This window comes from Acomys minous (assembly GCF_964271855.1).
Source record: "Acomys minous genome assembly, chromosome: 7".
NCBI classification, from domain to species: Eukaryota; Metazoa; Chordata; class Mammalia; order Rodentia; family Muridae; genus Acomys; species Acomys minous.
The window spans coordinates 1,054,721-1,121,510 of NC_140488.1; the positions used below are offsets into that span (position 1 = coordinate 1,054,721).

General features: G+C 48.2%; 7 protein-coding genes across 16 annotated transcripts in view; 1 reads left to right on the forward strand and 6 right to left on the reverse strand.

Annotated features, from left to right (window-relative positions):
* Positions 1-4,141: 4,141 nt before the first annotated feature.
* Positions 4,142-12,290, reverse strand: FAM50A (family with sequence similarity 50 member A). Its single transcript, XM_084790835.1, has 13 exons — positions 12,055-12,290; positions 10,784-10,868; positions 10,584-10,683; positions 9,952-10,097; positions 6,401-6,477; positions 6,195-6,261; positions 5,893-5,954; positions 5,653-5,729; positions 5,229-5,283; positions 5,016-5,064; positions 4,851-4,921; positions 4,611-4,721; positions 4,142-4,259 (listed from the first exon to the last, which is right to left on the reverse strand). Exons 1-13 carry the CDS (start codon positions 12,163-12,165, stop codon positions 4,251-4,253), a joined length of 1,020 nt encoding a protein of 339 aa, XP_084646961.1. The 5' UTR covers positions 12,166-12,290; the 3' UTR covers positions 4,142-4,250.
* Positions 12,291-13,613: 1,323 nt separating this feature from the next.
* GDI1 (GDP dissociation inhibitor 1) lies at positions 13,614-20,339 on the reverse strand. The gene is made up of 11 exons (XM_084788906.1): positions 20,017-20,339; positions 18,870-18,977; positions 18,597-18,696; positions 18,306-18,440; positions 17,688-17,886; positions 17,297-17,428; positions 16,189-16,288; positions 15,398-15,569; positions 14,996-15,140; positions 14,831-14,885; positions 13,614-14,741 (listed from the first exon to the last, which is right to left on the reverse strand). Exons 1-11 carry the CDS (start codon positions 20,059-20,061, stop codon positions 14,589-14,591), a joined length of 1,344 nt encoding a protein of 447 aa, XP_084645032.1. The 5' UTR covers positions 20,062-20,339; the 3' UTR covers positions 13,614-14,588.
* Positions 20,340-20,702: 363 nt separating this feature from the next.
* Positions 20,703-28,928, reverse strand: ATP6AP1 (ATPase H+ transporting accessory protein 1). Its single transcript, XM_084789198.1, has 10 exons — positions 28,710-28,928; positions 28,289-28,415; positions 25,566-25,640; positions 25,115-25,308; positions 24,532-24,572; positions 23,839-23,924; positions 23,304-23,542; positions 22,148-22,195; positions 21,834-22,062; positions 20,703-21,432 (listed from the first exon to the last, which is right to left on the reverse strand). The coding sequence occupies exons 1-10, from the start codon at positions 28,847-28,849 to the stop codon at positions 21,223-21,225; spliced, it is 1,389 nt and encodes a 462-aa protein (XP_084645324.1). The 5' UTR covers positions 28,850-28,928; the 3' UTR covers positions 20,703-21,222.
* Positions 28,929-35,996: 7,068 nt separating this feature from the next.
* On the reverse strand, positions 35,997-44,174 carry TAFAZZIN (tafazzin, phospholipid-lysophospholipid transacylase). Of its 8 annotated transcripts, none has more exons than XM_084790840.1 (11): positions 44,031-44,174; positions 41,948-42,223; positions 41,726-41,854; positions 41,426-41,471; positions 41,227-41,312; positions 38,180-38,260; positions 38,060-38,101; positions 37,595-37,660; positions 37,396-37,448; positions 36,975-37,052; positions 35,997-36,858 (listed from the first exon to the last, which is right to left on the reverse strand). In XM_084790840.1, exons 2-11 carry the CDS (start codon positions 42,126-42,128, stop codon positions 36,757-36,759), a joined length of 864 nt encoding a protein of 287 aa, XP_084646966.1. In that variant the 5' UTR covers positions 42,129-42,223; positions 44,031-44,174; the 3' UTR covers positions 35,997-36,756. The 8 variants fall into 8 exon arrangements, with proteins under 8 accessions (XP_084646966.1, XP_084646965.1, XP_084646969.1 ...); XM_084790839.1 differs by having other exon boundaries at positions 41,948-42,359; positions 44,031-44,161; XM_084790843.1 differs by having other exon boundaries at positions 37,595-37,657; positions 42,020-42,362; positions 44,031-44,157.
* An 85-nt stretch (positions 44,175-44,259) lies between these two features.
* DNASE1L1 (deoxyribonuclease 1 like 1) lies at positions 44,260-52,845 on the forward strand. 2 transcript variants are annotated; one of them, XM_084790836.1, is made up of 8 exons: positions 44,260-44,412; positions 49,060-49,353; positions 50,215-50,303; positions 50,384-50,470; positions 51,508-51,608; positions 51,736-51,848; positions 51,929-52,177; positions 52,285-52,845. In XM_084790836.1, the coding sequence occupies exons 2-8, from the start codon at positions 49,201-49,203 to the stop codon at positions 52,405-52,407; spliced, it is 915 nt and encodes a 304-aa protein (XP_084646962.1). In that variant the 5' UTR covers positions 44,260-44,412; positions 49,060-49,200; the 3' UTR covers positions 52,408-52,845. The 2 variants fall into 2 exon arrangements, with proteins under 2 accessions (XP_084646962.1, XP_084646963.1); XM_084790837.1 differs by having other exon boundaries at positions 50,384-50,452.
* A 154-nt stretch (positions 52,846-52,999) lies between these two features.
* Positions 53,000-55,714, reverse strand: RPL10 (ribosomal protein L10). Its single transcript, XM_084790846.1, has 6 exons — positions 55,570-55,714; positions 54,856-54,914; positions 54,665-54,772; positions 54,433-54,571; positions 53,385-53,547; positions 53,000-53,223 (listed from the first exon to the last, which is right to left on the reverse strand). The coding sequence occupies exons 1-6, from the start codon at positions 55,590-55,592 to the stop codon at positions 53,071-53,073; spliced, it is 645 nt and encodes a 214-aa protein (XP_084646972.1). The 5' UTR covers positions 55,593-55,714; the 3' UTR covers positions 53,000-53,070.
* A 9,280-nt stretch (positions 55,715-64,994) lies between these two features.
* The window catches only part of EMD (emerin), a 2,599-nt gene continuing 803 nt past the window's right edge, over positions 64,995-66,790 (reverse strand). The window contains exons 3-6 of one of the 2 annotated variants that reach the window (XM_084790379.1): positions 66,667-66,744; positions 66,325-66,458; positions 65,793-65,839; positions 64,995-65,712 (exon numbers count right to left, since the gene is read on the reverse strand). In XM_084790379.1, coding sequence (XP_084646505.1) covers positions 65,382-65,712; positions 65,793-65,839; positions 66,325-66,458; positions 66,667-66,744 — 590 coding nt within the window. In that variant the 3' untranslated portion in view covers positions 64,995-65,381. The remainder of the gene's footprint in view (positions 65,713-65,792; positions 65,840-66,324; positions 66,459-66,666; positions 66,745-66,790) is intronic. The other variant, XM_084790380.1, reaches the window with a different exon arrangement.

The following is a 66,790-nucleotide window of genomic DNA, read 5'->3' on the forward strand; positions in this document are numbered from 1 at the left end:
ACTTATAACCAGCCATACCTGATTTATTTGCATCAGTGAAGAAGGTGGGTACCCCTGAGATTGGTGACCTCTTTACAATACTTGGAAGGATCCAATTAGTTCTTTTTATAAACTGTATATGTTTGCTTTTTGGGTATCTATTATTAATGTCTCCCATATAGTTACTACAAGCTTTTTGCCAATCTTCATTAATTACCCATAATGACATAATCTCAGAATCAGTAAGAGGCACTACAATCTCTGCTGGGTCCTTTCCTGACAGTTGGTGCAACCTTATTCTTCCCTTTGTAATCAATTCAGAAATTTTCTCTATGTATGTTTTCAATTTTTTGCTTTGTTTATTTTCCAGGAATATCCATTCTATGATTCTGTCTTCCCTTTGCATAAGAAGCCCAGTAGGAGGATGTTTTGAAGGCAAAATAACCAGAATGCAACCATGTTCAGGATCAATTCTATCCCACATATGCCTTTTGAAGTTTTTGCTCCACCAGAAATTAACTCCTTTTCTGCCTCAGTGGTTAGACACCTTGGACTGTTTAAATCTGAATCCCCTTGTAATGTTTGAAACAAGTAACTTAACTCATAGGATTTTCATAAGCCATGATAAGTTTTAATGCCTGTTTGGTGTTAGAATCTGGCAACATCCTATTCATAGCAGATCCTAATCTCTGCAAAAATTCTGTAAAGGATTCCAGAGGTCCTTGGAATACTTTAGTAAATGGAATAGTTGTTTTCCCAGGTTCCTCTACCAGCTCCCAAGCTTTCAAGGCTGCCTTACGACATTGTCCAATCACTCTATCTTCAGCTTGAACGTGTTCTCTTAAGTTAGTATATTGTCCTTCACCAAGCAATTGATCTCTATTAATATTTATTCCCTGTGTCGTATTTTCTTGTTCTATTCTTACAGCCTCTGTCCGCCACCATGATAACCACTGTAACTGTTGTGCTGCTTCCAATACCGCTGAAACTAAATTTTTCCAATCTTGGGGAACAAGTCTATTCTGCGTGGCCCAGCTGTTTAACATTTGTTTAATGAAAGTAGAGTACATACCATATTTGACGACAGATTCTTTAAAATGTTTTAAATCCATCATGTCTACAGGACGCCAGGCCATTTTGACATAACCCTCAGCACCATTTTGCACGGGCACATGTCTTACAGTGACTGGAAAAGCTGAAGGTGTCTGGGTGACTCTGGAGGTGTCCTCCACCGGGACATTTTCCTCCAAAGACCTTTTGGTCTGTCTGCCTTCCTTTTCCTCTGGTTTCTGACCTTCTCCACCCTTTTTTATTGATTAATTTATTCATATTACATCTCATTGGTTGTCCCATCCCTTGTATCCTCCCATTCCTCCCTCCCTTCTCCACCCTTTTTAACCCAAGGTGCCTTCTGCTTTTCCAGCCCTTCCAGTTTTTTCTGCATTTTGCCCATTTGTTCAGTCAAGTCAGTAATTCTTTCCTAAAGGATAGAGCTTATTGACTCTTCTGGTTTTTTCTGGCTTTCCGGTCTATTTTCTGTCCTTCATCACTCCCAATTACCAAAAATTCTATCCGCTTTCCCATCCCTTCATTTTCTTTCCTCAGTCTTTCCATCTGTCCAGTCAAATCAGCAATCTTTTCCAAAAGGATAGAATTTACTGACCCTTCCGGCTTTTCTATGTTATTAGCCTTTCTTCTAATCCTTCTAAGAATGAAATACAATAAAAGAACAACTCCCTCTTAGTATAAGGCAGGAAAGAGTTTTGCAATGGCAGTTGCAACTTTGCTGATACCCTCAAACAGCATTTCTGTACCTTCAAATTCTGATTCTTCCCTGATACCATTAGAAACTGTGGAACCCATTGAGCCTCACATTGGGTGCCACCTGTATGCTCAATTATCTTAACCAATATATTTTACTAACAATTTAGCAACCGAGCATACGTCACTTATAACCCGACTAACCAAAATAGGAAATGAGGATTAATGGACACAATAACAAAACCGTAAGGATATCAGTTCAGAGGAACGATTCTCCTGGCACAATCAGCAGGATTTCTTCTGCTGGAACCTGGAGTAACCAGAACCTCAGCAGGAGCCAGAGCCCCGAAGCCTTCCCTTGAGCAGGTCTCTCTAGGAGCCTCTCCAAGTGCAGCCAAAACTATCCCAAGTCTCTAAAAAGCCCCGCCTACAGTTCTGGGCTCATTTATATATCTCCTCTCAGTCCGTTCACGGGATCTATTCAGCTGGCAACAATCAAGCTCCCACACGAGGTGGCCGGTCTTCTAGTGGATTAACCTCACCTGTTCTCTCACGAGACCATTCCAATCCCGCATTTGGGATCCTAAAAAACAGGTTTATCTCTCCTTCACAGGGTAGGCACAGATGTGGCAAGTAAACAATGATTTCTAGGCACCCATAAGCAGCCATGAGTGCTGGGATTGGGGAGAGGAGTTGGGAGGGTTACTTGCCAGGATCCCATGGCAGACGCAGCTAGGAGACACAAGGACCGGGGAAGGAGGCTTAAGGAAGTACCCCTACCCACTCTAGAGCCCTGACCAAGCCTGAGATCTGTCCCCACGTTCAAGAACAACAGCCCAGATAGGTGGTGATAGCACTCACCTGTAATCCCAGCATTTAGGCAGAGGCAGGTGGATCTCTGTGAGTTTGAGCCCAGTCTGGTCTACAGAGTGAGTTCCAGCACAGCCTGGGCTATGTAGAAAGAACTTGCCTCAATAAATAAATAAAATAAAATGGGTAAAATGAAGAATCTTCTGGTGTGGTCTGTGGAAGAGGTTGACAAAGATCTTAGTCTGGGTTCAGGCTGGCCTGGAACTTGTGCAACCCAGGTTAATCTCAAACACATGATCTCTCTGCTTCTACTTCCCAAGGGCTAGGATTATAGGTGTCCAGCATCCACTTGGCAAAATTACCAAAATATTATATAAATTTTACTTCAACAATAATGGTTTACAGCTGTGGAGATAGCTCAGTTGGCAAAGTTGTTTGCCTTGCAAACATGAGATTATGTTTAAACTCCAGAATCCCTATTTTTGTTTGTTTTTTTTTAAGTCATTTAAATTTCTTTTTTGGGGGGGAGGGATTTCCAGACAGGGTTTCTCTGTGTAGCCTTGGCTGTCCTGGACTCGCTTTGTAGACCAGGCTGGCCTCGAACTCACAGTGATCCGCCTGCCTCTGTCTCCCTGGGATTAATCCTTCTGCTGTGATTAAAGGTGTGCATCACCATGCCCAGCTTAAATTTTTTTATTATTTCATTTTTAAAAGTTTGTTCACTTTACAATCCGATTATAGCCCCTTCCCTTGTCTCCCAATCCCACCTTCTTTCCCTCCACCACTCCTCAGAATGGGGAGCTCTTCTCCCCTAACATCTGACCTCAGCCTATCAATTCTCATCTGGACTACCTGTGTCCTCTTACTCTGTGGTCTGGCAAGGCTACCCCACCAGGGGGAAGTGACAGGATCCATTTTTTTTTTCAAGACAGAGTAGCCCTGGCGGCCCTGAACTCACTTTGTAGACCAGGCTAGCCTCAAACTCACAGTGATTCAACTGCCTCTTCCTCCTGGGTACTGGGATTAAAGGTGTGAGCTACTCGGCTAGAATCCATATTTTTAAGAACCCAACAATGAAGCCAGGCATGGTAGCACACACCTTTAATCCCAGCACTAAGAAGGCATAAGCAGGTGGATCTCTATGAGTTCAAATCAAGGCCAGCCTGGTCTACAAAGAGAGTTCCAGGACAGCCAGGGCTATTACACAGAGAACTCCTGTCTTGAAAAATGAAAATAAATAAGTAAATAAATAAATAAACAGAGTTAAATAAAAAACCAACAATAATAGTATATAGTTGCAATTTCCACCCTGGAGAGGTAGACAAGTTAGCTCCCTGGGGCTCACCAACCTGCCAGCCTAATGTACTTGGCAAGCTCCAGGCCAGTGAGAGATCCTGTCTAAAAAAAAAAAAAGAAAGAGAGAAAGAAAGAAAAAGAAAAAAGAAAGAAGGAAAAGAAAGCTGGACAAGAGAATGACATCCAGGGTTACCTTCTGGTCTTCATACGACCACACATATATACACACACACACAACACACACACTATAAAATAAAGCGCAAATTCTTATAATGCAGGCACTGCAGCTCCAACATGTGGACTTTTTTTTTATTGTAAAACAAAACAAGGAATAGAGGCACCTGGAGCCCTGGAAACATGGGGGCACGCTGGGGAGAGACAAGGTCATGCCCACTTCTGGATGCTCACCGGATCTGGTGCAAGAAAAGGGGACAAACACAACAGAGGATGAAAAACAGAAAATAAGCAGGAGCAAGCTGGCATGTACCTCACACGCCCCTCCCCCAGCTCTGTGTGTGTGTGTGTGTGTGTGTGTGTGTGTGTGTGTGTTAGCGTGATAGTGGTCTTCTTGCCTCAGACTTCCTAGTGGTGGGATTACAGGCATGTGCCACTGAGTCGGATTAGTTACATCTGTTTTGCTAACAGGATGTTCCAGGGCCACTGAGAGCAGGGATGAGTCCTACTCTCTGACTTTGAGCTGCCCAGTTCAGCAGTGGGACCACCAAGAAGTATGTTCCCAGGACCTAACCTTCCTGCCTCCTTACCGTGTATTTGTCCCATTTCTTCTCTGGGTCATAGGGCTCCCAGCGACTGGCAGGAAAGATGTGCTTGTTCTTCTCGTACCAGCTCCTCAGGACCACTTTCCCTGCATGTGACTGAGGAATGAAGGCTGTGATTCAGGACCAGCGTATCTGACATTGCCTTCCTGTGACGTTTCCCCAAAGATAACCCCCCTAACAGGCTCAGAGCACCTTTGCCTGCACAGTGCCCTGGCACTATCATACCTCATCCTTCTCCACAGTGGCATCACTGAGCAGTCGTACATCATCATGAACATCAAAGTTGAAGAGTGGCCCTGGAGAAGAGAAGCAGTAATCACAAGACCATGCTCCTGCCCTTCGGAATATACTGGAGCAAGCTATAGAGTGAACTAGGCTGGAATCACTCACCACTTTTTCCGCGTGCCTTGGTGACGATGAAGTCATAGAAGCTGTGATGCTAGGAGCAGAGGGTGGGCAAGGCCAGTCTGATAATCTATCTAGGGTTCTATCACCCGCTCCTCCCCACACCCCTGCACCCACCAGCCCTGGGAGAGCACATAGCAGCATGACGACGTTGCTATGAAATCACAGCATGCATGACCCAGAGGTCAAGGGACTCACGTGAGGGATGATTAAATCCTCCTTGATGTACATGAGCTGCTCTACCCCTGCTGACCTGAGGGAGAGATGGGGGGATGAGCAACTGCAAGTCAGAAGAGTTGGCACAAGGGGCCAGAAAGTGGCAGTCCCTGCGCTTTAAGGCTTAATGTTTAAGGGAACTGTGTACTTTAGTGAACCTGGGATGGGAATTCCAGTGCCTTCCACTTCTAGACCATATCACCAAGGCGGGGCTCTCTCACCTAAGCTCTCTAGAGCAGGAAGGTAAGAAAAAAGAGCACAGCTCTCCTCTTCTGAGGAGCACAATACCCAGCATAACATCTTCCCAGCTGTTGAGCAGTCAGCAGAGTTTTCAGGTGCACCGGCTAAGAAGGCAGGCTCTTCACAGATGCCCAACACAGGCACACACAGTACATAACGTGCTCACCTGAGCTCACTGAAGTCCTTGCGCAAGATCTCAAGTGCTTTCTGCAGAAACTGCTGCATGGTGTTGCCCTTTTTCATCTGCAGAAGCAGGTATACATTGAGTTGGGAAGGAAAACAACAGCCCCAATAAATGTTCCCGAGAAGACAAAGACCCACCCTGCTACCACCAGAGCTTTGGCAAGCCTTCACTGTCAGCTACTTTCCATTGAACTCAAACCAAAGGAACCCTTCCATTACCTACCTTAACTGTGCGCCGGTGCCCAGAGCCATCCCAGTAACTGAAGGTGATTTCAATCTCTTCACCTACAAAGAGCAGCCTTAGCCAGGCGGTGGTATCGCACACCTTTTTAATCCCAGCACCCAGAAGGCAGAGGCAGGAAGATCTCTATGAACTCGAGGCCAGCCTGGACCACACATTTGGGTCATGTAGCCAAGGCTAGCTCAAACCAGCCAAAGATGGCCTTGAACTTCAAATCCTCTTGCCTCAGTCTCCCAAGTGCTGAGTGAAAAGCCTAAGCCACTATATCTAGCTACAGCACTCACTCTTGATTTTCTCCTGTTTGGCTTCCCACTCCTGGCGCAGTTCTTCCCGAAGCCGGTTCTCCTCCTCCTGAGAGAAAATGGAGGAAGGATGAAGTTCAGGGCTCTTTTAAAGGCAGGATCAACCCTTCCTGAGCCAAAGTTTCCACCAAGGCCAAGGTCATGATCAACAAACACTAAAGTCGGTACCAGTGCCAGGAAGTTTTTACCTCCCGGTCCCGGTCAGGTAAGAAGCTTGTGTCCACATCGGGGTTCTTCCCCAATTTCTTTTTCTTTGTGGTGATCTCTAGGGCAAACAAGACAAAGGCCATCTTATTTTTCAGGAAATGATTTTGTGGGTTTGTTTTTAGACAGAGTCCCATTTATGTGGCCTGAAACTCTCTATGTACAACAGACTGGGCTCAAACTGACAGGTATTGCCTGCCTTTTCCTCCCAAGTGCTATGATCAAAGGTGTGTAACACCATACCTGGCCTGAAACTGATTTTTTTTTTTTCAAGGCAGGGTTTCTCTGTGTAGCCTAGGCTGTCTTGGACTCACTTTGTAGACCAGGCTGACCTCAAACTCATAGTGTTCCACCTGCCTCTGCCTCCCGAGTGCTGGGATTAAAGCTGTGTGCCACCGTGGCCAGCCTCTGAAACTGATTTTGATTCCATGGACCTCTAAGGTCTCTCAGATCCTTGAAGCATGCTTTAAGAATTACTGACTTGGAGCCAGGCGTGGTGGCACACGCCTTTAATCCCAGCACTTGGGAGGCAGAGGCAGGAGGATCACTGTGAGTTCGAGGTCAGCCTGGTCTACAAAGCGAGTCCAGGACAGCCCGGACTGTTACACAGAGAAACCCTGTTTCAAAAAACCAAACAAACAAACAAAAAAACAAAAAGAATTACTGACTTGGGCCTGGCATGGTGGCACACACCTTTAATCCCAGCACTCGGGAGGCAGAGGCAGGTGGATCACTGTGAGTTCGAGGCCAGCTTGGTCTACAGAGTGAGTCCAGGACAGCCAAGGCTACACAGAGAGACCTTGCCTCAAAAAACCAAAATAAATAAATAAATAAATACATAAAATAAAATAAAATAATTAAAAAAAAACAAGTCAAACAAACAAAAAAGAATAACTGACTTGGGCCGGGCGTGGTAGCCCACTCCTTTAATCCCAGCATAGACAGGCAGATCGCTGTGAGTTCCAGGCCAGCCTGGTCTACAAAGCATGTCCAAGACAGCCAAGGCTATACAGAAAGAAACCCTGTCATGAGGGGCGGGGGGAGGAGAAGAACTGGGCTAGAGAGATGGCTCAGAGGTTAAGAGCACTGGCTGCTCCTCCAGATGTCCTGAGTTCAATTCCCAGCAACCACATGGTGGCTCACAACCATCTATAATGAGATCTAATGCCCTCTTCTGGCCTGCAGGTGCATATGCAGGCAGAGCACTGTGTACATAATAAATGAATACATCTTTAAAAAGAAGAAAAAGAACAACTGACTTAGTGGTACAGCCACAGTCGCACATACCATTAATCCCAGCACTTTGAAGAAGAGAGGCAAGTGGATCTGAGTTTAAGCCTAACTTGATGCACGCAGTAAGTGACAGACATGCCACAACCAAAGTGAGACCCTGTCTTCAAAAAAAAAAATCGTTTGGGAGGAAGAGGCAGGTGGATCTCTGTGAGTTCAAGGCCAGTTTCGTCTACAAATTGAGTGCAACACAGCCAAGGCTACATAGAGAAACCATGTCTCAGCAGGGTGTGGTGGCGCACGCCTTTAATCCCAGCACTCGGGAGGCAGAGGCATGTGGATCTCTGTGAGTTCGAGGCCAGCTTGGTCTACAGAGTGAGTCCAGGACAGCCAAGGCTTTCACAGAGAAACCGTGTCTCCAAAAAAAAACAAAAAAGGAAACCCTGTCTCTAAAGGCAAAAACAAAAACAAAAAGAAACCATGTCTCAAAAAAAAAGAAAGAAAGAAAGAAAAAGAAAAAAAGAAAGAATGTGGTGGCACACGCCTTTAATCCCAGCACTCAGGAGGCAGAGGCAGGTGGATCTCTGTGAGTTCGAGGCCAGCCTGGTCTACAGAGTGAGTCCAGGACAGCCAAGGCTACACAGAGAAACCCTGTCTTTAAATAAAAACAAGAAAAAAACCACCAACAACAAAAGAATTCCTGCTAACCTAGATAAATAGCAAGTATAAACTAAAAGAAAGAAAACTAGATCTCAGGGCACTGGAATCTTCCTCTAACATCCCAAAATTAAATCTCCAGAGGAAAGGGGAAACCCACCAAGCCACGGCTTTCAAAAGCCCCAGTAAAGCAGCTATGGTGGCATACACCTGTAATCCTAGCACTCAGACGGCTGAGACAAACGCAGTGAAATCTGCAGGTTAACCTAGACTATATAATGAGACATTCTGAAAAAAGTATCCCAGTGATACACAGTGAGGTTAACAACCTTTCCACTAGCCTCTCCAATCCAGAACAGCTTCAAAAGTGGAGGCAAGGTGACTATCAAGGCCAGCCTGAGCTACATGAGCCTATGTCTCAACAGAACTCAAGTAAAAAACCCCACTAATTGCCACATATACCCCTGAGCACTCCTTACCATGTATCTAGCTACACAAGATAAGACTTGGGCTAAATGCACGACTAAAGTTTCAGTGGAAGGGCCCAGTGTGCTAGTATACACACTGGAAAAATCGAGGAGGATCAAGTTAAGGCCAGCCTTGGCTACATCAGACCCTTTCTCAATAAGAGAAAAGTTTTAAAAATTATAGTGGCAAGCCGGGTGGCGGCGGCGCACGCCTTTAATCCCAGCACTCGGAAGGCAGAGGCATGTGGGTCTCTGTGTTTGAGGCCAGCTTCGTCTACAAAGTGAGTCCAGGACAGCCAAGGCTACAGAGAAACCTTGTCTTGAAAAACAAAAAACAAAAAAACAAACAAATAAAAACAAAAACAAAAACAAATTACAGTGGCTGAAAGCCTACATGGCTAAAATGACAGCTATGACCTAACTTGCTCCAAGTCTTCAGAGCCACCCTTTGTCCTGTTATTTCAGTCCAACTTTCACCTCATTATCTGCTCCTCTTACCTACTCCTATCTCTGCAGCTAATGAAAGAGCCCTTACACCGCACCCAACTATCCCCATGTGACTCTTTCCCCACACTGATCTATCAACTTCCCTTGGGCTCTAGGGAGAGCAGCCATCCTGACTGTCCTGAGCCCATACTGACCCTGTGGCCTGGCCAAGGCCAGAGCAGATGCGTATATATAGGGATGTACTTTGGAGGCACAAGGTTTCAGCAGGCAGAGATCAAATTCACCAATCATAATTAAACGGTGCCCAGTGGTCACTGTGGTCACCAGTAGTGGGCAGCTTGCACACCTGGCAGTGCATTCACCACCATTCCTATTATTCGGAGAGTTTAGCGGGCAAGCCTAGTCCAGAGTCGACTCTGCCTCCTCAGTTTGTCCTGTGTGCTCCAAAGGCTAGCTTTTGGATCCTTAGACTAAGCATTGTACTGTAACTTCTCACACTAGCGGCTCCTGTACAGGGACTATTGGCCTAGCTCTGACTCAGTTTATCATTTCAGTTTAGCTTTAAAAAATGTTGCTGCCTCAGTTTTGACTATCTTTCCCTGAGTCAAACTGGGGACCACAAGCCCAGTAGGTGACTGAGGCTATTAAAAAAAAAAAAAAGAGTATGCTTCTTCCTTTGCCAGCCCAAACATTAGCGCGAACGCCAGGACAGCTCTGGCGGGCAGTGCCCTCACCTTCCCTCTCCAGCTCCTCCTCATACATGGCCACCTCTTCCTCCTCTTCACCTCCCTCCTCTTCTTCCTCCAAGGTGAAGGACAGGCTAGAGATCTTCCGCTTGGCCTCCTTCTTGCGCTCCTTTTCTCGCAGCTTCTCTAGCTTCCTACCAAGGCATGGATGGTCATCATGCCCCACGTTCCTGCCCTGAGGCCCCTTCCCTGACCCAGAGCCACTGTGTGCCTAGCATGGGGTCCACTCAGCACGGGCTGGATCTCCCCAGCACCCCACGGGGATTCTATTTGCCCTAGTTTACTTCAAGGTCAAGCGCAGGGCTCTGATTATGACACGCCAAGCATAAAAGACACAGGGGTCATAGGACAGAGAGGAATCGGGACAATGCAGGCTGTTCAGGCACCCAAGAAAAAGAAAGGGCTCAGAAAGGACTCACCACCTTTACAGAGGAACAGAAAGAAAGACAAACCTGGAAAGTGAGAACCAGTGTGGAGCTCAACAGATACCACAACTGCTCCCAAAGCAGGAAATGGGTTCTCCCTGTGGAACTCGGACAGCCTGACCCCCCCCCCCCCCGGAGTTCCCAAGCACTAAGCTGCACTGTAACGGGGCTGCTGAGGGAGGGTGAGGGACCCACAGCTGCAGCTCCTTTGACTGCTCCTTCTTTGCCAGCTGCTTCTCCCGCTCCTTCACCAATGCCTCCTGCTTGGCCTTCATGTCATTCAGAGTCACAAGACCTGTGAGGCAAGGAGACATGACAGGAAACACTGGTCACCAGGGGCCAGCCAAGGAGCAGCTCCTGGGTCTGGAAGAAGGTGGTACAAGTGCCCTGCTCACCCACAGTACTGGACTTGAGCTCTGCTTCCACAGCATCATAGTGTGCAGAGAACTTCTTGTCAATGTTGGATTTCATTATGTTTTCCTGCAGGGGAAGGACACATCAGTGCAGAAGTGACAGAGTGACAGGTCCTAGACCTGTGCCTGGACATGCTCTGGGGCGATCTTAGAAAAGACATGCCCTTCCTTTTCTGGGAAGAAGGGTCCAGGAGGCTGGGAGAGCCAAAGGCGCTGACCTTTCCTTGGCATTCCTGAACTGCTGGAGACCACGCCCCTTCAGTAGCCTGCAGCCATCCATCATCCTACCTCACCCTGGGCCTCTTTCCTACCCAGCCTTTAAGCTCCTGAGACCCAAGCCATGAGATTTCAGGAAAGGATAAATGAGGAAAAGCGGGATCAAAAGGTCCCTCACTCCACTCCACGCCTGCTGAATTTTTCTCCTTTTTGGCCCAGGATGCTGCTGTCAGCAGCTTTTCAGAGGGCCAGTGTTCTTCAGGCCAGCCCCACCTTAGTAAGTACCATGTAGGTCCCATGTAGGGGTCTCCATTGGGCAGCCAGCAGAGCTAGACTTCCAGCTGTCACCAAGGCACTGGGGTAAAGCTGGAGGACTAGGTGGCAGTACAGGAGTGACTGAGGGTTGATAATCCCTCCATCTGAACACTGGCTGTTGGGGTTGCCTTCTCACGTCCCTCGACAGGAAGCGCTCACCTGAAGAGCTAAAGCCCTACTCTTCTCATGAGTCTTGCACAAAGGATCAAGTTGGATCTCCTCAGCACCACGCCCTTGAACCCAGTGACCACTCACTGAAGAAGCCCTGAAGGAAGAACTAGCACTCCGGGGTGCTAAAGGCTCTGGAACAAGCCCCAGGAGCATATCCCTGACCCTCTCCACAGGAGGCGAGCTCTTCCCAGTATGCACTGGAAGGCTGGAAACATGAACTATGATATTCTGGACTTAGGCGTGCCAGGGAGTCATGCCCAACATCAGCGTTACTAAGAATCACTGACTGTGGCTACCTTCTCTAGAAGTTTTCACACGCTAGGGTACCAACCTCTGACATGGCTCAACACTGAGCCCATTTTACAGATTAGACTGTGTCGACTGACTTCCTTTACCAGCCAGAGATGCCCAAGCGAGTCCCGCCCCGGACGCGGGCCCGCCCTCCAGGCACTCCTAGCCCGCAGTCGGGGTCTCCCAGAGAGAAGTAACAAGAGACCGCCAGGGGGCCCGAGCGGAGCGCATGCTCTGAGGCGCCCCGGCCTGGCCCACACCTCTGCAATTCTCTGCTTCATCTGCTCCATTTGCTCACGCTGTTTCTCCCTCTTCTTCATCAGGTGCATGGCGCGGCCCGCCTCGCTTGCGGCCCCCTTGTACTGAGCCATGATGGCGGCGGCGGCGGCGGCGGCGGCGTTGAAACTGACTTCGGCTTGGGGGAGTCCTGACGGCGGCGGCAACAACAGCGGCGGCAGCGGCAATTTAGTCAGCTAACGTGTGACGTCAGCCACCAGGGAACGTACGGACGCCTGCCCTACGCCCGCGGCTCTGGCACGTGATCGCACCTCGCCCCGCCCCACAGGAGGTGGGGTCCATCCCACACGGAGTCCTGAGAAGTCGCAAGTCCTTTCTACTGGCTCTTGTAACACAGAGCTGAGTCCTCTAGCTTCCTGCATGCGGTCAAATTTAACTGCTATCTTAAACTAGGCCTCTAGTCCTCCTGACTTTCTCCTGTTGCTCCCAAGGCTGAGTTCGTCGCTCCTCTGATTTGGCTGATGGAGCTCTTTCAGCCACAACTCAGTCCTCCTTCCCTCTGAGATTAAGTCAACACTGTGGTCACATACTGACATTATTTGGCTGCTTAGATTTTTTTTTTTAATTTAACTATCAACCAAGTCTACCTAGGTCTGAGTGCTTTTGCTTCCCCAGGACTGAGGCTGGTTCCTGGTGCCCTGTCCTCTTAAAAAACTGTGCATGAGGTTAAAGAGGTGGCTCAACCAGTAATGGACAGTACTAAATATTCTTACAAAGGACCTAGGTTTGATTACCAGCAGGTCACAAGTGACTTTTACTCCAGTTCCTGGAGATCCAACACCTTCTACTGGCCTCTGGAGGCAGCAGATGTGCAAGTGGTATACATTCACCTAGGAAAACACCCATACACATAAAATTTTAAATGTGTACAGCCAGCCGGGTGTGGTGGCGCACACCTTTGATCCCGGCACTCGGGAGGCAGAGGCAGGCGGATCACTGTGAGTTTGAGGCCAGCCTGGTCTACAAAGTTGTGGATATCCAGGGCTACACTGAGAAACCCTGTCTCAAAAAAAAAAAAAGAAAAAAGAAAAAAAAAAGAAAAGTGGGGGCTGGAGAGATGGCTCAGCGATTAAGAGCACTGACAGCTCTTCCAGAGGTCAATTCCCAGCAACCACATGGTGGCTCACAACCACCTATAATACGATCTGATCATACTGTATACATAATAAATCTTTTTTAAAAGAAATTTTAAAGTGTGTGTGTGTCTGCACAAGCCATGGAACATGTACAGAGGTCATATTGTGGAGTCAGTTTTCTCCTTCCACCTTTACATGACCTCCAAAGACCAAATTCAACATAACCGGGAAAATGCCCTTACCAACTGAAGCCTTCACCTGTGCTATCTATCCTGCCTCTGAGAGCGCAAAATGGCCTTGAACCCAAGCCGCCACATCTAGTCAACACCAGCTCACCTACTTCACCTGCCTTGACCCTTGAGGATACAGTTCTAATTCTAGAACCGACGTTTCCCCATTCCTGCAAAACAACCCAACTTTTGAGCAAAGAATCTAAAGATCCAGAGTCAGGTTTCAACAGTTTTATTGGGAGGTTTTTTTCTTCTGTGAAATACACTAGAGGTTGGGGAAGGGGACACATTCACTTTGCAAGATAAGGGTTTCCCACCACTAAAGGAAAAAGCATGGGGCAGGGCACACTGGGATTTGGATCCACTTTCCCACCTTCTTCTGCTTTGCTCACATTACATTTCCTCAGATAACACAACACAAAGAAATTCAAAATAGGTCAACCTCCGAGAGGGGATGGGGGGACGACAGGGAAAGGGCATCACAGCTAAACCTTCCCCCTACCCCAGAGTTTGCTGGGGCTAGGAGAGGGCAGGGTAGCTTACTGTACAGCCCTAGGCTGCACAGAAAGGCTGAGGTCTCAGACAGGTAGGACAAAGTTAATAAATTAGAATAAATTATAAGGGGGAAAAGGAATGCAATTTTGTGCTGGGAGGCTCCCTTCTCTCCAACACATAAAGAGTTGTGGGAGGAGATGGGGTATTTCCAAAGGCCACTACATTGGGAATAAGAGCAGTTGGGAGTAGTCAGCTTTTTCTCCACTCCTTCCCAAACAGCAGATCTGGGGGATGGGGGTATGTACACACACATAAACATACACATACACACAGAGGGAGAGAGGGAGGGAAGGAGGGAGGGAGGGAGGGAGGGAGGGAGAGAGGGAGAGAGGGAGAGAGACAGACAGACAGACAGACAGACAGACAGACAAAATGAATGACAGAGACAGAGATCCTCTTTTCCTAGCACAAGGGCAGGCCAAGAAAGAGGACACTATCCAACTCCCATCTCCCAAACCATCACTAAGGTTAAGGATTTGGTCAGTGAATCAAATCAATGAGGTGGGTGACTGGAATGTGGTGGGGGAAGCAGGAGATGCTGGAAACAGGGATACCCAGCCATACCATCTCCCCTGCCCTAGAGAAGGACACACAGTTGGGAAGAGGGGAGCAGAGCTGGAGGAGGGGAGTCAGCAATCACTGATCAGCCTCTCCAAAGACATCATTCTGTTTGCGCTTCATGTTCTCAAAATCGAAGGCTGAACCAGCCATGCGTTTGTAGATATCTTTGATGTCATTGCAGGTGGTCTCAAAGTGTGTGGTGGCATCATAGGAGCAGGAACAGAACACCTGTAAATAGGCAGAACCCCAGGGCTCAGGGAAGTCCAGGCAGAGGATGTTGGGGCTTGGTCTGGTTGCTGCCCAAAAGAGCTTCTTACCTGACTCTCAGAACCATCATCAATGGGCTCATATAAATCACTGATTGCCACAAACCTGAGGGGCAAATGGAAGAAAGGGGAGAAGAAGAGAAATTTCTCATAATGGGCCTTGCCCATTCCTGGTCTTCAATCCAGTCCCCCATCAAGTTTGACTCCGCTCCTCACTTCTGGTCAATGGGTTCCAATAGCTCCAAAGCAGGCTCAACCTCCTTTTCTGGTTCTGCAGTCTCCACGGTGGTGCTGGCAATGGCGATGTATTTTCCCTGTGCGGCCACGTTGTGTGCATAGGATATCATGCACACATATATGTCTGACCACAAGAAGCACTTGGTTAACATGTGCCAGAGGAAACAGCCACACAAAAAGGTAGTTCCTAAGAGCTGGACAGGAATCTGACCCATCTGCCCCCAGCCCATCATGCAGGAAGTATCCAAAGTGTCATTATGAAGAAGTTCAGGCCATCCAATCCCCAGGTATATTCTGTGACAAAATGTCACAACGTTTTGGACTTCTTGTGAAAGAAGAGAGGCAAAGCAACAGAAGGGAGTCCTTCATGGTCTGGCCTACCTGATTTTCTGTTGACCTGGTTTTGAGGGATGATAATTTGGCAGGAATTGGCATCATTGGTGTTCTTGATGGGGTGGCTGAGGATACAGATGATGCGAATAACTTGGCCAGCCTTTCGTACACGGTCTGGGATGTAGCTGGGGTCACAGATTAGCTGCTTGCAGCGGGCCACCTGTGAAAGTACCAGAAAATTTTGCACCTGCCAGATCACCCCTTGCCCTAGATAGTGTTAAACTGAGCCAAAAGTAAAGCTGGGCAGCTCTGAGCTGTCGTCACTATCCTGCCTTGAAGGTCAGAGAGGTGACCCTACTGCTGAACTACAACAATCACAAATACATTTTTTGCTGTTGCTGGAGTTTTTGTTTGAGACTGTTTGGCCCAAATTAATCTCAAACTCAGTATCTGGAATTCTTCCATCAGCCACCTCAGTGTTCATACCACATCAGGCTGAAGGACTGTTCAGGGTGGGATGGGGTGGGGTGGGGGCTAGGCATGTACCTCAGTTGGTAGAGTACTTGCCTAGCATGCATAAAGCCCTAGGTTAGATTTCCAGCAATGCATAAAGCAGGAATCTTGACGCCCACCTGTAGCCCAGCATCAAGAAGGTGGAAGCACAAGAATTAAGAGTTGAGCCTCAGCTACATAATTTGAGGTCAGCCTGGGCTATGTGACACTCTTTCCAAAAGAACGCTTTCCAGACTCCAGGCACAGCACGTGACTTCTTAAGGATCCTTGATTTAGATCAAACCTTACCCAAAGCATGGTAACACAAATGCACAGGGCAGACTTACCTCTCCCTCAGATTTCACACCCACCACCTTGCCATTCTCCATGATGATGTCATCTACAGGTTTGTTCAGCATATATGTTCCCCCATAGATCGCACTTAATCTATAGTAAAGAAAACGATAGAGAACTCTCTTCAGGAGAACGGGAACCAGTTCTGCTATAGTCTCGCCACCCCACCTGTGAGGTAGAGAAAACTACCCAGGCAGACAGAGCTCAACTCCAACTCTTTCAGGTGTCCCTCCCATGAATTTAGGGCCCATCTTGACATATTCTTTCCTCTCTGGTATTTCCATCCAAAATAGTCTCTTCTCCAAAGGGTCAATGAGGGTGGCATGCAGGAATAGCTCCACGTGGAGACAGTCCAGGACTATATACTAAAACTCTCTGAAAAAGAACCAGCCCCCAAGGAGACCCAGACTCAATGTTCTGGGTGCTAGACTCAGTGCAGACACTAGCAGGACCTGGGGAGACTATATTCATGGTGACCTGGTCCCTTATTTCACATTTCCACCATGTGGGTGTTAGAACCGAACCTGGTTCCTCTGTAAAAACAAGTCCACTTATCAGCTGAGCCATCTCTCTAGCCTCTACTCTGTATTTTAATGCACTAGGGCTATGCCCCAATATCCAGGGATGGAGCATATACATGAAAATTAGATGGGAAATTAGGAGACACTACAAAAATGTTCAAGGCATAATTTCTTTTCTTTTTTTTTTTTTTTTTTTTTTTTTTTGGTTTTTCGAGACAGGGTCTCTCTGTGTAGCCTTGGCTGTCCTGGACTCACTTTGTAGTCCAGGCTGGCCTCGAACTCACAGCGATCCGCCTGCCTCTGCCTCCCGAGTGCTGGGATTAAAGGCGTGCGCCACCACGCCCGGCTTCAAGGCATAATTTCTATTCTTTGTTTTTGGTTTTTTTTGAGACAGGTTTCCTCTGTGTAACTGCCTTGGCTGTCCTGGACTTGCTTTGACCAAGCTGGCCTCAAACTCACAGAGATACACCTGCCTCTGCCTCCTGAATGCTGGGATTACAGGCCTGCACCACCATGCCAGGCTGTTATTTCCATTCTTGACCCTAGTCTTATTCGGTAATGCCAACTGACAGATCCTCACCTTGCAAAGCCCTGGGGTAGCTCACCCAGGCCATAGAGTGGGTACAAATATGGGCTCTTGCCATACCGGGCTAGGGACTCACTGTACAACTTGATGCGGTTAATAGTCTCAAGACAGGGCTGATCCAGGTACCTAGGGAACGAAAGCCAGGGAAGATGCTTTGGGAGCAGCACTTTTGTTCACTTGCAAAGACACCAACCAGCCTTCCCACCACCCTCTGTGACTGGGCAAAGACATGGGTCAAATGGAGAGGGATGGAAACGTGACAGGTGAGCCTATAGCTGAGTTTAAGGGACATGCAGGGCAGGCAATGGGTACAATAGGTAGGTGTGATGAGGGCAAGGTGTGAGCCAGACAAGGGGCTCCCGCCACCAGCCAGCTTTCCCCTCACTCATCAGTGCGGTAGAGCGCCAAGGCGTGGCCAGTGAAATCAATGACATCTTGGCCCAGGTCAAACTTCCGGTAGACATCACGCATGCTGGTGGTCTGGGGGTCCACACCCTCAAAGGTTTTGGGATCATTCTCATCAAAGTTTGCCACAAACACCAAGAATTTTCGGAAGCGTCGTTTTTCAAACATGCCCATCAGATCTGAAGGGTATTAAGAAGACCCTCTGCAATACTGAGACATAAAACTCCTCTTCCCATCAGAGCAGCCCAGGAAAACCAGCGCCCTGGCTCCCACCAGAACTCTTGTCATGTAGCACCGCCCCACCCTTCTTGGCTTCAGCTTTTCTATTCATAGGAAGATGCTCTCCCAGCTCCACTTAGGGATGTTACAGGGGGTCAAGTAGGCCCACTGCCATAAAGGAATCTTCTATGAGATTCCTTTCTGGCAACTTGCCAGGAAGGTTAGCACAGTCATTAGAGATACTATAAAGCAAGGGGACTCTAAGACTCCATGGAGTTAAGATCAGGCTCTCCTTTGCCTCAGACTTTTTCCTAACTTCCTGAGAATAATCTGTCTCCTTCTGCCCTGTTATTTTCTGGTTAAGGGAACTCATACTCACTAGAAGCCAAGGCCTCAGTCTCAGTGGATGGCACTTTGTAGATCTTGCCCCCCTTGTACACAAAGCTGCCCTCTACCACCTTGAAGTCCAGGTAACGAGTTACTTCTGTATACAGTAGCATCTTTACCAGCTGACCTGTGTCCAGAGGGGGTAAGGGACATCAGTGTGGTTTCCTTTAAAAGCTCTCAGCAGTCTGACTGACCTTATTATGGAGCTTGCCCCTGCCCTCTGCTCTTCCCAACTCCAACCCCACCCAATCACCACATACAGTATCTTCTTAATCTCCCTCACCATTGGCCATGAGGAATTTGGGGATCAAGTCAACATTCCAGTCTCGGCCCCGGCCCATTGATTCAGGGGGCCCTTCCAGCAACTGAAAGCGCTTATATAGCTGTAAGCAGGGCAGGAAGAAAGAAAATGTCAAGAACCATCCCCCTCCCCCCACCCCGCCATCTCCCAATCTCCTGCCCAGGACTTGGGAATTACTTTGCCCCCATACCCCTACATGAGAGACTAACAAGAGACAAGGGGTCTGGGTCTAAGCTCCGGTCCAAGCAGCCTTACCTCCTCCAGGGGTGTGATGGAAGAGCTCTCACCCCCATAGTAAGGGTTTCGATCCATGTGCAGCACCTTCTTTCCGTTCACAGACATGATGCCAGACAGGATGCATTCCTAGGGGAGGGTGACATTTGCAGCTATATTCCCATCTGCCCTCCAACCTGCATCCCTCATTTGTCCCTGCCTCATACCCACCAAGAATTTCATAATGCAAAGCCCTGGCTCTTTGCAGTACCTAAAACTAGGGAGGGGGAAGAAGCCTTGATGTGATGTTTCCTGGGCAAACAGTGAACTACTTAGAGCATTAAAGGAGGCTTAGGGAAGCAGGGCTTCCAGAAGACTCGAGGACAGTCTTCTGGTCCCAACAAGCTAAGAAAGTATCTACCTGCTGAGCCCACAAAAAGATGGGAGAAGAACCAATTCAAATGGCCTTGAAAGAGAAGGCCCCACCCTGCTCCTCCTTCAAAGGGCAGGAGCCCCTGACTCTTCTGGCTCTATCCACCGTCTAGAATCAGGGTTCAAAGCAAAAAGATTTAGAGGAAGGGGGGAAGACAAACCTCCTCACCAGTCACCGTCACTAGCTCAAGGACAAAGGCTGAGGATATGGGAAACCGAGTTGGAGTAGAGGGATTGTGGTTACTACCCCCCACTGCTGCTGCTTCTGGAACATTCCCTGGGCTCCCAGTCCCCTCCCAAAAGGCAGAAAGACAGAATGAGGGTCCACCCTTGGAAAGCCCCCATACCCATATTCCATGACCTAGTATGATCACCACAAGATGGTAAGGGATGCTAATCAAGGTATCAAGCAGATAATGAGTACAGGCAAAGGGTGGGGGTAGGATGCAACGGGTCCAGTAGGGGGGGGGTTGTTTTTCACCTCAGTGACAGGGAAGATGAGAGGAGTGGGGGGGGGGTGCTAAGATCTAAGGTGCAGGGATGCAGGCTGAAAGGGGACCCTCTACGGAGTTGGGAATACGGCAGGGCAGTTGACATCCTGGGGTGAAGTAGTTGGGTGGGCATAGGGTTGGCTTTTCCAGGACCGGAGCCAAGAACGCAATGATGGGAGGATGGGGCAGGTAGCCCGGACTCAGCATCACCGCGGGGGATGGGGGAGGTATGATGCACGGCTATGGGCGCCTGAGGTGGCACTTACGGTGAGACCTGTCCCCAGCACAATCACATCGTATTCCTCGTCCATGGTCAGGCCTTGGTACCAGCGCCCGCTCGGCTCCTCCTCCTCCTTCACCACACCAGCCTCTGCCGCTGCTGCTACCGCCGCACTGAACCAAAGATGGCGGCTATCACTAGCCTCCCGATTCCTCCGCCGCGTCAAAGAGTCCCTCACCCTCCTGGGGCCCGCCACACCCAACCAAAGCCACCGTTTCTCCTGATTGTTTTCTTGGAGGGATTCTGGTGTCTGGGTCCCAGCACTAGAACCACTGCGTGGGTAACCGGCTCTTCGCGAGTCTAGAGAAATACGGGGCGGGGCGGCCTGGCGGCAGGTGCTGCGTCTCGGAAAGATCCTTGCGCGGGAGCCGCGCGCGCCCCGCCCCGCCCCGCCCCGCCCCGCGCGCTCCCGCACCGCCCCCTGGGAGAAGTCGCAAGGCCTTGCGGCTTGTTGGTGTGTCATAGCAGCTGGCAATAGCGCTGAGAGAGCTGCCATTGTCTCTCCCAAAGCCTGGAGAAATAACAGGCCTAACTCGTTATAGTATCAGCTTGCTGAAGACCCTCCTTCCGCTCTCATCTTCTGCCTGACAGGACTCCATCCGGGCACTTCTTCCCCTCAGTCAAGAACAAATATACTGTCAAATGCAGAAATGAGTGACACGAAGCCCAACAAATGGTAACACGTCTTTATTTCATTAGGAAGAAAACAGTGCACCCCCCACCGCTTGACAGGCAAGCCTAGTGGGACCGGCCAGAAACCCAGTGTACTGCTCATTGTTAACACATCCCCCAAAACACAACAGCCAAGCTGGACAGACAGTTAAGTAGCCTTTCCACAACTCTCAAACTCAATGACTCTCAAGTTCACGGGTGTTGCTAGAAGCTCCATAAAGCTAGGAGAGTGGGCACTTACTACACAAAAGCACTATAAACAGCAAGGGATAATTGCAGAGGAGTAAGAATAAATAATGATGATTTGTCTAATAGCTATGAAGAATGCACTTTGTTGGTAGAGCTGGGGGATGGTTCTAGGGAAGTCCCTCAGCAGGTTAAAGAGGAAGCAAGACAGGCTGAGGGCAGTATAGGGTTCATGCTATAGTAGGAAGAGTACAAACCCTTCCATCCACTGTGCCACAAGACGGAAACTTGACAACCTGCACAGCAACACTCCCTAAATCCCTCTCTAGCACAGTCACACTATCTGGGTCAGAGTGATGGTGGGGCCCTTGTGGTCATCAAAGCGGTCCATGGTCTTTAGGCTGAGTATCATGTGGAGGCCATAGGTAAAGACGAAAAGCATGAAGAGGGTGGTGAGCAGCCCCATCCAGATGCCCGGAGAGAAGAAGCCCGCGCAGTCGCTCGCATAGGAGAACTGTTCGCCAGTCACATTGAAGGCCTGAATCTAGGAGACACGTGGACATTGATCAAATGGGATGATAAGGTTCTACAGAGAGCAAGGAATCAGTGCAGAGTCTATACCTTCAGAGACAGGACAAGGACGGAACTCTCAGCTACATGCTCCAGCCATACGGAGCTTCTTTTTTTTTTTTTTTTTAAAGATTTATTTATTATGTATATAGTACTCTGCCTGCATGTACACCTGCCAGCCAGAAGAGGGCGCCAGATCTCATTACAGATGGCTGTGAGCCACCATGTGGTTGCTGGAAATTGAACTCAGGACTTCTGGAAGAGCAGCCAGTGCTCTTAACCTCTGAGCCATCTCTCCAGCCCCCATACTGAGCTTCTCTGGGCCCTTCTTCCCTCCCCACCACTGCCACCAGCTTGGGGCCCATCCCTCAATACCTGGAAGTCATGAAGAGTCATCTGCCAGAGCGAGGGCACGTTGGTCACAAGGAGACTGCCTCTCTTGCTCAGACTGCTGACGTACTCACAGTGGAAAGAATAGATGCTGGGCCCCGTGACTTGGGAAACATTGAAGTGAGCAACAGAACCATTGCTGTGGATTTCAAGTCGTTCCATGGTAAACCAGTCTCGGGCAGACACTGGGTAGAAGCGACTAAGCAGAATGAACCTGGGAGGCAAGGGCAGTAGAGATGCCAGATGAACAGAAGGGTGGAGACACGCCAGCCCAGCCACACTCAGCCTCCACAACTTACTTGAATGTCACTGTTGCACCAAAGAGTGCGTCATAGGTCAGTGAAAGCCTGTGGGATAAGGCAGAGGGGAGCTGTTAGGCTCTAGAAGCACCTTAGCAAGGTCCTCCAACCTAAGCTGCCCTAGGCCCATCTCTTTACAGCCACCTCTCAATACAGCACCCCCATTTATGAGAAGTTAGGGGACAGCACTTAGGTCTCATATCTTCAGCTTAGAATTCCTTCCACTGGTTCTACTGAGTCCCCTGAGCCTCCTTCTTTCAGGCCCTTCTTGAGGTCATTCAGGTGCCTGCTGAAGGTTAGGGGAGGAGGCCTAGAACTGGTTTTAGTAGTCGCTCTGGAATTTGCCCACATGCAGTCCCAGGGGTTGGGCTCAAAGGGCCAAGGTCCCAAGGGATTGTGTAATGGAAGTTTAGGTTTCTTTGTAAACTCAGTTATGTTATGTAAACATGCTTTTGTTTTAATCCCAAGTGTGGGATTTTAGTTTGGGCTCTAGTTTGTCCACAGCTGATAATTGCCGCATGCTGGGCGTGGTCTTTCCCAGCTGGTAACAGCCTGCCTGCACAGAGAGGGGCGTGGTCTAGGACCCTGAGGAAGATAACTAGGAGAGCATGGAGAGGCAAGGTGTGGTGTGCAGTGGTGGCGTGAGGCCTGTAGCAGTTTGGAGAGACCAGAGACCAGTGTGGCAGGCGAAGAGAAATGTTTCAGTGCAGCGGCTTGGAGGAGACTGCTTGCTGCCTTTGCTGTTGACGGACATTGGTATTGTCCCCAAAGAACCCATTTGACCCTAAACAGCCGGGAGAAGTAAAGGGGTCTGCGCCCCATCTCCCCACTAACATTCTCTCTCATACCCAGGGTTAAGGGGCTGGTGGAAGGGAGGCAGAGATGGCAATACCCCAGATGAAATAGAGTTTACAAGCAAGGATCAACAGGATTGTGTGGCAGTGATAGCCCAGGACACAGCCAAGGCAAAACTCCTGAGAGGCTCCCTCTCCAGTAAGCTCCCAGCACTATCATCCTGTAATGCTGTTGCCATCTCCTTCTTCACCACCATCTACATGTACACCTGATCCCACATCCTTGCCCTGTACTGGGCTCACAGTAGCAGGAAGGCAATGTGTGACAGCACAGTCCTTCCTTTCTTGCCTACTACCCTTACATGGCAAAGGAGTCGTTCCAGAAGGAGCCGGTCAAGTTAAGATTCTCCACACCAAAGGTAAGGGAAGTCAAGTCTTTCCATTCGTCTTTGTATGCTACAGAGAAGTTTTGTGCCCAGAACAGGATCCTTGGGGCAGTGTCATTGTAACTCACAGGAGGATGGATCGTAGGTGACGCCACCTGAGTCTGAAGCAGCTGGCGACCTAGACCCCCAGCCATCATGGCTACATCACGGGCCACCTGCGGAAACATCCAATAAGCCTTCTCTCAACAGTCCTAAAAACAAGCCTAAGGCACTGTAATGGTCTCCTTCCCCCACTAGATACCCTGGATTCCATCTCCCTAAAGTTACGATCACTTGCAGCAAGGCGGAAAAAAAGACACCATGGATGGAGGAAATAATTCTCTGCCCATTAATTCTCCCAAGCTAGAGACTCCTGGGGGCTCTTGCATGTCCCATACCCCTCCACCTCCAGGCACACTCAGCACTGCCTCACAGCCCCAAGCCCCAGGGCCCCTGCTAGAAGGGTACATACTCTAGAAGGGCGGACTGCAGTAAGAGCTGCTGTGTAAGGGACGTCTTCAGACTTGAGTGTGCTCAGTACCTGTCCAATGACCTCATCTGAAGAGTGACAGAAAAGCCGAGAACCAAGTCACGAGGTAGCCTGTTTAAAGACACACTACCCACTGCTTGCTTTAGAGACCTTCTAGACAACGGGAATTCCGAGCTATTAGTTTCCACTGAAGACCCCCTAAAAACCAGCTATTTCTCCTCCTAGCCCCTCTACCAGTCTCTCTAGGGACAATCATGGCCTCAATCCTTGACTTCCTAATACCAAAGTAAACCTAAGTAAAAGAAATATACAGTGATATAGAGAAAGCCATATCTACCCAGCTCCCTTCCCATGCAGATGTACTAGCCTTTACCATAAAGGCAAGGCCTCCTAATTGCTTCACATAGTGTTACTGGTCTATTAAATCCAGAGATCCATCAGAACTGTACAGAAACTATATTTTAGGGCTCTTGCACAGGGGTCATAAGGCACTTGGACATCTCTGAGAGGTGGGGCTGGCTACAGAAGAACATGGCCAGGCAACCAGCCACTATGTCCCTGCTTAGCTGTCAGCCACTGAGAAACAGGGGGCCACCCCTACAGTAAGGAGAAACCACTTCTATTTTTCTAGCCCAAAGGCAAGACGAGGACATAACCCCTCCGGAACACACTCACCGTTGCCTGTCAGGACCTCCCTGGGTGCCATCAGACCAGAGCTGTGGATAAGAAAGCGAGAGGCTGGCAGCTTAATCTGCTCTCAAGTCCAAACACAATGCCTGGAGCAGTTCTCAGAAACTCACTACCTTTCTCCCGGCCCTTGCAGCGTCTCCTTTCCCACTAGGCCCACTCTCCAAGCGCTGCACCCTTCGGCACTGCTCTAACAGTCATGTAGATGCTCAGCTCAGCAACAGCTATCCTCTGCACTTCTATTGCCTCAGTACCCCAGCCTGGAATTCCACTCCCCTTCTCCCACTTTGCAGCTATGTCCACAGTTCTATAAAAAGGGCCTGAGGGGCGAATGGGTTTTCTACAAGTACAGGCAATGTCAGCTCATTCCTGGATACTCAGTGGTGGGTACTTGTAAGTCGCAGCCTGACAGGAAGCCCTCTCTGTCTCTTCTAGGCATAGAAGGAACTTTCTGAAAAGAGTCTCAAGGTGGTGGGTGAACAGGGGAACTGTTGTCACCTTTGACTGAATTCTGCCGCCAACAGGGCCCAATGCCTTAGCCCTCTCTGAGGTGCAAGGCTAGAGGCTGTACCTGGCTGTGTAGGGCAGGCGGATGAGCAGCAGGGCAGGGAGGCTGGCATTGAGCTTCAACTCCTTTAGGGTGGCTAGATCCACATGCAGGGGACTAGCCCCAAGCTTCTCCTGCAGGTAGGTGGTCAGGGTGCTGATTGCATACCAGTCCACAGCAGGAAGCACCAGCGAGGAGGGGGCCAAGTCCAGGGCATTCTGGTGGTAGGGAAGACGTAGAAGGCAAAGTGAGCCAGCAAACAGTGGGCGCTAATAAAGACCCCCTAGAACAAGACCCTCACCTGCGTAGCCACACCCCACAGGGATCTCACGATGGGTCCCACATCGCCAGGCCCTTGACGCACCCAGGGCCCAGGTCCTCTCTCTCCCCTCAAATCCTGCTCCCCTCTCTCTGGGAGAGAGCGTACAGGATGCATTACCTACCCTCTTGGCTGCAGCTGGGAGCAGACCCTTACCTCCAAGTTAGAAAAGGCACTGTCCTGCTTATTTCCAAACACACCACCGTATGCTGTGAAATCCTCAATGCTTAGCTAAAAGGGAAGCAGAAGAGATGTCCCAGGAGTCTGGGCAAGGAACAAAGACCAGGACATGGGGGAGGATGGGGGGGCCAGGGGGGGAGGTTGGCAGCTCTCATGTCTCACAAAGCATCATTACAAGTCAGCTTGGCACTGCAGAGAAGAGTGAACCGCCAGCACATGCAGTGGGGGTGAGTGGAGGACTCACTCTTTCCTCCCCAGCACTCTGAGGGCAGGGTGACAAGATACAGAAGGTGGTCACAGGGTTGGGAGACGGCTGGACGGCTGGTTTGTCCTAACCTACAAGAGTCAGCCGGCAAGATGAACTGGGGAGTGAAGGGGGAAGCTGGAGAAGAGGAAGAGAGACAGCAAAGCGCGTTGATTGCATGCCTCCCAAAAGGGAAGCAGAAGTCAGAGCAAAGGAGAAGCTCTGGGTCTAGTCTGGACAGGAGGATCCTTTTCAACAGAACAAGTCCTTGCCTAGCCATTTTTGGTGGGAGTTAGGAGAGAGGAAGATACTGCAACACAATGGAGGAAACTGGGACTTGAGAGCTCTCAGGACTCCAATAACTCCAACCTCACGCCCTTCCCTCTACAGCCTACAACTGTTTGACCCTCCTCCCCTCAAGCCCCAGCCACCTTCCTTTGCCTTCTCTCAGTTAGGTCCAGAGGCCTTTTGTTTTTGTTTTTGTTTTTGTTTTTGTTTTTGTTTTTCAGCACAGGGTTCCTCTGTGTACCCTTGGCAGTCCTAGACTCACTTTGTAGACCAGGCTGGGATTAAAGGTGTGTGCCACCGTGCCCTCCTTCTACAGGCAATCTTAACCTGCTTCCTTCCAAAGCTCACCGTGTTTAGTATACTTAAGCCCAGCGCCCTTTCCTGGCCTCCTCTCCTATACCCTTACACTTTGTGCTACATACGCAAGGCTTTGTCATTCTCAGAACTGCTACCAACCTTTCCCCTTGTGGTATCTCCATCTCTAGGTGACCTAGCAGATCATCCTCTACCCTTTCAATCACATTTTTTGTTTGGGTTTTGGTTTTTGGAGACAGGGTTTCTCTGTGTAGCCTTGGCTGTCCTGGACTAGCATTGTAGACCAGGCTGGACTTGGATTCACAGAGATTGCCTTCTCTGCCTCCTGAGTGCTGGGATTAAAGGTGTGTGCCACAAGGGCCCAATTTAGCTCTTAACCTGTTGCCTTCAGGAGATTGTCTACTTCCTAACACATACTAAGCACTCCATCATTGGCAAAAGAAGGAAATGCCCTGAGATTGAGAGACTGTGGCTAAATGATTTATGTAGATTATGTCTCTCAATCTTCTGATATAGGTGGATATCTTAATTTTGCACTTGTAGAAGCTATGGTTTATAAAGATTATATCATGTGTCCAAAGATAGAAAAATGGTAGGAGTAAGTTCTAATCTGACCTGTTATTTACCACCCTCTGAAAGGACTATCGGGCAGGCAGTGGTGGCGCACGCCTTTAATCCCAGCACTTGGGAGGCAGATGCAGGCAGATCTCTGTGAGTTCAAGGCTAGCCTGGTCTACAAAGTGAGTTCCAGGACAGACAGAGAAACCTGTCTCCAAAAAAACAAACAAAAAAGAAAGAAAGAAAAGAAAGAAAGGAAGAAAAGGAAAGGAAAGAAAAGGAAAGGAAAGGAGTATCAACTAGCAAAATTACTACCAGAAAGAGACACAGCAGCAGAGGGAGGCCACAAATCGAATGAGCCTCCTAAGGAGGAGGGGACAAGCAGGGACTCAGCACCCTCCTGAACAATAACTTAAGGCCACGCTAAAACCCTTTCATAGGCCATACTCCTGCTCTGTATGCACACACCTGAAATGAAAGGGGAATAGAATGCTGGCTTAGCACAAAACTAGCGGACAGATCTGACCCCCCATGCTGGAAGCAGCATGCTGTGCTGTCTTCCAATCTGGACCTTCAGCAATTCATTTTACCTCTTACATTAGTTTCCTTAGCAGTCAAACCAAGACAATGGTATCAGTTGAGTGCAGTGCATAGACCGTGCTAAATTTTTCAGTTACTCCTATTATGACTTTGACAGTTAAAAATTACAACTCTGAGCCATGCATGGTGACGCTCGCCTTTAATCCCAGCACTCGGGAGGCAGAGGCAGGAGGATCTCTGAGTTTGAGGCCAGCCTGGTCTACAAAGTGAGTCCAGGACAGCCAGAGCTGTTACACAGAGAAACCCTGTCTCAAAAAAAAAAAAAATTACAACTCTGTCAACCATTAGATATATGACCCTGGGTAAGTCACTGATCTTCCCCCAAAATGAGTCTTCTCAACTGTAAAACTAAGTAGTAATTCTCACCATGCTACAGGATATCAGAAAATAATGCTTAGCACCAGGGAAGTATCTGATCTTTGAGGGTTCGTTGTTGTTGTTGTTGTTGTTGTTTGGTTTTGATCCACCTGCCTCTGCCTCCGGAGTGCTGGTATCTGATCCTTCATTCCCTTGCTTCCTTAAATCAAGTCCGTGCCATTTCTGTGGGTCTCCTGTTCCCATGGAAACTTCTACAAGTCTTCCCCAAAATCTAGCCACAGCTACCTACAGGTGAGTCTAGGTCACTGCAGTTTCACCTGGGGAGCAGTCAGTAGGGGAGGGGTGGGGTCGACATAGCAGGCTAGGGCAGGCTCACCTTGTCCTGCAGGAACAGCAGTACATTTCGGGGACCGAGCTCCAAGGCAGGGTCTAAGTAGGTAGAAAGCTGCATGTCGCTGGTGATATGGCCCTCGTGTGTGTCGGCCACAGGAGCCCACAGGTCCCTGGAAGTGAGCAGAAGAGGAACTGTTAGATGTGATTTCGTTATTTGAGACCCTAAGCCCATGGGCGCCCGCTTTCACGCGCAGGGCCCTGAGATCTGAACGCACCCAGTCATGGAGCAAGCCCCTGAATAAGGGACACTCTCCATCTGGGCCTGGAAGCCCCTGACTAAGGACAGCCCTGGAGTTTAACGAGAGCGACTTATCCTCGGCGGCGCACCACACGGCCCTCCCGGACCCAACCTCAATTCAGCCGGGCCCGGGCCCGCCCGACCCGACCTGGCCCGGGTCGCTCACCGGTCACTGGACCACAATACCAGTGGCACCTGCTGCTCCGCAGCCACTGCTGCCGCCACCGCCACCAACGACAGAGGCAGCCACAGGACTGGGGCCCGCCGAGTCCCCATCCGTTTCGGAGATACCACTGTTGCCGCCATCGTAGCCCCAGCCTTCAGTGTCTGGGCCCAGGCCTCTGCAGATCAGATGACCGTCACCTCCGCCGGAGCCCCGCCCCCATCGACAGGGTGGTGGAAGAGAGAAAAACCTTCTTCCATATTCGCCTATGATTGGGCCAAGAGCGTGGCACTCATGACTACTCCTTCTCACTGGTTGGCTGTACTTGTCACCAGTCGCGCACGCTCCTTGTGAGAAAAGAGGCGGGACCGAACGCTACCTGCTCCCTGGCTCAGTTGGGCCAGGTGGTTTTATACAGCCCCATGCTCTATAATTTGTCTTTTTCTGTTTTCGTCTTTTTTTGCTTAAAATCGGAATACTGGAACCTCTTTTCTAAAGACATTTCCGCTCTCTGGTACAGATGAGAAACTGCACCCCCTTAGAAGGAGACGAGGGCCCACTGTACCATCAGGGACACACTAGCCAGCACTTAAATGGGCAGGATGGAGGGGGGCCTGGAAAAGAGAGCAACTGTAGCATCAGAAAGGAGGGGGAACCTTCCCTACTGGCAGCCAGGTCTGAAGGATAATGTAAGTAACAGTGTCATTTGCTAGCAAAAGGCAGGAAATACGGTCAGAACAGACCACTCTTTTTACTTAGCAAGCGCGATCCCACAGTAGGTTAAGGGAGACATCGTGTTGGAATCACTTCCTTGTGATTTGCCTTAGGGGAAAGACTAACAGCTAGAGTCAGAAAATGGAAGTCGCAGCACAACTGAACCCAGACTTTTCTGGGTGTTTTTTGTTTTGAACAGAGTTGTGGTATGAACAAAACTCACTATGTAAATCTCAACCTTTCAAGCACTATGATTACAGTGGTGAGCCACCAAACCTGTCTACACTTCTGTGCCGTTTTTATTTATTACTCTGCTAATTATCTTTATAAATAATAACTTCATTCCCACAGCACTACAAAGAAAGAAAAAAGGAGTACAACCAGATCTTGAATTCACCAAACTGATTAATCTAAGTCGCTGGGGCCCAGCTATGCTAAAAGGTCTAAGGCAGATCTAGGCAATGGTATGTACAAATGTTTATCTTTTTGCTTTGTTTTGTTGGTAGTGGGAATTGGACCTAGAGCTTCCCATGTGCCAATTATAAATTATACAACTGAACTACTCCTGGGGTTAAGAGGATCTGGGTTCAATTGCCAGCACCCACATGGTAGCTCCCAATTGTCTGGAACACAGACATACATGTAGGCAAAACACTGATGCATATGAAATAAAAATAAAACTTTTAAAACTGTTGTAAAACAGCTGGGCACAGTGACACACACCTGTAAACCCAGCACTTGGGAGGCAGAGGCAGGCAGATTGCTGTGAGTTCGAAGCCAGCCTGGTCTACAAAGCAAGTCCAGGACAGACAGGACTACACAGAGAAACACTGTCTCAAAACAAAAAACAAAAACCTATGGTAAGACAACTGAGCTACTCCCCTAATTTGTGTAGGATTTTTTTTTATAGTGGTCTATATATTGTTTAAGTAGAATTTATCCAAAACTCATGTCCCCCTAAAAAGTTGTACATGCATCTTAATTTGGAGACAGGGTCTTTATACATGTAATCAATTTATAATAAACTCATACTGACTGCTAAGTCGTAATACGGAAGGATGAGCCATAATCTGATGAGTGGTCATCATATTTTTGGTTGTGAGCCTAGCCTTTAATGGCTGAGCCATGTCTCCAGCTCGATGAGTGGTTATTATAAAGAGAGAAATTTACTTACTTTTTGTTTGTTTGTGACTGGCTCACATAGCCCAGGGTGGCTTCAAACTGCTGGTCCTCCTGTTTCCACCTCCTCTAAATGCTACATGCCACCATGCTTGGCAAAAGAGGACAACATAGATGCAGAGAGAGAAGAAAGCAGATGGAGAGACAGACTGCAGTGACGTGGCTGCACGGTGAAGATGCATACAAGGGTTTCTGACAGCACCAGGAGAGGAGAGGCAGGAAGCAATTCTCTTCTGGAGCCTTCAGAGCAAACTCAGCCCCACCAACACCCTGCTTTATGGCATGTAGCCTACATTATCAGAAAAGAACTCTGTTTTGTTTTAAACTGTCTAGTTTGTGGCATATCTCATAGTAAAAAAAAAAAGTATATTAGGAGAAGAGTGTTTAAGAGTGTTTGTTGGAGCCGGGCGTGGTGGCGCACACCTTTAATCCCAGCACCCGGGAGGCAGAGGCAGGTGGATCTCTGTGAGTTTGAGGCCAGCCTGGTTTTTCAAGACAGGGTTTCTCTGTTTAACCTTGGCCATCCTGGACTCATTGTGTAGACCAGGCTGGCCTTAAACTCACAGTGATCCACCTGCCTCTGCCTCCTGACCGCCCCCAGAACTTGGAGGCAAGAGAATAAGGAGTTCAAAGCCAGCCTCCGCTACTTAAGGAGTTGAAGGCCAGGCTGAGATCTGTGAGACCTTGTCTCAAAATTTAAAAAGGGGGGTGGGGAGAAAGTGTAGCCGGGTGGTAGTGGCGCATGCTTTTAATCCCAGCACTCGGAAGGAAGAAGAAGACAGATTGATGTGAGTTCAAGGCCAGCCTGGTCTACACAGTGAATCCAGGACAGCCAAGACTACACAGAAACCCTGTCTCGAAAAACAAAACAAACAAAAACCAACAACAAAACAAACATTATAACCCTTTCCAGGCATGGTGGCACAGCCATGTTAACTCCAATATTTGGGAGGTAGAGGCAGGAGGATCAGGAGTTCAAGGTCACCTTGGCTACATAGTGAGTTCAAGCACACATGTGCCAACATGTACCCAAGGACAGACACACAGTCCTGGGCTGGGGGAAGTCCTCTCTCTTTATTCAACAATTTTTCTTTTATTTCTTCCTTTTTGTTTTGTTGTTAGATAGGACTGGATTTTAAACCCAGGCACTCAAAGCTGCACACACACTAGGTAAGTGCTCTCTACTATTGAGCCACATCGCCAGACCTAAGATTTAATTATTTAGGGTTCTCTGTATATTTTTCTGCATGTATGTATGTGCACCACATGTATGCTTGTGAGTGTAGGCAAGAAGAGAGTATTGGATCTTCTGTAACTGGATGAAGAGAATAAACCCTGGGTCCTCCAAAGAGCAGCCAGGGTTCTAAACTGTTGCATCATCCCCCCCCCCACAACATCGCTTATCTTTTTCAGGTCTTTTTGTCATGCTAGGGATCAAACCCAGGACTTCTCACATGTTAGAGCTCACATGTTAGGCACATACTATGCCAGCCATAGTCCTTTGTTACCATTGTTTTGAGAGGTCTTGCCAAATAGGCCCAATTGGTCTGAAATTGGCCGTACAGTGGAGAATGACTGAAAATTTCTGATCCTGCCTGTTTCCAGAGTTCTGGTATTTGGAGGCTTCTGACACCATACCTGGTTACAGGTATATTAATTTTTGTTTGTTTGTTTATTTGTTTGTTTGTTTTAAGACAGGGTCTCTCTGTGTAGCCTTGGCTGTCCTGGACTCACTCTGTAGACCAGGCTGGCCTCAAACTCACAGCGATCTGCCTGCCTCTGCCTCCCGAGTGCTGGGATTAAAGGCATGCACCTAGCCTAGTTTTGAAATTTTGAGACAGGGTCTCATGTAGGCCAGACAGGCTCTGAACTTGCTATATAAGCAAGGATAACCTGAATTTCTACTCTTCCTGCCTCTACCTCCGAAATGCAGGAATTGCTCCTATTGTGTAATCATGCTGGGCTTAATATTTGTTTGAAACAGTTTCCTGCCCGGCGTCGTGGCGCACGCCTTTAATCCCAGCACTGGGGAGTCAGAGGCAGGCGGATCTCTGTGAGTTCGAGGCCAAGCCTGGTCTACAAAGTAAGTCCAAGACAGTCAAGGCTACACAGGGAAAAACCAAAAACCCAACTCCCCCCTAAAAAAAGAAACAGTTTCTTGTTTTATAGCCCAGACTGACATCGAACTTGAGTCTACCTTCCTAAGGGCTAAAATTACAGTTATGTATCACCATGACAAAGTTGGTTTTGTCTTGTCTCTGTTTCATCTCTCTCCTACTCTTTGCTTCCATATGCCCACCCCCAGCATGATGCTTCACCTCACCACAGGACTACAGTGACAGGATACAGTGACAGGATACAGTGACAGGATACAGTGACAGGATACAGTGACAGGATACAGTGACAGGATACAGTGACAGGATACAGTGACCAGGATTGAAACTTTGAAAGCATAAGCCAAGATTTTTCCTCCTTTAAGTAGATTTCTCCCAAGTATTTTGTCACAGGAACAGAAAGCTCTGAAACTCATACTTTGCTTCTAGGAATACAAACAGTATAGCTACTTTGGAAGAGTAGATGTTGGCTTATAACAAAATTAAACATATTCTTGTCATATGATCCATCAAGCACATTCCTTAGTAAAAAGTGTATATTCATGCAAAAATCTGCACACAGATGTTTAGACCATCTTTAAAGTTTGGAAGCAACTGAAATGTCCCTCAGGAGGTGAATGGCTAAATGAACTAGTACATTCATAGAATGGAATACCATCTAGTGCTAAAAAACAAGAAAAGACATGGGGAAAATTTGAGTGTTTATCACCAAATGAAAAATATGCAATCTGGTAAAACTTCAGACTATGGCTCCAAATCTGCTGCATTCAACAGAAAGCAGAACTGTAGAACCGTAAAAGGCCAGCAGTGGCCAGCTTGTTGGGAGGGGAGATAAGTAAGTGGAGGTTAAGAGCTATTTATGGTAGTAAAGCTACAATAATGGTAGGCACATGTCATTAAGCATTTGTCAAAACCCATAGGCTGTACTTATTTAACTATGGACTCTGGGAGCTATGTCAATATGAGTTCCTAACTCTGACAGATGGGCTTCTCTAGTACAGAAGCACAGGGTATATGGGGCATGTGCGAGCTCATATACTTACTTTTTGTGAATGTAACATGGAGAGATAAACATGGTTTTTGTTTAGATCCCAAGTGTGGGATGAGGAACAGACTTGTGAGAGAGCAGGTGATGTTTATCCCCTTAGAAGTCGAACTACCTTGTCGGGGAGCTTGGCTGTTACCAGCTGAAAAACATCCTTGAACAATTTCTGAGAGGAGATATAAATGTGGGCCAAAAACAGGAGGCAGGGTTTTGGAGACTTGGGATCGAGTGGCTGTTCATCACTGGTTTTCAAGACGCTCCTCAAGAGAACCACTCCAGTGAAGGCTTCCGGGCTCCGGGCTCCAGGCTCTGGCTGCTGCTCCAAGCCTTCGCAGATGCTCCAGGTTCCAGCAAAAGAAATCCTGCTGACTATGTCAAGAGAGTCATTCCTGGGAACTGATTCCCATAAGGTTTCGTTTTTGTGTTTTTTAATCTTCTTTTCCTCAGGTTTATGCTAGTCAGGTTATAAAGGAGGTACACTGGTTTGATAAATTCATAATAAAATTAAGAAAATTGAGCCTACAGTAAGACCACTGAAAACTAGTCTATATTTGAAGGATGTGTGCTCAGTGGTAGCCTGCTTGCCTAGCATATAGGAGGCAGTATAAGTTATATTTTTTAAAAGATTTATCTTATTTATGTTATGTTTATGTGGCCCATGGAGACCAGAGAGGTTGTTGGATGCCCTGGAGCTGGAGTTATATGTGGTTGAGTCTTTTGACGTTGATGCTAGGAATAGAACCTCAGGTCCTCTGCAAAAGCAACAAGCACAGTTTGTTTCTTTTCCGAGATGGGGCTTAGAACTCAAGAGATCTGCCAGCCTCTGCCTCCTGAGTGCTGGGAATAAAGTTGTATGCTACTACACCCAGTGCAACAAGCACTTTTTTTAAAGGTTAGATCAGAGAACATTCATCAGGTCTTTTTCTCCTTCCACGATGTGAGTTCTGGGGATCTAACTCAGGTTGACAGGCTTGGTAGTGTGTATCTTTACTTGCTCAGACATCTTGTTGGCCCTACTTTTTCTTTTTGACAAAATGGCTCATATAGCCCAAGCTGGCCTTGAACTCACTATGTAGCCAAAAATGACCTTGAATTTCACAACTATTGAGATTATAGGCTTACACCACCATACCACCAGTGAGGGGTGTGTGTTTTGAACAAATAGAATTGTTATCATAGTATATAAATTTAAAATACCTAAAGAAATGCGGCATGGTGGCTCACGCCTGTAATCCAGCACCCTAGGAGGCAGACGAAGGCAGATCTCTTTGAGTTTGAGGCCAACCTGGTCTACAAATAAGTCCAGGACAGCCAAGGCTACACAGAGAAACCCTGTCTCAAAAAGCCAAAACAAACAAAAACAAAACAAAACAGAAAAGGAAATGTAGCTGGTATTTCTCAAATGGATACAAAATAGATAAACAAAAAGGGATGTTACTCTTGGACCTAAATTGTATGGTTGGCTTGTACAAAGTGATGTTTTCCTCCCAGCTTTTACTCTCCATGCTCAGGAGGCAGGGGCAAGTAGATCTCTTGTGATCCAGCCTGGTCTAAAGAGCTAGTTCCAGGCCAGTCAGGGCTGAAAAGAAACCCTGTCTCAAAAAACAAAGAAAAAGTTCACATTTTAATCGTGTTCTTTCCTTCCTTCTTTTTTTGCCAAGTCAGGGTCTTACGGTGTAGCCCTGGCTGGCGTGGACCTCACTATGTAGACCAAGCTGGCCTCAAATACAGAGAAACCCACCGCAAATGCTGAGATTAAAGGAGTGTACCACTATGTACACCTAATTTTCCTCAGACAGGGTCTGACTATATAGCTTTAGCTGGCCTGGAACTTACTAGACCAGGCTGGTCTTGAACTCATAGCAATCTGCCTGCCTTTACCTCCCATGCTTGGTTTTAACTTTTTTCCTTTGCAGTCTCTCACTTAGTATCGCAGGCTAACCTTGAAGACAAGACAATGTTCCTCCTTCAGCCTCCTACGTGCTGAGATCACAAGTGTTTGACTTCACTGGAGGTTTTGAAGCTAGTTTATTATCTTGTTTTGTCCCCTTTATGAATCCTACATTGTCATTTGGCTTACAGGTGCTAAGGAAAGACCTGAGTGGCCAGTGCACAGAGAGACCCCACTGTCTATCTACTGGAATGATTTCACTGTATGCAGCCAGGCTCAAGGGCCCCGTTTCCTTGTCCAGCAAGGTACTTCCCACGTGCGTTCCTACACAGAACAGAGAGGCATGGTGGCACAACAAACATGTTTTATTACTCTAAAAACAGTAAAACCCAAATCCCAGGATAGAGGGGATGGATGTCAAGGCAAAAAAGGTTAGACAAGTGGGTAGGCCCCGACAACAGAGTTTCATGGTCAAGACTTGAGGGCTCTTTTTAGTTCAGCTTAGCTGTGCTTGAATCCTGGCCAATACCTCTTCTTGCCTACAGGCCACCCAAGGACAAAACTTGTGGTGGGAGAAGCTCAGGTAGAAGAATGAGCTGGCTGGCAGCCATCCCTGAGGAGGTTATGAGCAGCTCCTGGGCAAAGGTAGGCAAGTGGTAGCCCGTCCGGGGGCCATTTGGGTCTTCTTTCTGCACCTATGGCCGGGACATGTACTCTCCTACCTAGCTAGTTGCTCAGCTGCCTGCTTTGCTCCTTCCCAATGCTAGCCCCTGAGAGAGGTAGAAGGAGGCCCCTAAGTGTTCCTCCCTTCTCAGCCAACTGTGAGGGACAGGCGGCCAAGGCTCTTCATTTAGCCCACAAGACCCAGAGGAGTCGGATGCTTGAGGATAAGAAAGGGTATCTAGCAGGGATTATGAGCCAATCAATGCATCTCAGTTAAAAGCATCAGTCTATCTCCCAGCCTCAGTTTTGTTCAGGGAAGAATCTCAACGGCAATACAGAGCCAAGCAGATCTGCGCAGGGTTTTGCATCACCACTTCCCAAACCCGGCAGGGCCCTGTGCTCCCTTGGCTAAGGACTGCACGGCACGGCCTGGGCAGTCAAAGCCTATCTTCCAGGCTGGAAGTGGTTGTGGAGCTGTTCTGCCTGCATCTTCAACCGCTGGAATTCCTCTTGAATGAAGTCTGTGAGGGCTTTCCGCATCTCCACCTGAGAGCAAGGATGGTACTGGCCTGCTTTCCTCAAGGACCATGGCTGAGGTGCCCTGGGGGTCTGAGGGGCTGGGAAGGCCAAGGATAGCTAGGGGACCCTGGGAGGAAACTCACAGCCGACTTGTTCTCCGCCCGGAGCCGCTCAAGCACAGGGAGCGCACTGAAGGGCTTCCCAATCAGCACGGTGATTTTCTGTAAGGATAACATGAACCTATCATTCCAGCCCATATGATGTGTGGAGCCAGAGCCATGCATTGTCCTTGATGGGCTTGGTGGTACTCAAGGGCCAGCCCAGTCCTGGGACCCATCCTATCAATGATCTGTCCTGCCCAACCTTGTATCCCACCCCCCACCCCATGCCTGATTTTCAACTCTTATTCTAAAGGCCTTGCTTCCAGAAAAATCCACTTAGCCCCTCCACTACATGATCATGCTCAGCAATGCCTCAATCAATCCTTTATAGTATGGGCTAAGAGGCACAGGGCAGAGAGCAGGCAAGTAGATAGACAGACAAGAGTCAGCAGTGCCTACCCACCTGTCCAAAGCGAGGGAAGTAGGGTGGGCTGTTAGGGAGGACATCATTCATTCCTGTACCAGAGTGGATAGAAAGCCAGCCATTGGGGAAAGCAGATACCAGAGAAAGCCCCAGGCACTTCTCTCAGCCACCGAACAACCCAATCCCCCTTAACAACATCTAAGGAAGGTCCCCTCTCTGCCCCCAACCCCTGACTCACCAACGTGCCACAGTGGCAGGATAATGGGGTTGAGATGACACTCAGCAATCAGCCTTCCAATTCCTACTTAGGAGAGAAGCAGAAGTATTGGCACAAGCTGGTCCAAGCTTCCCTGCCAATCTCTAGCCATTGTCAATTCTACCATCTCCCAATTAAATACTGATCCTTGCCGGGCGTGGTGGCGCACGCCTCTAATCCCAGCCCTTGGGAGGCAGAGGCAGGCGGATCGCGGTGAGTTCGAGGCCAGCCTGGTCTACAAAGTGAGTCCAGGACAGCCAAGGCTACACAGAGAAACCCTGTCTCGAAAAAACAAAATAAATAAATAAATACTAGTCCTTGACTTACCACCTGTCCCCTTCTCACTGCTCCTGACATACCCATCAGAGAGAGGAATGAAGCCAGGGACCCAAAGGGCAATCATTGGATGGGGAAGTTGGTTGTGTCAGCTTGGCCAGCAACACTTACCCCACTTGAAGCGCAGGAATTCAGAACTCATGTTTACTTTCCCTAATGAGAGAACACAGATAGAAGGCTTGGGCCTAGAACCATACATGCTGGAGGGCCCTGACCAAGCACCCAACTGACCTTCTGGAAAGATGTGTACCCAGTCCCCATGGTTAAGCTTCTCCAAAATGAAGTCCATCCCTTTCTGGTAGACACCGTCTCCTGCAGAGAAAGGTCTGTTCTCTTTAGTCCATTCTCTGGGGAAGACATCAATCTCTCCAAACCTTAGTAAAGAGATTCAGGGCCCACTCCTGGCTCATCCTCAGTAGGAGAGGGGCAACAGTTCACCCCCCACAGCACCATCCATAGACAACCCCAACTATTTCTAGAGCCTGTTCCACCCTGCTATCCTGGCCCTTCACATTGTTGGGTTGTTTTGTTTTTTGTTTTTGTTTTTTTTCAGACAGGGTCTGTTTGTGTTAACCTTGGCTGTCCTGGACTCACTTTATAGACCAGGCTGGCCTTGAACTCACAGTGATCCGCCTGCCTCTGCCTCCCGAGTGCTGGGATTAAAGGCGTGCGCCACCACGCTTGGCTCCACATTGTTGGTTTGACCATATCCAAGTCTCTGGTACCCTGGCCCTTCACACTGTTGGTTTGACCATTGTCCTTCTCACAAGAGGGGCACGGTGGTTCGTGCCTGTATCCCAGTACTTGGGAAGCTGAGACAACAGGACTGCTGTGAGTTTGAGGTCAGGATGGGCAACACAGTAAGATCTTGTATCAATACAAAACATCCTCTCAACCTCTTAGTGCCTATCTTATGCAAACAGCACTTTCTTTTTTTGAGACAGATATTACTATGGAACCTAAGCTGGCCTCAAACTTCTGGCAATTCTGCCTCAGCTTTCCTGGTGCTGGATAACAAGCGTGCATCAGGACATCTAGCTAGATAGTATCTCTTACTGAAATGATAGCCATGGCAACTCCACTTCTCTCTGCTCCTAAGGCCTGCCCTGCTGGAACCTACTCCCCTAACACACACACACACACACACACACACACACACACACACACACACACACACACACACATTTACTGACTGAAGATCAGCTCCAGAGCCTCTCTACTCTTTGGATGCCACTGTTTCAACCTTCCCTGAGGTTTCTGAGCCAAGGGAGAACACTTTAGTAAGCAAAAAACACAGAAGAGACTGAGAAACTTGGGAGAACTAATTGGAATTTCAAGGCCAGCCTGGGTTACATGAGACCATGTCTCAAAACAAACAAAAAGACTGGAAAAAAACTGAGAACTACAGTTAAGCTGCTGAGGCTAGTAAAACCTTGAAGACATTCTAAGATGATCACACTGGATTGAGGAAAGGCAACCCAAATCTGATCCAGTAGTCCAGCCATCAGACGCACTGCAGATGTAGAGGCCTGACACCTCTTGTGGGCTAGCAACCTGGAGTCACCTGGACATAGTAAGAATCTTGCAGTCTCCAGGTCTGCTGGCCCATGCGTGTAATCCCAGCACTCGAGAGGCAGAGGCAGAGGCAGAGGCAGGCAGGTCTCTGTGAGTTTGAGGCCAGCCTGGTCTACAAAGTGAGTCCAGGACAGCCAAGGCTACACAGAGAAACTGTCTCAGGAAAAAAAAGAATCTCACAGTCTCGGATAGAGAGTTCCTTGTCTGGGGTGGGGGATGAGAGGGAGAATCATTAAGGCTGGAGAGATGGCTCTTCCAGAGGTCCTGAGTTCAATTCCCAGCAACTATGTGGTGGCTCACAACCATCAATGCCCTCTAATGCCCTCTTCTGGCCTGTAGGTGTACATGCAGATAGAACACTTTTAGACCTAAATAAAATCATTTTTAAAAAAGATTTATTTATTTACTATGTATATAGTATTCTGACTATGTATATGTCTTCACACCAGAAGAGGGCATCAGATCACATTATAAATGGTTGTGAGCCACCATGTGGTTGCTGGGAATTGAACTCATGACCTCTGGAAGAGCAGCCAGTGCTCTTAACCTCTGAGCCACTTCTCCAGCCCCATAAAATCAGTTTTTTTAAAAAGAAAGAGCTGCATGTGGTGGCGCACACCTGTAATCCCAGTACTCAGGAGGCAGAGGCAGGTGGATCACTTTGAGTTCAAGGCCAGCCTGGTCTACAAAGTGAGTCTAGGACAGCCAGGGCTACACAGAGAGACCCTGTCTCAAAAAAACAAAACAAGAAAGAAAGAACCAAAAGGCACACAGAACCAGTTGCCTTTCCACCATTCTCTGTAAGCCTGTTGTTTGGAAAATATGATTAGGGGTTCAGAAGTCTCAGCACAACCTCGACAGGGCTAGAAGTTGGGATGATTTCAGGGAGCAAAAAGAGCCACAGGTTCCCTACTTGGGATGGCAGTATACAGCAGGGGTGATCAGCACAGGTGTTTGCTCCTCTAGCAAAACCCACTAGTCTAATATACCCTCTGAACTTGAACTTGGCAAGTGAAAAGGACAGTATGCTTTTCAAACAGCAGATCACACTGCTCAGCTTTTGCAAATTCTATTTCTACCTGTGTAAAATCACTTCAATGCTTAAAGGTCAACTACAAATCTTAGGCTTAGAGAAAAATTATTTGTTTAATTTAATACAGAAACAAAGTACCACACACTCTGTTTCAGTCTCATGTAATTAGATCATTGCCATCTTTGAAAATAATGTTTTGGCCAGCATGACACACACCTTTAATCCCAGCACTCGGGAGGCACAGGCAGGCAGATCTCTGTGAGTTGGAAGCCAGCCTGGTCTACAAAGTGAGTCCAGGACAGCCAAGGCTACACAGAGAGACCTTGTCTTGAAAAAACAAAAAATAAAAAAGGTAAAAAGCTTCCTTGAGTTCTAACAGCAGAGTTCTGGAAAATAAAAAAAAAAAGTAAAAAGCTTCCTTGAGTTCTAACAGCAGAGTTCTGGAGAAAAAAAAAAGTAAAAAGCTTCCTTGAGTTCTAACAGTCTAACAGCAGAGTTCTGGACAATCCTTAGGCAGCTGCAGAGAGTCTAAGAGGTCATCCTTTTCGCTACCTTCTGCCACCTATACTACTATGCCATGGCCCCCTGTATCCTTCTAAGACAGAGACACTGGCCACCAACTCCCTTGCCTCCCAGAGAGGCCTGGATATGCCTCCCGAGGGCAGCTCACCTCGACACACAGGCACACACTTGCCCAAGCTGAAGAAGCGGGAGTGCAGCTCCTTGGTGAAGCAGATGTCTGCCGCTGCTGGGGTCCTAGAGCAGCAACAGAGCCAGTCACCCTCCCTTCAAGACTTCTTACTGCTTGTCCCCAGCTCTCCCCAGCCAGCACAACGCCCGCCATTGCTACCATACAGATTCGTCCTCACCAACGCATCAACTTCAGGTTCCAGATGTGCCGGAGTTTCAGGATCCCTAGGAAAAAGCAAAGTACTTGATGTGCCATGGCTACTTCCACACTCCTACATTTCTGATATCCTGTCCAAATCACATTCCTTGAAGGAATCCTAGGGGAGACACACACACACAAAACTCCCAGCAGCTGGGCAGTATACTCCACAAACAATGCCAAGTTTTTACCAAAAGCCTGGTGAGAAGTGACTCTATTCTGTCTTTGGCGGGTGCCTGCTCTGTTTTGTTTCCCTGCACCCGGTATACTAGCACAGTACCCCAGAGATGAGGGTCATCCATGCAGGACTGGTGGTTGGAGACCGTGATGAGGGGGGTGGCAGGGCCTCGCTTCTCAATGAGCTCGTACAGCACTTCCTTGTTGTGTACGGTGAGGTGGTTCATGTACTCTGGGTAGAGAAATCAGCCTCAGGCTCTAGCTCACCGCCACCTGCCCAAGGCTTCCTCCCGCGCCACAACAGCACCCCGCCACACCCCCGTACCCAAACCAAACTGTAACCCTGGCCGGGCCGGGGGCCTGTGAACAGACTCTGCCTTGGCCTTTGGCCACTCACTGGTCCAGAAGCAGCTGTAGGTGCCGACCAGCCCCATGACGACGCTGCTGGCTAGCGTCCAGGTGAGCCGCGGCCCCGTGGGGAAGGGCCACTTCACGTGTAGGGGCATCTCCTCTGGCTCCGGGCCCGCCCCCGAAGCCCGGAGCGCCTCCTGCCCCAGGCCAGCTGGTGTCCTCCTCTGCTCAGTCTCCCTGGCACTGCTCTCTGTACAGAGAAGAGCCGCCGCTAGGGCCAGGAGCCGACGTTGTTGCCTTGGAGAGCCACACTTACTAGAAGGCTCGCCTCAGCGGCCTTGGAGTCCGCGAATCCGCCGGAAAGCAAGCCGAGGACAGCGCCTTGCCTGCTGTCGCAAAACACGCTTAGGTCGCTTGACGGCCGCCGGAGACAGCCTCGCCCCACCCACTTCCCATCAAGGTTTTGGCTCTAGACTGCTAAACCCAGTGTCTTTGGTTCCTTAATTGTAGTATCTGTAGATGACGTTAACTACACAGCGTCATTGCCTGGAGCCACGCAAGTCCTAGGCTGGAGGAACCCCTCTCCTTATTGCCTTTCCCTCTCCTTCCGCCTCTGAGGCCAGAAAAGGGCATGAGTGCGCGTGTCTACCATTTTGTGCTTTGCTACTTTTGAAGCAAGGTCTCTTACTGAGCATGGGGCCTAAGTTGGTTGGCAGAAAGTCTCAGAAATGCTCTTTTATCTACCCCCTCCATTTAAAGCAGTATAGACACATAGCCCACACTGGCCTCAAACTCACTATGTGGCCTAGACTGGACTTGAAATCACAACAATCCTCCAGCCCCTGTTTCCGAAATTCTGGCATTATGTGTGCATCACAAAAAGCTTGCTTGCTTTCTTGCTTTCTTTCTTTTCTTTTTCTTCTCTTGTTTCTTTCTTTCTTTTTTTTTTTTTTTTTTTTTTTTTGTTTTTCGAGGCAGGGTTTCTCTGTGTAGCTTGGCTGTCCTGGACTCACTCTGTAGACCAGGCTGGCCTTGAACTCACAGCGATCCACCTGCCTCTGCCTCCCGAGTGCTGGGACTAAAGGCGTGCGCCACCACGCCGGCTCTTTTTTCTTTTTTTAGACAGGGGGCTTTACTGTGATCCCTGGCTAGCCTGGAACTTACTATGTAGACCAGGCCGGCCCCAAACTCAGTGATACATACCCACCTCTGACTTTCCAAGTGCTGAAATTAAAGGCAAATGCCATCACATCATGGCACATTTTTTAAAACTCAAATTTATTGATTATACTGTATTATTTGCCCCAGTGAGCTGGGGGTGGGGGTGGGGGTGGCTCTCTCCAGGATAGAGCACTTGCCTAGCATTCATGTAGTACCAAAACTAAAAAACAAATTTCTGCCATGGGACCTCTCTCTCTCTCTCTCTCTCTCTCTCTCTCTCTCTCTCTCTCTCTCTCTCTTTTTTGTTTTCGGTTTTTCGATACAGGGTTTCTCTGTGTAGCCCTGACTGTCCTAAACTGTCTTTGTAGACCACCAGGCTGGCCTCAAACTCACAAAGATCCGTCTGCCTCTGCCTCCTGAGTGCTGGGATTAAAGGCGTGTGCCACCACGCCTGGCCCCCCTCCTCCTCTTCTTTTCTTTATTTTTTGTTTCTTTTTTTTTCCAAGACACAGTTTCTCTGTGTAGCCTTGGCTGTCCTGGACTTACTTTGTAGACCAGGCTGGCCTCGAACTCAGAGATCCCCCTGCCTCTGCCTCCCGAGTGCTGGGATTAAAGACATGCGCCACCATACCCGGCTATGGGACATTTTTCTAAACTGCCACTCCATAGTCATCCAGTGGGGACCTGAACGGACTCAGTCGGCAGTCACGCTGCCTATCTTGTGCAGAAGGCCCCTTGCTTTGGGTTTTTGAGCGGTAACACAGCAGACCTAATTTAGGAGTGCACAACTGCATTGAGTTTCAAGGTCTGAGAACTTAGAGAGAAGACGGACTCTGCTCCGCTCCCTGATGCGGGGAAGGGTTAGGGCCAGAGAAGAAGCAAGTAAATCTCCTCACCTTAGTCCTTAGGTCCAGGTAATTGCCCCAATGATGGGCTGCTGCTCCTCAGCGAGGGTGGCACAAGTCACACTCAGGTCCACAAGTTGCATTCCATTTGCAGAGGAAGCGCCCAACAAGGGCGAGGTGGGCGGGCAAGGGGCCAGTTCCCAAGCACCGCCTTCTGGGCGGAGGGGCGGAGCCCAGCTCTGCTGTTTGGGACCCAAGAGTTGCCTGTGGGACCGGCCCCTTTGGGTGGGTCTGGAAGCAGGCTTCCTCTTCCCTTCCACCCCCACCTTACCACACACACATCCTTATTCTCCCCTGGCCGGCGCTGCGCTTCTGGGGACTTTTTCATTCGGTTCAAGGCCGAGGCTGGCGTGGGGCCGAGTTCTTTGCCAAGGTATGAGAACCCTGCCGGCTAGGGAAAGGGAGGGGGTTGCCTCAGAGGGGGAAAGACCTTCGAGTCAGAAGTAAGACTGGCTTGGAAGACTGCGATGGGCGTTGAGCTGAGGCCTGGAACAGTCATTCTTTCTGGTTCTTCTTTTCCAGAGCCCTAGTGGTCTCAGTCTCCAAAGGTAGCTTGGCCAGTGTGAGCTGCACCAGTGCTCACGTGTGTCCCAGAACAGGCACCAGTGCAAGGAGACCAAAATAAGTATGAGTGACAGAGCAGGTGGCCAGGGAGAAATAAATACCAAGGCCAGCCAGGAACATACTGTGACAGAAACACTGAGATGGGCAGAAAAAGACAGGCAGAAAGAAACTAACAGCGGGGGAAAGGGACAGAGTGACTGATAAGCAAGCAGACAGAAGCAGAGGCCCTCATGCTTCAGAATGTGACAAGGACAGGGAGGACAGTAAAGAGCTGAGCTCAAAAGATATGATAAAGGACAGCTAAGATAACACAGAGAAACCCTGTGTCAAAAAAAAAAAAAAAGGCAGAGTGAACCTAAGACAAAGGGGCTCACAGAGGGGGAGCTAGGAACACCCAGGAAAGTTGAGGCCAGCCTAGGACTACAGAGTGAGTTCCAGGCCAGCCTTGGTTATAAACTGGGACTTATGTATGAAATAAGCAAAGGGGGAAAAGCACATAACATGTCACATGTAGAAAGAGAGAGATGGGCTCAGCAGATAAAGACATTTGCTGCCAAACATGGCCTGACTTTCATCCCTGGAACCCACATGGTGGAAGGAAAAATCAGACTCCCCATAGATCCATGCACACGTGTACATACACAAACACACACAAATAAATGTGAAAAAAAGAAAAAGATTAAGAAGAAAGAAGCCGGGCCTGGTGGCACACACCTTTAATCCCAGCACTCGGGAGGCAGAGGCAGGCAGATTGCCATGAGTTCAAGGCCAGCCTGGCCTACAAAGTAAGTCCAGGACAGCCAAAGCTACACAGAGAAAAACCCTGTCTCGAAAAAAAGAATAACGGTTTGACTTCATTCCCACTGGAAAAGTTGGTGTACCTTAAAAATAGAACTATCATATGAATTAGTTGTTCTGCTTTAGGAAATTGAGGTGCTTGCATTTTTCAAAATGGCTGAGCTACAGTATGATTCAATTGGTACAGTACTTGCCTAATTATGAGGTTTACATAGTATAGCCGACATAGGAGGCCCTGGGTTCCATCCCCAGCTCTGCATAAGCCAAGATTCGTGGTATATACCTGTAATTCCGCTTTGGGTGAGGTAGAGAGGCAGGATCGGAAGTTCAAGGTCAGTTTGCCACAAAAAAACAAGCAAACAGCTGGGTGTGGTGGCACACGCCTGTAATCCCAGCACTCGGGAGGCAGAGGCAGGCGGATCACTGTGAGTTCGAGGCCAGCCTGGTCTACAAAGTGAGTCTAGGACAGCCAGGACTACACAGAGAGACCCTGTCTTAAAAAAAAAAAAAAAGAAGGAAGAAGGGCTAGAGAAATTCTCAGAGTGCCCCCGCCCTTGCAGAGAGCAGAGGCATGGTTCCCAGCGCCTGCATCGGGCGGCTCACAAGTGACTCTCAATTCAGCTCCTGGAGCTCCAACTCTTCCTCTTTCTCTGGCCTCCTTAGACAGCCCCATGTACATAGACCTCCACATACATACACATAATTACAAACAGAACCGAAGGAACATTTAGGACTTTTTTTTTAAAGGAAAACTATTTTGACATATTATACAACAAGAATAAACTGTGAGGACATGATACTCAATAGGACAGTCACAGAAGGACAAATGCACAGACAGGCCAGGAGAAGGGAACCTAATTGTTTTATTTATTTACATTGGTATGTATATGACCTGATTCTATATCGTAGTCAAAGAAACCCTGCAACCCTCTGTTGAAGAGCCGTTGTTTTGATGCTTTCTGAGCCTTCTAACATGATGATGCTATTTTCTTATATGACGGTCATTCCAATGCTACCCTGCTGCCCACTAGTTGCCATCTCCACATATTCATAGGTGACAAGACTCATAAGGGTCAAAGCCCTGCAGTGTTCCTTGTACATGTCCGCCTGCACTTAGCTTTAATGAAAATTCCTTTTCCATAAATTTCTTTAATTCCAGAGGGTGGGCTTTGTTCATGATGACTCTTTTTTTTTGTTGTTCGTTTGTTTTGTTTTGTTTTTTGTTTTCAAGACAGGGTTTCTCTGTGTAGCCCTGGCTGTCGGGAAATTCATTCTGTGGGCCACACCGGCCTCGAACCCACAGCGATCCGCCTGCCTCTGCTTCCTAAGTGCTAGGATTACAGGTGTGCGCCACCATGCCCGGCTGTGGTTGAGTTTTTAAGTAAGGTATCACTTTAAGTAGGGTTTCAAGATCACCTCAAACTTGTGATCTTCTTGCCCTCACCTCCCTGGCAATGGAATTACGGGTCACCACGCCTTGTTGGCTCTGTTTATTAACAATTAAACTTTATTATACAACCCAACTAGCATATACAAGAAGGAAAAAAAGGTTAAAGGGACAGAAGAGTAAACCTCCTGGAATCCGTCGGCAGGACGGGTTCTTAGGTGTCTCTGTCCCACGAGCTGGTCCGGTCCCTTCCTCTCTCTCCGCGCTCTCCTCGCCTTCTCTCAACCTCTTGTTTTTCTCCTCACCACCTTCCCAGTCACATGCAAAGGGCGGTCTCCTCCCTTGAGGGTCAATTAGGACATCAATAGCCACGGTGGGGTTCCCAGGTAGGCTTCCTGAATTCCAAGCCCAGGAAGGCTCCATACAGTCTCTCACAAGGTATTCATGGTGTGCCCCAAGGGTAAAGCCCGCCAAGATTGCTTCCACCTGTGACAAAGCTTAATCTTTCCCACAACGCCTAGCCTGGCTTTTGGTTTTTGAAAGACAGCATCTCAGGCCTGGGGAGTAGCTCAGTAGTAAAGTGCTTCTTTCTCTACCATACCTAGAAAGATAAAGACTGAGTTTAAGCCTCATCTGAAAAGGAGAGATGGAGGGAGGGAGGGAGCAAGACTGAATTTCCAGATTTGATTCAAGGTCGTCCTGAGCTACATACACAGATTCGAGGCCAGACTGGGATATACCAGTCCTGTCTCAAAATGGGAGCAAGGAAGTAAAACACAGAAAAGAATGAGTCATCCAGGAATAATGGTGTACTCATGTAATCCTACCACTCCAGAGGCTAAGGCAGGAGGATTGCTCCAAGTTTGGGACCATCCTGTGCTACAAAGCCAGATTGTGTTTCAAGAAAACAGGCAGAGGGCCTGGGGGCAGTCAGTAAAGCATTCACATAAAAACCAGGCCAAAACAAACAAACAAAAAACCCAGGCAGACATGGTGAAATGCTCTTACCATGTCAGCACTGAGGAGGCAGAGACAGGTAGATCCCTAGGGCTCAGCAGCTAGCCAAATAATCTATCCTAATTTGGTGAGTTCCAGTCCAGTGGGAGTTTGACTCAAAAAGCAGGGTGGACAGCTCCTGAGATTGACCTCTAACCTCCAAATGTGTATACACATACGTGAATATGCACTCACATGCACCCATGTACTCACTCACACTCATGCACAATGCATATACACATACATACATTTAAAAAATAGGATGAAGGCCAGGCTGTGGTGGCGCACGCCTTTAATCCCAGCACTCAGGAGGCAGAGGCAGGTGGAGCGCTGTGAGTTCAAGGCCAGCCTGGTCTACAGAGTGAGTCCAGGCCAGCCAAGGCTACACAGAGAGACCCTGTCTCGAAAAACCAAAAAATAAAAAATAAAAAATAAATAGGATGAAAGACAAAACACATAGATAGAATTTGTTGCTGAGGCTGACCCTGTGTGAACTCCTAGCCTCAGTCTTGGCAAAGAAGTTGTACTTACTGAGTACACAGTTTCAACTGGGGAAGATGAAAAAGCTCTGCAAATCTAGGCTGGTAGCAGTTGTGCTTCTGGCTACTGAGTTCTTTTTTTTTTTTAAGATTTATTTATTTATTATGTATACAGTGCTCTACCTGCTTATACACCTGCACAGAAGAGGGTGACAGATCTCCTTACAGATGGTTGTGAGCCACCATGTGGTTGCTGGGAATTGAACTCAAGACCTCTGGAAGAGCAGTCAGTGCTCTTAACCGCTGAGCCATCTCTCCAGCCCCGGCTACTGAGTTCTTAAGAGGCTGAGATGGGGGGCGGGGTTCGGGGGTTGGGGTGGGTGGGGGCGGAAAGCCGGACATGGTGGCGCTCGCCTTTAATCCCAGCACTCGGGAGGCAGAGGCAGGCGGATCGTTGTGAATTCGAGGCCAGCCTGGTCTACAAAGTGAGTCCAGGACACCCAAGGCTACACAAAGAAACCCTGTCTCAAAAAATCCAAAAAAAAAAAAAAAAGAGGCTGAGATGGTTTTATTTTTATTTATTTATTTATTTATTTATTTATTATTTTTTTTGGTCTTTTGAGACAGGGTTTCTCTGTGTATCCTTGGCTGTCCTGGACTCGCTTTGTAGACCAGGCTGGCCTCGAACTCACAGTGATCCGCCTGCCTCTGCCTCCCAAGTGCTGGGATTACAGGCGTGCGCCACCACGCCCGGCTCCTGAGATGGTTTTATGTCACACCGCATGTATCTTATTAGGTGTGTGCGGAAGATGAAACACTTCCCATGAAGAGATGCGGGAACTGCTGAGGGCCCGCAGCAAGGAGAGCAGCACGTAACTAAGATCAGCGGAGGCGCCGATGCACGCTGGACGGCCTGGGCTCCTCTGGAGAGCTCCTAATGGTACACATGGCCATGCGTGACCTTTTTGTGGCTCTCCTGCTCATCCTTCTCGCTGGTGGGGCTGAAGGTTTTCGTATTTGTGCCTTCAATGCCCAAAGACTGACACTGACCAAGGTGACCAAGATGTCAGTGATGGATATCTTAGTTCAGGTAAGTTCATTGGTGCATAAATCTCTGTCCCTAAGAACCTTAATCAAAAGCCCTCAGCCCTGCCTGACCAGGGACATGTAGTAAAAAGGAGGGCACATCGGGAAATGTGAGTGTACAGATATGAAAAGTGTCTTTCAACTATCATTTAATTACGAACCAACTCCTCTAAAAATGGGCAAGGTGTTGCAGATACATAGGCAATTAATTTTTATTATTAAAAGCCTATAATTAATACAGTGGTTTTAGCTAACCCACTAGCATAATCAATAAAAGACACAGACACTGGATAGAGTTGAGTTAGAATAAGCCTTTTTTTTCCTAACCTAGGGCTGGGCAGATATTTCCACCTAAGCTATCTCCCAAGCCGCATCTCAGGCCATCTGCTTGAATCCTTTCTCTCTGGACCAGTTCTCTCCATGCAGAATGTCAGGTTCCTCCTCCCGACCCATGTGCTCTTTACTCTCCCATGGTGACGCTGCTCCTTCTCTCTCTCTCCTCCCGTGATCCTTCTGTCCCCAAGCTCTGGAGCCTCACTTCTACCCTTCCCAGGTGTAGGCCTTTTATTCAGCCAATCAGGGATAATTTCTTAGGCAAGGTTACAAAACGTCATTTTGGGGTATGTGGGTGTCTGCTTGTGAAAGACAGCAAGCAGACTTCGGGGAACAAAACAATTAACAATCAAATACCACACCCCAGACCTTGCTGCTACAGCAAGGTATAGTGGAGTGATGCTCTCTGTTTTCCGGGGTTCCTCCTAGTCCTACTGCTGTCGGAGGCCACTCTGGTGCCAGTCTTTCCATAATGCCAGCCTCTCCATGGTGACAGCTCTGAATTGAGCTGGTAATCCCTCATTCCCTGCAGATCCTGGCCCGATGTGATATCGCGGTGCTTCAGGAAGTGGTGGATTCTTCCCAGAATATTGCCCCACTTCTGCTCCGAGAACTTAAAAGGTAAAGAAGGGCCCTTTCAGTGCAATCTGGATTCCACTCAGAGCCTCAAGGGCCCTAACTCTGGGTTTGTTTCCTGGCAGATTTGACAATTCCCGGAGTTACAACTTCCTAAACAGCTCACTGCTGGGGCGCAGCACATACAAGGAAAAGTATGTGTATATCTACCGGTGAGCACAGTGCTGAGTCCGATCCTCATAAAGGCAATTCTAGCTGGGCCTAGTGCTCTGAAGACCCAGCTGCTCTATTCAGGAGGCTAAATTAGGTAGAAGAGCACTTGCTGCCCTTGCAGAGAACTAGGGTTGTATTCCCAGCACTCACACAACAGCACACATCCATCTTTAACTCCAGTTCCAGGGGATCTGACACTCTCTTCTGGCCTCTGCAGACCTGTGGTGACAGACACACATGCAGGCAAGACACTTATATACATAAAATAAAAATAAATCTCTAAGCTATGACGTGGTGGTGCACACCTTTAATCCCAGCGCTTGGGATGCAGAGGCGGGTGGATCGCTGTGAGTTCAAGGCCAGCCTGGTCTACAAAGCCAGTCCAGGACAGCCGAGACTGCACAGAGAAGCCCTGTCTCAAAACACCATTTTTCCTGGGTTTTGTTTTCTGATAAAGGATCTCACTCCGTAGCCCAGGCTAGCCAGGAACTTGGAGAGTCCATCCTGTCTCCGCCTCCCTGGAGGCTGAGATTAACTGCTTTACACTGCGAGCCTTGTGACCTCTGATTCATTTTGTGCCTATGAGTATTCTTGTTTTATTTGACTTTGTGGGGGAGGGGTGGTTACTAGTGCTTCTCACATTGCTGAGTTATGTCTGGGAGTGGCAGACTGATAAAATGAAAGTATTGGCTGGGTGTAGTGGCACACGCCCTTAATCCCAGCACTCAGGAGGCCGAGGCAGAGGCAGGTGGATCGCTGTGAATTCAAGACCAGCCAGGTCTACAAAGTGACTCTAGGACAGCCAAAGCTATACAGAGAAACCCTGTCCTGAAAAACCAAAAATGAAAAAAGAAAAACCAAAAAAAAAAAGAAAGTATTGATAAAATTTTAAAAAGAAAACCTATATATATGAGAAACCCTACGTTCTAGGAAAAAAAAAGGCAGAACAAGGAACCAGAAGTGTCCTTCCCTGAGCACTAGCTCTGTTTTCACATAAGACTTGGGATCCCTGCTTCCCACCCCTTGGTCCTCCCAGGTCTGACAAGACACAGGTCCTGAATTTCTACCAGTACAATGACAGAGATGACCTTTTCGCCCGAGAACCATTTGTGGCCCAGTTCACTCTCCCTAGCAAAAGTAAGAGGGGAAGGTGAGCCTGGTATTTGGAAATGGGAGGGGTGTAGTTGGCACTCCTGGGGGAGGGGGAAATGGATGTGTGGGAGAAAGGCTGGCTGCGGCAGCCTCAGCTTCCTGGGCCTTGCAGTCCTTCCAAGTGTGGTGCTGGTCCCACTCCACACCACTCCCAAGGATGTAGAGAAGGAGCTGAACGCCCTATATGATGTGTTTCTGGATGTCTCCAATCGCTGGCAGAATGAGGTAGGGGGTGAGAGCTTGCGAGGGAGGGGATGGTGGGACTGTCCTGTGGTTAAGAAGCAATTGGTTGTTTCATCTTTTAGGATGTGATCCTGCTTGGAGATTTCAATGCTGACTGTGCATCACTGACTAAGAAACGTCTCAACAGCCTGCTACTCCGGACTGAGGCAGGCTTTCAATGGGTGATTCCCGACGGGGAGGACACTACAGTGCGTGCCAGCACCAACTGTACTTATGATCGAATTGTGATGCATGGGCAGGGCTGTCAGAGACTGCTGAGAGCTGCAGCTCCCTTCGATTTCCCTAGGAGCTTTCATCTGACTGAAGAAGAGGTAAAGCTGGGCTGGCACAATGTCTGAGGGCGGAATTGTGGGAAGTGAGTTGACAGTTAAGCCCCTCAGCCCCAGGGACTAACACTTGCATCTTGCTCTCTCCCCAGGCTCTCAGCATCAGTGACCATTATCCTGTGGAGGTGGAACTGATCCTGGCAGCTCAGGCTAACCTACCCTTCAGTTTGACCACTCTGCTGCTGCTGTCACTCCTGCCATCTCAGCTGGGTTAGAGGCCATTAACTCGACCAGGACACTGGCATCTCTCAGAGCTACAACCTTTGTAAATAGACCTCTTGCCTATTTTAAGAAAATGGCCAGAAGCATATAACTCAACAAGTATTCTTACCTAATATAGCCAATGCCATGAGCTTGTGTCCTGTTGGGGTAGACAGAATGACAACGGAAGTTCCAGTATGGATAGGCTCTGGGACCTAGACTATACCTGAGCAAGTCCTGTAACTGACACACTCCAGGAACATGAATTTACTAAAAACCTTATACCACTAGCTTACAAGAGCACTGCCTGTTACTCCAAGCTTGCTAGATCCAATCCTGTTTCCTAAATAGTTGTCATGCCTTATCTAGCCCACCTATCTCCATCCACTATTTGATGCACTTGCCAGGGACAGACAGGTTTTAACGTATTTCAATAAAATCATGAATTTGAACCCTTTGTATGTATCCTTAGTTTATATTAAATTACCCCAATTAACCAAACCATAAAACCTTAGTTCTTAAGAATCAGGCATAAGCCTTCCAGCACTCGGGGAGTCAGAGGCAGGTGGTCTTTGTGAGACCTGGAAACAAGAAATCAGACACAAATACTGGCTGTGAGATTTATTACTGAACATGATTTGGTAGGGTACAGAAGATCATCACAGTGGAAGCCCTCCTCAGGAATGCAGGGCTCTCCACTTGTCCAGGGGACCACGATTGGGAATATATTTGACCCCACAGCCATCAGGAATGAGCCGCTTCTCAGCAACCATGTCTTCAAACTCATCTGCATTAAACTTGGTGAAGCCCCACTTCTTTGAGATGTGGATCTAGAGACAAATGGGGGGAAAAGTTCAGTAAGGAGATCAGGACAAGAAAACAAAAGAACTCTTCAAGGCCAGCCTGGTCTACAAAGAGTCCAGGACAGCCAAGACTTACACGGAGAGACCCTGTCTCAAAAAAGAAAACAGAAGAACTCCATACCACTTACCTTCTGGCGGCCAGGGAACTTGAACTTGGCTCTACGCAGAGCCTCAATCACATGCTCCTTATTCTGCAGCTTAGTGCGGATGGACATGATGACCTGGCCAATGTGAACCCTGGCCACTGTGCCCTGGGGTTTCCCAAAGGCACCACGCATACCTGTCTGGAGCCTAGAGAGAGTAAGCATTGAGATAAGAGACTTGAATAACTGCCAGAACATTGTCTCCAAGGTCCCTTGGAGCAACCCATACAGGCAACAGGCTGCATACACTACCAAGGAGGCTGCTGTTTGCAACCATTGCACACCAGGTCCCCATGGGGAAAGGGACTTGGTCGGCTTAATTAGCTGCAAAGAGGAAGGAAAAAAAAACAACAAACCTCCTGAAATGGGAGGCAGATCTGAGTTCAAGGCCAACATGGCATACACAACAAACACAATTACCTGGAAGGCCACTGTTAACCCTTCAACATCTACCTAACCATGCACTGTCAGATGATCCAAAGCACATTACTTGGGGCCCCAAGGTTAATAAGCGGCACTTAAGGCTTTTTTTTTGGCATATTTGTGGCATTCAGTTCTGTTGACCCGTTATGGTTTTACAATCCACAGGCCAGTCCTTGTTCTAGCTTTTTCACGAAGAGAACGTAACCCAGCAGTCTGAATGCTGTCTCCACATCCTTTTAAAAAGTATTATTATTTACATTATTTATGAATGTTTTGTCTACATTATGCTTGTGTACCAGTGTGCCTGGTGCTATCAGAAGCCACCATTGGATCTCAGAATTGGAATTAGAGGTAGGTGCAGTGGCATACACCTTCAACCCTAGCACTTGGGAGGCAGAGGATAGCCTGATCTCCAGAGTCCAGGACAGCCAAAATAACATAAACCCTGTCTCAAACAACAAAAGAATTTGAATTAGAGATGGTTATGAGTGACTATGTAGGTGCTAGTAATTGGTTTCTCTACAAGCATAGCCAGTGCTCTTAACTAGAGCCATCTCTCCAGCTCACCTGACTTTACTAGTAAAACACCAAACCCAAACTGCCAGCCTACCTGTCAGCCCCAGCACAGGACAACATCTTGTTGATTCGGATGACATGGAAAGGGTGGAGTCTCACTCGAATATGAAAGCCATCCTTGCCACAACTCTTCACCATGTATTTGTTGGCGCAGATACGGGCAGCTTCCAGCGCTGAGTGGGGGAAAAAACAGCATCAAACAAAAGGGCGTAGAGGCAGTGGGATAAATTACAATTCCCAACCATGCAAAGCCTGAAGGAGCTGACCTTCAGAAGAAAGTTGTTCATATTCATCTGACACCATGTGGCCACAAAGTGGGAATTCATCAACTTTTGCCTTTTTTCGTCCCAAGTCAAAGATGCGGATTTTAGCATCTGAAAAATATGTGGTATCCTGGTGTAAATAAGGTAGAACGAAGACAAAATTGATCCTGTTTGAAAAGTTTGTCACTACTTACCAGGGACACCCCGGCAGAAACGAGACTTTGGATACGGCTTGTTCTTACAATACCGGTAACTGCAGAAGAGAAATTCGGGGTGAGGGTGGTAACTGAACATAGCAAGCATTAGTGACAGAGACCACCAACTCTCAAATCAGTCTCCGTTAAGGAAAACAGATCCTAAGGCAACTTATTAAACAGGATGAATATAAGACTCAAAAAACAAAAACCAAGCACAATTATCACCCCCTAGCCAGGAGGGTAAAACATGACATTTTTCATCAAGACTTCAGAACATGTGACCTAAGGCCCGCCTCTGCCACATTAAGGAAATATGGCGCCCTCTGCAGGACACGCGACAGGTGGCGCCTACTACTGCCTGGTCAGCCCTTGGTGTCCGGTTGGAACCACAAAGCACAAGGCCGCGAAATAGCAAAGATGGACACAGAAGTCATTAAGAACGCATGGGACTCTTTGTGACAAGGTTCACTTGTGAGACAAGAGGTTTAGAGGCACACACTTGATTCTAGCCTTACAGAAGGGCTTTAAGTAATCCTGAGTCAACCCACCCACAACCTCGACAAAACAAAGTATTAAAGTAAGCATGGGGTGAGTTTATAGTGCAGGGCCGCTGAGTGACGGATAGTCCGTCCCCCAGAAAACGTCTTTTAAGAGAAATGTAATTATTCTTCCCTTTTTACAATAGGAAAACTGCATGGGTTCAGCACTCACCACCGGGCAGGGCGGCGGCCCATAATGACAACTGGATCGTCGGTTGCTATAATGAAAGAGTCAAAATTAGCATACAGACACGGAGTAAGTATAAAAATCCCAAAGAAGACTGATGAAACCACTACAAGAAGGCATCGATATGAACACACTCACCGCGCCGGAGGAAAAGAGACGCTCCCACGCCTGCGTCGGCCTTATATAGGCGGCCGATCTTCCAACGTAGGGACCATAGAGTTCCAGCCAGGGGATGGTGTCGACGCTCTATCAGACGCCAGGATCATAGATGTAGCGGCGCTCTGCGCATGTGTGCCAGGCCGGACTGGCCCGAGACATGCGCAGAGTGCATCTGTGACTGGATACAGAAATCCGGTGCCGCGTGCTGGCGAATGGGGTTTCGACACATAGACAAGAGAAACTAGCTTCCGCTTGGCCATATTGGGCGGGGAGCCGTTGACGGACTTTGCTGTAACGAATGGCCGGCAATATTCTAAGACTTGAGGAGTTTTTCTCTGTGAAACTGGACGGTCACGCAGGTGTCGGCTAGCTTATGGGCCTCCAGAGAACTGGTTCAGGGCTTCCTCCATACTACGGGAAATGGCGCGAAAGCGCCATGCTAGGGACTCGAGTTCCTTTGTCATCAGGGAGGTTGGAGCAGAAGACCCACCCACAAACCGGCTACTCACATCGAAGAGCCTACAAAGAGCACCATGATAGGCCCTTGATAGCTCTCAGGAAGCCGACTAAAAGCTTCCGTAGGCGACCGCGGTCCTCCTGCTAGTTGGACCCGCCCAACTCTAACCCGGGGAAAGATGTTACTTTCTTAGGGAGATGACAACACCACTACCTCCAGCTGGCCAAAGAGGCCGGTCACCATGCCTTTGGCCACGCCCCACTAGGGCATCTGAGTCCCTTAGCGCCAGGTTCCAAAAGAAGAAACAAGGTATAGCACACCCCTTCTTTTCACTATGAACAGTTCAAAATGTACGTCTGGGTGTGTCTAGAAGATTGGCAACTAAGGGGGACGCGAGAAGGAGACTACTGCTCTGACCCATGAGCACGTGTCTGGGCATCAGTCACTGCAACGCTGAGTCCGTAGCTCTAGTGTCACCTCAGGGAAACATGATCGGGACGGTTCTGTCTAGAAGGATAGGGCCTGGGAGCCTACCTCCCTACAGTTCCCCCGATGCAGCTCCCTCGGTACACAGGACAAGCTTGTTTGTTCCAACATGCTTAGGAGTCCCGGGCCAGAGCTCCTAGCTTGCTTCTGCCAAACTGCTTTCCTGTGACAGGCATCCAGTCCCTGTGTGCTTCTGTACGGTGGTTTATCTCCACACACTGAAGACAGTTGTGTGTCCTGCCCAGCCTGGCCTGATTGGTATTTGTGCAGTTGTGAGGTGGCGGGTTATTTAGCTAGACAGGAACAAAGGAAAATCTAGGGTTCTTTTGTTTTACTTTATTTAAAAAAAAAATTTTTTTTTTGAGACAGGGTTTCTCTGTGTAGCCCTGGCTGTCCTAGACTCACTTTGTAGACCAGGCTGGCCATGAACTCACAGAGATCCGCCTGCCTCTGCCTCCCGAGTGCTGGGATTAAAGGCGTGCGCCACCACGCCCAGCTGTTTTATTTTTTATTTTTGGTGGGTTTGTTTTTTTTTTTTTTTTTTTTTTTTGGTTTTTTCGAGACAGGGTTTCTCTGTGTAGCCTTGGCCATCCTGGACTCACTTTGTAGACCAGGCTGACCTCGAACTCACAGCGATCCGCCTGCCTCTGCCTCCCCAGTGCTAGGATTAAAGGCGTGGGCCACCACACCCGGCTTTATTTTTGGTTTTTCAAGACAGTTTCTCTGTATTAACCATGGCTGTCCTGTGCATGCTTTGTAAAGCAGGCTGGCCTTGAACTCACAGCAAACTGCCTGTCTCTGCCTCCCCAGTGCTGGGATTAAAGGTGTGCACCACCATGCCCAGCCTTTCGAGAAAGGGTTTCTCTGTTTAACAGCCCTGATTATCCTGGAACTCTCTTTGTAGACCAGGCTGGCCTCAAACTCATATCTGCCTGCCTCTGCCTCCCGAGTACTGGTATTAAACGTGGCGCATGCCTTTAATCCCAGCACTCGGGAGGCAGAGGAAGGCGGATCTCTGCGAGTTCGAGGCCAGTCTGGTCTACAGAGTGAGTCCAGGACAGCCAAGGCCACACAGAGAAACCCTGTCTCAAAAAACCAAAAAAGAAGAAAGAAAGAGAAAGAAAGACATGCTCTACCACGTCCAGCTGTTTTTTTAAATTTTATTAATTTACTCAGATTACAACTCAATTGTTAATCTATCACTTGTATCCTCCCGTTCCTCCCTACCTCCCACTTTCACCCTATTCCCCTCCCCTAGTTCTATGACCGAGGGGGACCTCCTCCCCCACTATATGGTCATAGGCTATCAAGTCTCATGTTGGTAGCCTGCTTATTCTTTTTTTTTTTTTTTTCCGAAACAGGGTTTCTCTGTGTAGCCTTGCCTGTCCTGGACTCACTTTGTAGTCCAGGCTGGCCTTGAACTCACAGCGATCCGCCTGCCTCTGCCTCCCGAGTGCTGGGATTAAAGGCGTGCGCCACCACGCCCGACCATGCTTATTCTTTGAGTGCCATCAGGCCTCCACACCAAGGGGAGGTGGTCAAATATGGAGCACCAGGGTTCATGTCAGAGTCAGTACCCACTCTCCACATAACTGGATCAACCCATCACAATGTTCTTCTTATAGATTTCTAGGATCCTCTAGATCCTTCTATTTCCCCATTCTCCTATATTTCTCTTAAAGGAAAATCTAGGGTTCTTTTGTTTTACTTTTTTTTTCAGACAGGGTTTCTCTGTGTAGCCTTGGCTGTCCTAGACTCGCTCTGTAGACTAGGCTGGCCTCAAACTCACAGAGATCCGCCTGCCTCTGCCTCCCCAGTGCTGGGATTAAAGGCATGCGCCACCACACCTGGCTGACCTTTTATTATTTTAATTTTTATGTGCTTAAAGTGTTTGCCACATACATGCCTGGTGCCTGTGGAGGCCAGAAAAAGCCATCAGATTTTCTGGAACTGGACTTACAGATGGTTATGAGCAACCATGTAGGTGTTGTGACCTGAACCCAGGTCCTCTGGAAGAGCAGTCGATACTCTTAACCCCTAAGCCATCTCTTCAGTGCCCAGGGACTTTCTATTTGGTCCTTGGCCATGGATGAACCTGGGAACCCTTGAGGAATGAATGAAAATCGGGGAAGTCTGACATAGTAAGGTCAGTCTTCCTTTTCTTGTTTTTGGGTTGTTGGGTTTTTTGTTTTTGTTTTTTGTTGTTGTTGTTGTTGTTGCTGTTGTTTTGTTTTTGTTTGTTTTTTTCAAGGCAGAGTTTCTCTGTGTAGCCTTGACTGTCCTGGACTCACTTTATAGACCAGGCTGGCCTCGAACTCACAGAGATCTGCCTGTCTCTGTCTCCCGTGTGCTGAGATTAAAGGGGTGCGCCAGCACGCCCGGCCTATTTTTGGGTTTTCAAGACAGGGTTTCTCTGTTTAGTTCTGCCTGTCCTGGAACTCTTTCTGTAGACCAAGCTGGCTCTGAACTCATGGGGATGTGCCTGCCTCTGCCTCCAGCATGGTAGGATTAAAGGCGTGTGCCACCATGCCCAGCTAACCTTGTATTCATTTTCTTTCTTTTTCTTTCTTTCTTTTTTTTTTTTTTTTTGTTTTTTGAGACAGGGTTTCTCTGTGTAGCCTTGGCTGTCCTGGACTCACTTTGTAGACCAGGCTGGCCTCAAACTCACAGCGATCCTCCTGCCTCTGCCTCCCGAGTGCGGATTACATGTGTGCACCACCACATCCTGCTCTTCCTTGTATTAACAATCCTCCCAGTTCAGCTTCTCCTATGTTGGGATTACATGTGTGTCCTACCAGCCTGGCTTATTTCCTTTATATATCAAACACATAAAACAATGTCATTAAGTGGGGGTGGCTCATGCCAGTAACCCCAGTACTTGGGAGGTTGAGGTAGTCTTGAATTCCAGGCTAGTTTAGGCTACATAGTAAGACACTATTTTATTTGTAATTATTCTGTATTTTGTTTAATATATGAGTGCTCCGTCTACACGCCAGAAGAAAGCATCAAATCTCATTATAGATGGATGTGAGCCACCATGTGATAGCAGGGAATTGAACTCAGGACCTCTAGAAGAGCAGACAGTGCTCTTGCCACTGAGCCATCTCACCAGTCCACAAAAACCTATTTTAAATAACTTTTTTGAGCTGGGGATAGTGGTATACGCCTTTAATCCCAGCGCTCTTGGGGGGAGACAGAGGACAGAAGCAGGAGGATCGCTGTGAGTACGAAGCCAGCATGCTCTACAAAGCGAGTCCAGGACAGCCAAGGCTGCACAGAGAAACAATGTGTCAAAAACAAACAAGCAAACCAACTAACAAAATAACTTTTTTGTGTTTTCGTTTGTTGTTGGTTTTCAAGACAGGGTTTTTCTCTGTGTAGCCTTGGCTGTCCTGGACTCACTTTGTAGACCAGGCTGGCCTCAAACTCACAGTGATCCCAGGCCCGGCTTGTTTTTTTGTTTTTTTGTTTTTGTTTTTTAACATTTATTTATTTACAGAGTTTTGCTTGCATGTACACCTGCACACCAGAAGAGGGCACCAGATCTCATTATAGATGGTTGTGAGCTACCATGTGATTTACTGGAAATTGAACTTAGGACCTTGAACTCTGGCTAACCTCTGAGCCATCTCACCAGCCCCTTGTTTTGTTTTTTGAAGACAGTGGTTCTTGTGTAACTCTGGGTATCCTGGAACTCACTCTGTAGGCCAGGCTGGCCTCAAACTCAGAGATCCTCCTTTGTCTGCCTCCTAAGTGCTTGGATTAAGGTTATGTGCCACCACCACCAGGCCTATATTATTCGTGTGTGTCTGAGTGGATATTCACATCACATGTACGCAGATGACTAAAAAATCCAGAAGAGTGTTGGATTACCTGGTATTAGAGTTGCCGGTGTTTGTGAGCTCTGAGACATGGATGTAGGGGACTGAAATTCTCTTCTGGAAGATCAGCAAGCTTTTTTTATTTTTATTTTTTTGTTTGTTTTTTGAGACAGGGTCTCTCTGTGTAGCCTTGGCTGTCCTGGACTCGCTTTATAGACCAGGCTGGCCTCGAACTCACATTGATCCACCTGCCTCCGCCTCCCAAGTGCTGGGATTAAAGGCGTGCGCCACCACACCTGGCTTTGTTTTGTTTTTTATTTGTTTGTTTGCTCTTTTTTTTTTCCCAGACTGGGTGTTTTGTTTTGTAATAGCCCTGCCTGTCCTGGACTCACTTTGTAGACAAGGCTGGGATAAAAGGCATGGGCCACCTTGCCTGGCTCTTTTATAAAAAAGAGGGCACCAGATCTCATTATAGATGGTTGTGAGCCATTATGGGTGCTGGAAATTGAACTCAGCCATCTCTCCGGCCCTTCGCAAGTGCTCTTAAGCACTGAATCATTTCTCTAGACCCCATGTATTATATTTTTAGGCAGGATTTTACTGTGTAGCCCAGGCTGGCCTTGAATTGAGAAGATCCACATGCCCATGCCTCCCCACTGCTGGGATTAAAAATGAGTGCTGGGCTGGAGAGATGGCTCAGAGGTTAAGAGCATGGGCTGTTCTTCAGAGGTCCTGAGTTCAATTCCCTGCAACCACATGGTGATGGCTCACAACCATCTATAATGTGATCTGGTGCCGTCTTCTGGCCTGTAGGTGCACATGCAGGCAGAACACTGTGTATGTAACAAATAAATAAATAAATCTTTTTAAAAAATGAGTGCCACCAAGTTTGGCCCTATTATCACTTTTTTAGGCAAGGTTTCTCTGTGTAGCCATGGCTGTTCAGAACTCACTTTGTAGACCAGGCTGGCCATGAACTCAGAGATCTGCCTGCCTCTGCCTCCAAGTAGTGGGATTAAAGGCGTGCACCAATATGCCTGGCTCCCTATTATTAAAGTATTTAAAATATATTATTTACACTCGAGAGGCAGAGGCAGGTGGATCACTGTGAGTTTGAGGCCAGCCTGGTCTACAAAGTGAGTCCAGGAAAGCCAAGGCTACACAGAGAGACCCTGTCTTGAAAAACCAACTAACTAAACAAACAAACAAAAACAAAAAAAAAAAAAGTGGTAATAAGGGTCATAGCCAAGAGCCCGAGTGTTCAGGAGCCCAGGATACATGTACAAACACTGTGTGGTGTGGTTGCTATCCCAGATGAGAAGCTGGGATAATTCCTAGTTGTCTGCATCAAGGAGCAAGTCAGGCAAGAAGCAAAGCCAAGGCCCCACCCTTGGCTAGACTTCCTCCTACTGCCTATGAAAAACGTATGCCTGCTGATGCACCTTCCTTCGCTATTGGTAGCATATCGCCACGAATGCAAGACTGTATGGGACATTGTACTCTGGGTTTTGCTTTCGTTATGTTTTTTGAGACAGGGTTTCTCTGTGTAGCCTTGGCTGTCCTGGACTCACTCTGTAGACCAGGCTGGCCTGGAACTCACAGAGATCCTCTTGCCTCTGCCTCCCGAGTGCTGGGATTAAAGGCGTGCACCACCACTGCCTGGCTTGGTTTTTTTTCTTTTAGTTTAAATTTTTTATTGTTTTTTCTAGGCAGGTTTTAAAAACTTTTTAAATTAATTTATTCAGATTACATCTAAATTGTAGTTTAAATTTTATTGTGTGTGTTTACTGAGGTCGGGATTTCACTGCAAGCACTTTTACTCTCTGAGCCATCTTGCCCATCTTTTCATTTTTTTGACGTGGGGCTCATGTAGCCCAGGCTGGCCTTTAAATCCTTATCTTTTGTCATTGCCTTCCAAATCTCAGCACGGAGAGGGGAGTTGGCCATACAATCACATCCCTGGCGATGGCCTCAATAGTTGTTAAGCTTCTAGGAGAGGAAATGTTGGTTTTCCTTATTTGGGCAGGTTTTTTTGTTTGTTTGTTTTTGATTTTTGGGACAGGGTTTCTCTGTGTAGCCCTAGGTGTCCTAGACTCACTTTGTAGACCAGGCTGGCCTTGAACTCAGTGAGATCCACCTGCCTCTGCCTCCGGAATGCTGGGATTACTGGAAGTTTTTTTTTTTTAAGACAAAATTGGGGCTGGGCGTGGTGGCACATGCCTTTAATCCCAGCACTCGGGAGGCAGAGGCAGGTGGATCGCTGTGAGTTTGAGGCCAGCCTGGTCTACAAAGCGAGTCCAGGACAGCCAAGGCTACACAGAGAGACCCTATCTTGGAAAAAAAGAGACAAAGTTGGGTGAGTAGGGAAGGGGGTAGATATGGGAAGAGTTGGGGCAGGTGACTGACTATGAGCAAAGCACTTATGAAGCTCAACTCTGAAAGCACAAAGGTAAAAGACACATGGCTGCCTAAGTTAGACCTGTATAATGACAACACCACTCGACATGCTACTGTATAGAAGGGAAAAGTCCTAAGGTTCCAACCACAGGTAAAGAGCTACAATGTCTGTCAAGGGAGAGAAAAATCACTTTTCTCCAAATACAAGCTTCCTATTAGGTTATTCAATCACAAGTGGTCAGCCCTAAACACATGAACATACAAGCAATTCTAAATGGACTCAGGAGTGGTTACCAGGGGAAAATATGAGTTCAAGGCCAGCCTGGTCTACAAAGAGAGTCCAGGACAGCCAAGGCTACACAGAGAAACCCTGTCTTGAAAACCCCCAAAAAAAAAAAGCTGGGTGGTGGTGGCGAACGCCTTCAATCCCAGCCCTCGGGAGGCAGAGGCAGGCGGATCGCTGTGAGTTCGAGGCCAGCCTGGTCTACAAAGTTAGTCCAAGACAGCTAAGACTACACAGAGAGACTCTGTCTCGAAAAACCAAAAAAAAAAAAAAAAAAAAAAAGCCAACAGAACACATAAATTTTTAAGAATACCATGCAACTTTATTTTAGGTTTCTGGTTGTTTTGAGTTTTTTTTTTCTCAAGACAGGGTTTCTCTGTGTAGCCCTGGCTGTCCTGGAGTCACTCTGTAGACCAGGCTGGCTGTGAACTCAGTGATTGCCTGCCTCTGCTTCTCAAGTGCTAGGATTAAAGGCATGCCCCATCACACTTAGCATGAGATTTTTAAAAAAGATTTATTTATTATTATGTGTACAGTGCTCTTCCTGCATGTACACCTGCACACCAGAAGAGGGCATCAGATCCCATTACAGATGGTTGTGAGCCACCATGTGGTTGCTGGGAATTGAACTCATGACCCCTGGAAGAGCAGGCAGTGCTTTTAACCTCTGAGCCATCTCTCCAGCCCTGTTTTGAGATTTTTTGAAAAAGATCTAATGAAATATATGTAACTATTATATATATTATATATATAATATATGTAATATATATTGTTTTATATATATGTTATACACACACACACACAAACACACACACGACTATTTTGCCTTCATCTATGTTTGTACATAACAGGAAATATCTAGTGATCACAGAAGTCAGAAGAGGGCACCAGCTCTCTTGGAACTGGAGCCACAGATGGCTTGTGAATCACTATGTGGATGCTGGGAAATAAACCTGGGTTCTCTGGAAGACTAACATGCACCTTTTTTTCGAGACAGGGTTTCCCTGTGTAACCTGGGCTGTCCTGGACTGGCTTTGTAGACCAGGCTGGCCTCGAACTGACAGCGATCCACCTGCCTCTGCTTCCCAAGTGCTGGAATTAAAGGCGTGCGCCACCACGTCCAGCTGTAACATGTACTCTTAACTACTGAATCATTAACTCTGCAGCCCAGGACTTAATTTTTAAATTTTTATTTGAAGATGCTGTCTTGGAATTCCAACATGTAGATCACAGTAGCCTCAAATTCAAAGAGATGCTAATACTTCTGCCTCCTAAGTGCTGGGATTAAAGGTGCATATCACCATACCTAGATAAAACCTTTTAAATATTATGTAATATGTATCCAGGACAGGAAACTAAGCAAGAACAGGCAAAGAATCCGGATGCTTATAGGAATGCTATAACCTTTGACTCTACTCCCATGCCATCAAATGACCACCAATCACAGGAGCTGAGCAACAGTCGACTGGCAGGATGCCTATTTCTTTTCTATCCTTATAACCTAAGACGTTGGTATGCGGCCTCTCCTGGCTAAAGTATCTGCATGTGTGGTCATGCATTTCCCATGGGCTTATCTACACATTTGTTTCTATGGTAGTTATTTTGCTAAGTAGTTATAAGTGCTTCAGGGAGTGAGCCTAGAAATAAAACCTGCAACCAAAACATACTTGTCCGTGGGTAGCATTTGATTCCTTCATTAAGACCAAGCACAACCAAAGGGAAAAGGCGCAGTGACTTTTGGGATTCAAGACCAAGCACCTGTGCCATGACAGGCCAGCTCCCACCCCAGTAGGAAGAGCCAACAAGGTAAAAATAAACATGTTTTTTTTTATTGTGTCCACGAAAACAAAGCCAAGGTGGCCTTTGGTTAATATCCCCTGAAAATGTGACAACAACAGGCATGCATGAGAACTACCACCACGACCAAGCTTTCCTCTAATGAAGTGAGGTCCTCGCCCCCTCCATGAGCCCTCAGGCTAGAGGAAGGCACATGTGGGCCTACTGAGATGTGGAAGGCCAACATTTGCTGCTTCCTTGGCAGGATGAGGTGGGAGACAAGCATTGCCCTAGGCTAGGCCCTGCACCCCCTAACTAAAACACACAAAATAGCCCCCACCCCACCCCCAACCCTTGCAAACACTGCTAAGGCAATCAGCCAAAACTCATGTTAAGAACTGCTCTGAAATCAGGACCCTCAGGGATCCATCCAGAAAGGGTTGCCCTCTTCCGCTTGTATGGAATAGTAAACGAAGAGCAGAAAGGCAGCAAAGACCAGGAAGAGTAACAGCTGGCCCCAGAGTGGGACCTGTCGATCCTGGTCCAGAGCAGCAACGGGGGCTTGCTTTTCTGGTCGAATGGCACGCCGGGTAAGCCATGAAGGCGGCGAAGACGAAGAGGAGGACACTGAAGAGGAAGAGGATGTAGGATAATAGGACAAGCCCAGGGAGCTCCTGGTGACACTGGAAACGGGGCGGAAGTGTGCGATGCTCTGGTAGGCACTGTCTCGGCCATAGACGGGGCGCGGCCTGTGGCAAAGGAAGGAAACAAGTAGGCCGGAGAATCTCAGCCCTAATCTGCCCCGTCCCTATGTGTGTCTACCACTCACCTATCCTTGCACTCCTCTTCTGAGGAAGAGAAAATGTCATCGCGCACCTGCGGGGTAGTTGGGGTTAGCAAGTGGGGAAGGGTGGTTTCCCACAAGTGTAATCACATCCTAGAGGCCAGACCATTGATCAAAAAAGTTATGGGCTGGAGAGATGGCTCTAGGTTCCTGAGTTCAGTTTCCAACACTCACATCAGGCAGTTCACAGCTATCTGTACACCTCTAAAAGGAATCTGACAGCATGGCCTCTGCAGACAGCAGCACTCATGCAACAGTCCCAGAGACATTTGTGTGTACTGCTGCTGGTGGAACGTCCACTGGTGGACTGGTGGACTGGACTGGTGGAACTGCCCATCTCCAAATGTACATTTTTGGAGGCCCCAATGTAGAGCTCTGACCCAATAGCTGTATGCTGACTCCAACCCCATTTGAAGGCCTAAGCACCACTCTGTGCACTTAGTACCTCCTTGACCATCTCCAGGCCTAGCTAGGATCCCCGCAGACTACACCCGGGTATGCTTGCCAGCCAACTCACCTGGTGATGGAAGGTGTCACCGTCTCCAAGTGAGAGCCCCGGCTGGCGGAAGTTCTTGGACACGCCCACAGACTCGGGCTCCCCATATGTCCTGGTGCTCAAATACCTCTCCTCATAGTAGTCATCATCATAGTCTTGGGAAGGAAAACAGTGGTAGAGGAGAAAGTGGTGCCCCCTACCTGCTCACATGGACCCCCAAATTTTGTGTGTGTGCTGTGCCAGTTTCTCCCCTCTGGAGCCACTGAGAACTGGTAGTGATGGGGTGAGGTCTGAGGTTTCCCTGTACCCAGATCCCTGAAGCATGGGGTAAGGATGTCAGTGCCCACCCCGCAGCTGCCTTACCCTTGCTCTGGTAGAGTAAGGCGTCCTCTTTTTTGGGCAGATCATACATGTCTGAGTCCATGGAGGCTGAATCCATGTCTGCAAGTGAAGGGGGCAGTACAGGGCCATTTACTCTCCAGGCTTC

What these genes read in the sequence shown, in the direction of transcription:
- FAM50A (XM_084790835.1), bottom strand. Translation starts at nt 12,165, where the DNA reads ATGGCTCAGTACAAGGGGGCCGCAAGCGAGGCGGGCCGCGCCATGCAC. An exon ending in AGGATTTAATCATCCCTCAC is followed by an intron (nt 5,065 to 5,228) that starts GTGAGTCCCTTG and finishes CTCTGCTCCTAG; the next exon opens with CATCACAGCTTCTATGACTT. An exon ending in CCACTGTGGAGAAGGATGAG is followed by an intron (nt 4,722 to 4,850) that starts GTATGATAGTGC and finishes TTCATTCCTCAG; the next exon opens with TCACATGCAGGGAAAGTGGT.
- GDI1 (XM_084788906.1), bottom strand. Translation starts at nt 20,061, where the DNA reads ATGGACGAGGAATACGATGTGATTGTGCTGGGGACAGGTCTCACC. An exon ending in TGCTGGGGACAGGTCTCACC is followed by an intron (nt 18,978 to 20,016) that starts GTAAGTGCCACC and finishes ACCCTCCCCTAG; the next exon opens with GAATGCATCCTGTCTGGCAT. An exon ending in CTACCCCAGGGCTTTGCAAG is followed by an intron (nt 16,289 to 17,296) that starts GTGAGGATCTGT and finishes TCTTTACTATAG; the next exon opens with ATTAAGTGCGATCTATGGGG.
- ATP6AP1 (XM_084789198.1), bottom strand. Translation starts at nt 28,849, where the DNA reads ATGGCGGCAACAGTGGTATCTCCGAAACGGATGGGGACTCGGCGGGCC. An exon ending in CGCCTGCCCTACACAGCCAG is followed by an intron (nt 24,573 to 25,114) that starts GTACAGCCTCTA and finishes TCTTATCCACAG; the next exon opens with CTCTGGTCTGATGGCACCCA. An exon ending in GGAGGTCCTGACAGGCAACG is followed by an intron (nt 23,925 to 24,531) that starts GTGAGTGTGTTC and finishes GTCACTCTTCAG; the next exon opens with ATGAGGTCATTGGACAGGTA.
- TAFAZZIN (XM_084790840.1), bottom strand. Translation starts at nt 42,128, where the DNA reads ATGCCCCTACACGTGAAGTGGCCCTTCCCCACGGGGCCGCGGCTCACC. An exon ending in ACTTCCCTCGCTTTGGACAG is followed by an intron (nt 37,053 to 37,395) that starts GTGGGTAGGCAC and finishes TTATCCTTACAG; the next exon opens with AAAATCACCGTGCTGATTGG. An exon ending in GGGCGGAGAACAAGTCGGCT is followed by an intron (nt 36,859 to 36,974) that starts GTGAGTTTCCTC and finishes CCTTGCTCTCAG; the next exon opens with GTGGAGATGCGGAAAGCCCT.
- DNASE1L1 (XM_084790836.1), top strand. Translation starts at nt 49,201, where the DNA reads ATGGTACACATGGCCATGCGTGACCTTTTTGTGGCTCTCCTGCTCATC. An exon ending in TGATGGATATCTTAGTTCAG is followed by an intron (nt 49,354 to 50,214) that starts GTAAGTTCATTG and finishes CATTCCCTGCAG; the next exon opens with ATCCTGGCCCGATGTGATAT. An exon ending in CTGCTCCGAGAACTTAAAAG is followed by an intron (nt 50,304 to 50,383) that starts GTAAAGAAGGGC and finishes GTTTCCTGGCAG; the next exon opens with ATTTGACAATTCCCGGAGTT.
- RPL10 (XM_084790846.1), bottom strand. Translation starts at nt 55,592, where the DNA reads ATGGGCCGCCGCCCTGCCCGGTG. An exon ending in GGCCGCCGCCCTGCCCGGTG is followed by an intron (nt 54,915 to 55,569) that starts GTGAGTGCTGAA and finishes TCTCTTCTGCAG; the next exon opens with TTACCGGTATTGTAAGAACA. An exon ending in TGAACAACTTTCTTCTGAAG is followed by an intron (nt 54,572 to 54,664) that starts GTCAGCTCCTTC and finishes TCCCCCACTCAG; the next exon opens with CGCTGGAAGCTGCCCGTATC.